Source organism: Pinus tabuliformis, chromosome 1_1, assembly GCF_031772625.1.
Source record: "Pinus tabuliformis cultivar Carrire ecotype Pingquan chromosome 1_1, CPIR1, whole genome shotgun sequence".
NCBI lineage: Eukaryota > Viridiplantae > Streptophyta > Pinopsida > Pinales > Pinaceae > Pinus > Pinus tabuliformis.
In genome coordinates, this window is record NC_142297.1 from 242,388,421 (window position 1) to 242,460,509 (window position 72,089).

Consider the following 72,089-nt stretch of genomic DNA (forward strand, 5'->3'; position numbering starts at 1 on the left):
CTTCGGCGATAATGCTACGCCCATAAGTCCCCCGTGAAAAGGGACAGCCAAGATATCGAAGGACCTAAAGGCCATGAAGAGTGCACTCCAGACCCTGCTTCTTTCGAATGAAATAAGATTTGACGGTCCACCACTGGGATGAGTACCGAATATAAAGTTCAAATACTGGCACCTCATAGATAGCAAGAAGTTCCCATGATTGGCCAAGGAAAAATTACTGCAGCAGAAGTGGTTACGAGGTGTGGAGAAGGTTGGATTACTCCATCTGAGGTGGATACCCCACTACCACCGCGCGCCCATCATAATCTTTGTCATCCGATAGCTATTATGTCTAGTACATGATGGGTGTCTCTAACTGGAGGAGCCGATTCCCATCACGGCCGATTTGATACACCAGATTTCTCAGCTGCCTACCAAAGGAAATAATCCCGCAACCATAGCAAGAAAGACGAGAAACTTGGGCCTCGCTGAGGCTATGAAGGCCAAATATAAGCTAGAGAAGTGGAAGCGAGGGTATGTAATAAGAAGTATTAAGGACCAAGTGGTGATCATCGCCACCCAGCTATTGGCCAGCAAGCTCATGATGAAATGCTATGGAGACGAGGTGTCATCATCTGTAATTTCATTGGCAGAGCAGTGTGTAGAAGGGGTCCAGTTCAATTGGGCACAGTTTCTCTGCGACAAATTTTTGACAAATTGTAGGGAGGCCCAGGAGAAGGGTAAGACCTTCCGCTACGCGTGGTTGCTCTTATCCATCATGTTGGTTGCAGGGGAGCTATCGGAGGACAGCCAATTCCCCACTGTTGGGAATAACCTACCTGAAGTCACGAGGTACACCTTGCTATGGGCGACAAATGATGCAACGAGGATTCATGAGATTAAGGTGTTTTGGGTGTTCATGGAGGCACGCATTCGAACATGGATCAACTGTAGGCCACTTCTGTCCCTGAGAGTATACAACGGTTTGAAAAGCATGGCCGAATTCAAGGTGAATATGCATAATTTGTATATCCGGGCATGAAAATATCTAGCCTGAACATGGGTAAAGCCTCCGCTCATTGCAACGGATGATGCAATATTTGAGGTAATGGCGGCATGGTCTCTAGCGTGGCATGCTCTGGACTTAGCAGAGCTAGAAAAGATTGCCACATAGTAGTGGAAGAAGGAAACCAAGCTCTGTATCGCGAAGTTGGCAGAGAGCAAGTTCCAAGAACAGGAAGTGGCCACGTAGTGGAAGGCGCCTGAGGTAGTAGTGACAATGCGAACGAAAAAAACCACAACTGTGCCCACTAAAGAGACCAAGGAAGGTTAGGAAATTTCCACGGAGCAAGACATACAGGGGGAGGTGGAGACACAAGAACACACATACCTTACAACAACATTGACCCAACTCAAGAGGCCACACGTCCACGAGCAGCCAACCACACATAAAAAGACAAAGACAACAAAGACCTTGGAGGGAGATCTTCTTGACAGTAGCAGACTAGTTTGCAATGTCGCTAAGGATGCTCTGGAGGAATTGATGATGGAGTAGCCGACTGTGTTGGGGGCACTTAGAGAGAAGCTGTAGGCATTGCAAGTGCGACCCCCGGGAGTGAGTTCACCACATGGCACGGCGGGGCCTCCGACGATACTCAGCTGATGCGCGCTCGCCCAGCCCGCACCATTGGATTACCTGAAGGTGTAGTTCTGGAAGCAACCGACGATAATGGGGCCATGATGAAGGGCTACAGGTTGAAGTTGGCCCCCCTTCCTAGAGAGACCCTGTACCAGCTACAAGATGGGTTAACTATTGAGCTTCGCACCACCGAAGGCTGCACCCTCTAGGTCTTAATGGAGCAAAAGGGAAATCTAGAACAGATCAGTCTATAGCATGATGACTTGGTTGCACACAACCAAGGATGGGAACAGGCTATGGTAGAGGCCTATAGCAGCATACCAGAACTAGCTGTGCCAACGAAACTCCCAGCAGTCGAAAAGATTCACCACATGGCAGCAGGATTCTGTAGGACCAAAGAGGAGGCTATGAAAGTTCAGTTGGAGTTGAACTTGCAGATCATTGAGCTACAGCTGAAGGCGCAATCCGCTACACCCCTAGAAGTCCGAGAGCAGTGCCACCATGCCATTAAATCAGGGTTGGGAGTGATAGAGTAGGCGGTATAGGACTGCATAGGATTGTTGGATTAGTCCCTCCTCACGCTCACTTCATTGAAGGAAGATCCAACCATACAACAACTATAGGTAGAAGCATGGCAGCTACAGCAGGCATATGACAATGTCAAAGGGATCGCACAGACAGTCACCCTTACTTAGCGCCTTACCAAAATGAAGGATGCCCATGCTCTCAAGGAAAAAGTGGATGTTGTGCACCAGAAAGAAGCAATGTTGAAAGCATGCATTCAGCCTTGGCTCGAGGAAGCCTTCCTGGTCACCGCCAAAATCAAGGAGAAGCTGGCACAGATGTAGAATGCATCTGGGTTAAGGGAAGAAGGTGCCTCAGACAATGATGCATTAGAGAGTCATGCTCAATGAATACAGTGGATATCATAGGAGTGTGTTGTCACTGTAAGCGAAGCACAAAAGTTGTTGGATGGACTCCATGCAAAGATTAGCATACCATCCAAGTGACTCGGGATGAGTCAAATTGATTGTGTTAGGGGTCTATTGGGCAACGGAGCCCCATAATGAATTTTTGGGGTTTAAAGCCCGATTTTTGGGTCAATGTAATGTAAATACCACACAAAATGCGAGCGTGGAGCGTGAGAGTCTAGGGTAGTCCGCCCTAAAATAATGTAGTTTAATATAGAAGGTGTTGGCCTACCCATGGTCTGTGGACCATGGGAATGTATAAATAGAGCAAGGCTCTAAGGGTAGAGGTAGTCTTTTGCTAGTTGGATCTTAAGTGTATGGGTTTCTGAAAGTGTTATTTGCTATGAGTCTGTAAGTCTGAGTCATGGTTGGTAGTAGTAAGAATAGGCTCTGTAGCTGTGTGCACAAAGGCCTAGTAGAGTCTGCATCTATGTGTGCGGACCCCTATAGCTATGTGCGTAGGGTAGGAAGTGGATTGTAATTGGAAAAAGCATTAGTAAAAGATAAGTGTTTCTAAAATATTGTGCATCTGTTTGCAGATCTGTGTGTTTGTTCTTCTGTTATGATTTTATGCATCTCTTTAAGGTTTATGTTTACGCACATTTGTTATGAATATTGAATGATTGATAAAGACTACCGAATTAAGTCAGATCTATAATAATAACTTAGTAAGGATAAAGGATCTAGACAAAACCTCTCTGCATGCAATACAAGGGCTATGCACAGGTCAGACATCTACGAGAAGCAGCGGAAGTGCACAAGATCAGTTTGCGACCTTTCTAGACCTCATCAAGACATCCCTAGGGTGCGGAAACCTAGTTCTAGCACCTCCCCTACTACCTCAGGTGAGACTTCAGTCTACGCTCCGTGGACTGTTGCCGAAAGGGCCAGTAGTGAGGGATTTGTTTGGCTAACTCACTTTTGAACCTGGGTCAGGCCCCTATAAGCCAACAACCCAGGGTTCGTACAAACTTGGAGGTGACAGTGTTATATACACAAGTAAATGTGATGGGTCTGCTCTTTGTCACTACTAAGTTGGCAATAGACCACTAAGGTTTTTCAGACTAGACTTCTATGGATTCAGAAGAAGCTTGATTACAAATGAGGGAAAGAGAAATATTGTCTATTGCAATAAGGAAAAAGACTAAAATCAAATGCTAAAACACACCATTTTTCTAGCTGACTACTAAGAGGCTTTTCTTCAAAAGAATGCTAATTTAACGTGGATGCAATCCTACTATCCTAGGTATACAAACTAAAACATCAAACATTCTACTCCTGTGCATGTAAATGAACAGAATAAATCTGTTTTTTTATTATTATATGTGAAGGTGTGAAAGCTAACTTCTTTTGGTGATGTGGGAGGTGGCTTAGGGATGATGGTGAATGGTTAGAAGGTTGGGAGACAAGTAGGGACCCTTTTCTAGCTTTCTAGAGGCTTCTTCCACAATTCTACCTCAAAATAGGCCACTATAGGTAAACCTACAGGATGTCCTGAAAACCTACAGGATCCACTGTATTTCTATAGGATACAACTGAGAGGAAAAGGATGGGTGTTGAAGGTGATGGAAGGCTTAAGGAAGGTGGTTGGTGGATGGAATGAGGCAAGGGAGTGCCCTGGACCGCTTCAGAACTCAAAACCAAAGTTGGGATATGGCTGGATTTGCTCAACAAGCTTGGAGAAGTTTCCTTGTGAAATGAAGAAACTGGTGAGGGTTTTAGTGAAAGAAAGTGAGGACCATGGATGGATGAAGTTGGAATGAGGTTTTTGACTATGAAATCTCTCTGTACTCCTAAAACACCTACACTGCATCAAACATTGACATTTACCCAAAAATCATGCAAACAAGAAGAATTTCAATTATCTAAGGAAAAGAGAATTTCATAAGCTAGCTGCCTACTTTAGCACGACGAAAACTTTTTAGAATAAGATGAAACATTGATGAGATCTAATGTAAGACTAAATATAGAAGAAATGATAACTAAATCCTACTCTTGCAAGCTGATCAAATGCTGGCCTAAGTATATATTACCCTAAATTCCATGAGAAAGTAGAATTTTGTCTTTTTGGGGTTGCAGAGGAGTTCTTTCCTCAAACCATGATCCTTGAAGGAAGGAGTGAGGAAAAAACCACCTATTGAAAAATTTTTGATGTTCCTTTATCTCTTCTAACTACTACTGGAGTGAAGCACAAATGGAAACAAACTAATAAGAAAACTAATCAAATCTACACTACTTACAATGAAATAATTCTAATGACAATTCAATCATTAATCTATGAAATTAATCTAAGAATACAGATACAAGAAGAGGAGCCTTTTTTGCTAGGGTTGGGCCCTAACCCAAGAGCTTCAACCCTATGAGTGAAATCAATTTTGGATCATGGAAATACTCATTCTCATTATCAAAATAGAAAATTACATAACAATGTCTTCCACAAGTCTTGAACTCAAAAATGACTAGTGTTTTTACAGAAAAAATTCAAATCCTAATGAGGTTCTAAGCATCTTTATTTATACAACTAAAGTCTCCAAAGACTTCATTAAATATAGGGAGGCTCATCTCCCACACTCGAGATAAACTAGCTCTTTAATTGTCACTTGCTCGACTACCTTTTGATCTCCATGACTTGGCTGCTTGTACTCCGAGCTAATGTGATTGATGGAGGAATATTCGAATGAGTAAGGAGTAAATGAGGAGGATTCACCTCCTACAATATCTCCTCCTTGTCTCATTTGAGTTTCAGCAATTAATTAGCCAAAATTTCCATGATTATCTCTTAAAACCCTGCAATCAATGCAGATTCGTCTACTAGGCATAATATCTCACTTTGACTCATCTCATCATGCAAAATACAATCAAAATATGTAATAAATTGTGAGAAGAGTTGATTTGACTAAGCAAGGAGGTGGATTAAGGTCAATATAGTTATCCAATGATGAGGCTCATCATATCCCACCTACTGAAAGTGTTGCTCATCCTTTGAGAAGCTTAATCAATATCCATGTCTTTCATTACTCCAGTGACCTCCCTGACATCCCATGCTTCTGATGTAGTTTCCTCTTCCTGTGCATAGAATCATTCCTTCTTTTATATTTCCTCCCACTGCTTTCTTTCTTCCTCTTCCTTTTAAAATCCCTAAGAGCAATGGTGGACTGAGTCTCAAGCCAATCCAATTGACTTTGACTCTTTGGAGAGCTTGCTTGTACATGGGTGTCCTATTCAATGTTTCTCTCATTCTTTAAGGAGAATGGTAATCTCTGATTTTCAAACTGTAGGGAAAATTATTCCATCTCCTTTGGCAAGCTTACATGCTATCATCCCCTAGCATCCTGAACATGTCCTCAAAGTGTGTGATTGCTTGCTCTTGGGAAGCAAGGTACCTGGGTGCAAGTTGAGGGTCATTTGTAATCAAGCTATGTGTGTTGATGACAACCATTGGATTTGATTGCTCAAATATTATCATGAGAGGTTCTGTTTCTTCCCTTGCCATTATTTTCTTCATTTTAGTAGCCCTTTCTTCCTCATGGTTCATCCGTGATGCTAAATCCATCAACTGTAAGTCCCCTAGTTTTGAATTAGGGTCCCACACATCCAAATATGTCAAGGCTAAGTTATGTAGGTAGAACTCAGACATCTTAGCCCTATCCTCCAATGTTCTCTGATCACAAATATCAATGAGTTGTCTATAATCTTGGAATGGCATAGTATCTCTCAGTGCTAGAGTCTTGATTTGGAACTGCAACTATTGTTCCTTAAGGTATAATGCATAGGACTTAGCTGGCATCCTGCACTAGATTACCTCTAAGGATAGACTGATGATGGATGCCAAATGATTCTCTCTTACTTGTAGCTAACCCCTTAACCATGCATTATTTTCCTCCAACTGAGCTTTTATCATTGCCTCTCTATCCCTCTGACTGCTCAGTTCTCTTCCCATCTCTTTAACTTTTTCCTCCATGTGACCTATGTCCTCCACTCCTTTGGATTTGGAAACCTGCATCCATCTATGTGTTCTTTCCCTTTATTTCTCAAGCTCAAAGAATAATGGGATGGAAAATTTATGTGGAATGACCCTACCCCCTTCAATAAATATGTAGTAAGAGTCGAGGTTAGGTGAGGACTATGTTCCCTTAGCTCTGGATCCTCCTTCTTTGTTTCTTGCTGCATACTCCCTTCTTTATCCGATTTATGAGTTTCCTGTAGGTTTAGCATATTTTCATGTAGGATTTCCTTTGCTTCCTGTAGATCCTTCTATGTATCCTGTAGGATGCATTTCCCTTTGCATGAGGCAGATCTAGTCACAGGCATTCTAACATAAGTGATAGGAGACTTGGGAGAGGCTTGTCCTGATGATCCCTTTCCTTGAGTTTTCATAAGAGGAGCTATCTTTTCCTTCTATTTTGGGGAGTCTTCAATAAAAATAGGAATATTGGTGGCAATTTTAGGTTTTCCCTGCTTTATTCTTGTACTTTTTCTTGTCCTAATGTACAATGGAGTTTGTCTCTATCTTTTCCCTTTTTGTTTGATAAGGGTACTAAGGGTAGTGAGGGCAGCTGATGCCTCTTTCTCAGTGGGTTCTAGAGATACCCTAGGTGATTTCTCCTTGTCTTTTGCCTCCTCCTTTCCATTCCTTGTCTCATCTTTCTCTTTATCCTCTTCTTCTCCCTCTAGTTCCTCACTTTGTTCATCAATTTCCTCTTTTTCATCTTCTTGTGTCACTTCATCACTTTCCTTCTATTTTTCTTCATATTCTTCCTCATCTATTTCCTCTTCATCCCTCTTTGTTTCTTCTTCCTCATTTTTAGTTTCCTCTTCATCCTTTTGATCTGAATTGGATCCATCAAAGAACTGTCAAAGAACCATGACTATATCAGGTTGGGACAAATCTCTAAAGAATTCAGAAGCTGTGATAAAAAACACCCTTGAACCAGTGGCAATGGAAACCAACGTGGAACGACAAGGACCTCGGTCAAAGTGCACTGACCAAGGCCCATGGAGACTGCGCAGGAGGTCAAAGTAGCCCCTGGGAGCCCCAGATCGGGGAAAGGAGGTGTATTCTGATGCGCGATTCGTTGGGCGAACAGGGCCAAAATGGAGGAGCTTTAGGCACTCGGTCACGTCATGAACCAGAGAACCGCGGGTAGAAATGAAAAAAGCACTAATGTACAAAGGCGGGACCCACGCTCTGGAAAACAGGTGGTATTGATTGGGGTGCCCACAAATGGTAAGAGGTTTTGGAGAAAGCGAAGCAATCCCACTCAATGATCGACACGTGGCAAGTGGAAGTGAGAGAAAACCGCCTTTGATCGCGCGTTATCGGTCAAGCAAGTCAACTGCGTGGGACGTGCGTATGGCGTCGGATCTCGAGGCCATAGATCGGATGGTTGAGATCGCGCCTGATGGAGGGAGTGGAATAGACGAAGGAATATCCCGCTTTTTATAAGGATTTGGAATCCATTTGACTGCCACAATGGAGGAAAGACTTCATCCATGACATAACTGAAGAAACGAACCGAGGAAGTAGGCTGGCGCCATTTAGAGGAGGACATGTGGCCACTCCCTGAGTGTTCATGATGACGCCGAACAGGGAACTCCAAGCACAATTGCAGAAGGTGAATCAACAGAGGCCAAAGAGGAACAAAATAGGCATGAATTTGAATGGCTTCAAAGCCATGAACAACGAAAAAAATACACAGTCAAGTCGGAGAACAGTCCGAGAGACAAAGAAAGAAGATACAGAGACCAGAATCCCGAGAGGAGGATGGAATACATAGAGAAAGAAGATAGTGAAGGAAAAGCAGAAAGAGGACAGAGGGCCGAGCTGACCAGAGGTAGTGTCGAGCACCAGAGAGCTTACGAGATTCAAGCCATCCCATAGAGGAATCTGTCCGGGCTGAGCACCACATTTGGCTCTTTCCACTGTATACCAGAAGGTCACAGAGCTGGTAGGAAGAAGAAGTCTGTGTACTCAAGTGTTTTGGGGAATCCAAGAACCACCCTGCCAAGCAAAACCTTCTTTCAGGAGAACTCATATTGAGTCCCTGTATTGTAATTCTCTGCTTAAACGCACAATAAAACAAGGCCACCATTGAAATCTGGACCAGAGATGTAGCCTTGGAGAATAGGGTGAACTCCTTATTAAAATTCTTGTGTCTTTGTGTTTGCTTACTGTATTTCTCTGCTATCTTTCCATCCAAATGTCGATGTGTTGGCAATCTGATCGATCTGTTGCTTAAATAACACAAAACATACACCGGCACATGAGTCTGTAATACCTTTGTTTAATAAATCTTCAACTGATTTCACTCATAGGGTGATTATCATATCAGGTGGTATCAGAGCTCTAGGCTGTAAGGTTAGCCATGCTTGTGTTGGTTTAGCTGTTTAATTCTTACTAGGTCAAAGCTCAAATTAGGAGAAGGAGAGTTGGTTGAAACTAATCCTAAAATTGGGAGAGTCTGTCCTCGGAAGACAATGTCAGAGGAAGGTTCTATGGGGCTGGACCCTCAATTCATAGAGAGTTTCCTAGCTATAAAGTCTATGGTAGAAGAAATGTATAGGGACTTTAGAAAGCACAAGGATGAAGATTCATCAGGTTCTAAACAAGATAAAGCAGAATATGAGTCTCATTCCCATGACCACTCAAAAGGAAAACGGAAAGAGAAAAGCTTTCTCACACCTCCTAATAGCCCTGTGCATAATAAGAAAGCATTTTTGATTAAGCTAGATGTTAAATTTGATTTGCCTATATATGATGGAGAGCTAAATGCTGAAAAGTTGGAAAATTGGATTAGAAAAATTGATGTGTATTGCAGAGTGAAAAACATCGACTCAGACAAGAGAAAAATTCAGCTGGCAAGCCTACGCCTAGGAGGCACTGCCTTGGTTTGGTGGGAAGGCAAAACCCAAGCTGACATAAAGAGACATGGTAAGACTATCTCTGTCTAGAGTGACTTTGTTTCTATGATTAAGAAGTAGTTCTATCCATTGGCCTACATGCAACAAGCCATGATGAGTTGGAAAACTCTTCGACAGTTGAAAGGGAAAAGTGTGCAAGGGTATACTCAAGAATTCAGAAAGAGAGCATTGATGTTGGGTATCTCATTAGACTCACTAGAGACTCTTTTGAAGTACATTGGTGGTCTACACAGATACATGAGGCATACCATCCTCATGTTTAATCCCACTAGCATAGATGAGGTATCTGTACAAGCCATTCATCTAGAAGCTAGAGGAAAGAATGGAAATCCAGAAGTTGGGGGACCATCCCAACCCACTACAAACAAGAGCAAGGAGAAAAGAAAGCAGAAGTGGAAAGCAAGGAAGGCTAACACTGCATAGAAAATCAAAATTTCATGCATTCACTGTAAAAAGGAGGGGCATGATGATGAGCACTGTTGGATTCGGCATCCAGAGCTAAGACCTAAGAAGTCTGAGGGCAAGAAGAAGAAGACTGCTGCAGCTATTCAGAAAGATTTGGGGTCAGACTCGAGAGATGAAACAATCATTACAACGATAGGTATAAAAGGTAAGAATTCTGAGGCATCTACTAGTAATTCTGCTCAAACTATTATTGATGAAGAACATGAGAGAAAAAGACATGAGCTTTTTCATATTCGAGTTATTTCCAAAAATCAAAAGGTTGATACTTTGTTTGATAGTGGCTCACAAGTAAATTTGATTTCTGAAGCAATTGTAAAGAAATTGGGATTAACAACTACACCTCACAAGAAACCATACCCATTAGGATGGTTGAATGATAAAGCACAACTACAAGTGACTAAACAGTGCAAACTCAAGTTTTCTTTTGGGTCAACATTTGTAGATGAGATTGAGTTAGACATAATTCCTTTGGATATATGTGGAATTGTTTTAGGAAGTCCTTACTTGTATGATAGAAAGGCTATTTTCTATAGAGCTGAGAACAAGTATCTACTTGTTAAAGATGGAATCGAATACTTTGTAAGAGCTCACAAGCTCAAGAATAATTATACTCTCATAAATTCTGGGCAGATGAAAAGAATGATAAATTCATGCAAAAAATTCTTACTAATGGTTGTAAAGGAAAAGAAACCTAATAAAACCAATGTATTTGAGGGTTGTAATGCTCAGCAGCAAGCTGATATAGAAAACATTGTTTCAGAGTATGATGTCATGTTTCAGGAACCTAAAGGTCTGCCACCCAAAAAGGAAATAGTACATGATATTATTTTGCAATAAGATGTTCCATTGCCTAACATTGGGATGTACAGGTTTTCTGCTTTAGAGAATGTTGAAATCAAGAAGCAGGTGCAGGAGTTGCTCGAGAAGGGATTCATCAAGCCTAGCACATCACCATGTGGGTCACCAATCATTTTTGTGAGAAAGAAAGATGGCTCGTGGAGAATGTGCATTGACTACCGAGCATTGAATAAGATAACAATCAAAAATAGTTATCCCCTTCCTCACATAGATGATCTTTTAGATCAATTGAAGGAAGTTGTTTATTTCACCAAGCCAGATTTGCACAGTGGATACCATTAGGTCAGAGTTGCAGAGCAAGATGCATGGAATACTGCTTTCAAAAAAAAGTAGGGATTGTATGAGTGGCTGATTATGTCTTTTTGCTTGACCAATGCTCCTGCTACTTTCATGAGATTAATGAATGATGTACACAGGCCTTTTCTTGATGACTTTGTTATTATGTATCTGGATGACATTCTGATTTTTAGTAAAATGTTGGAAGAACACTTAAAGCATGTTAAGCGGACATTAGATGTTTTGAAAAGAGAAAAACTTTATGTTAAACTCTTAAAATGTGAATTTAGCAAAACATCTCTAAATTATTTGGGTCATATAGTAGGGGGTGGTGAATTGAAAATAGATCCCTCTAAAGTGGTAGTCATTGTAAACTGGCCCAAACCCAAGTCTGCTACAGAAGTGACGAGCTTCTTAGGAGAAGCACAATATTGGAGGAAGTTAATTTCTAATTTTTCCTCAATTGCAGCTCCCTTACATGCTTTGACAGGATTGAACAAGGTGTTTCAGTGGGGAGGCAAACATCAAAAATCCCTTGACACCTTGAAAGAAAAGATTAGTACAACACCTGTACTAGCACTGCCTGATCTACAAAGATCGTTTGAAATCCAAACAGATGCCAGTGACTATGCCATGGGAGCAGTGTTGACACAACACGGTAAACCCATATGTTATCATTCTGAGACTTTTAATCCTGTAGTAGTTAACTATCCTACATATGATAAAGAATTGTATGCATTAGTTCAGAGTGTGAAAAAGTGGAAACATTACTTAATGGGCAATGAGACAGTTTCTAGATATGTAAGAGGGTGTACTATGTGTGCTAAAAGCAAGCCCAGCAATAGAAAACTAGGCTTGTACACTCCTTTACCAATTCCTTCTCACCCTTGGGAAAGTGTTTCCATGGATTTTGTTGGAGGAGTGCCTAAATCTAGGAAAGGTCATGATTATCTATATGTGGTTGTGGATAGGTTCAGCAAAATGTGTATTTTGATACCTTGTAATAAATAGATTACAGCTGAACAAACTGCAAAATTATTCTTTGAACATGTATGGGTTCATTTTGGATTACCCACTTCTATTGTATCTGATCGAGACACCTGATTTGTGGGGAAGTTTTGGTCAAGTCTATGGGAACTGATGAACACCCAACTAAAGAAAAGAACGGCTTTTCATCCACAAACCGACGGCCAGACAGAAGTAGTTAACAGGACAGTGATCCAGTTACTCAGGGGATATTGCAGCAAACATCCTAAGCTTTGGGATGAACATTTGTGTTATGTGTGGCATGCTTACAATAGAGCCAAACACTCTTCTACACAGAGATATCCTTTTGAGACCTATTTTGGTTTCATACCAAGGCCTCCTTTGGATTTTGTCTTTGGTAAAGATACCATGATTGATGGACATAGTGATTTGGACAAGGCAACTAGGTTCATTGAACAGATCCAGGAGATCCACCAAGCAGTACAGGAATAAATGTAAAAGAGCCAAGCCAAATACAAGGCTAGGCATGACAAGCATCGGGTCTAGCTATATATCAACAAGGACAAGATGCAAGTTGAAGGTAAAAAGCTAAAGCCTATCAGGTATGGACCTTTTAGGAAACTTGAGAAGATTGGTGAAAATTATTTTTGCCTTGATATACCAGCCTACATGCACATCAACTTAATCGTAAATGAAGATTGCTTGAGACTGTTTGAACCTTCAATGATTGAGGATCCTGAAGAGCAAAGTCAACTGCCTTATATTGATGACCTGCTACCTGAATATCTTAATGAATTGCAGGAAGACACAGTCTTGGACAAGAAGGTGAGGACGACGTGCAGAGGAGATGTTGAGTACCTCAGAATTGGACTCAAAGGTTTGAAGCTGAGTAGTGCAAAGAGGATTGAGATTGCACAAGTGAGACAACAGTATCCTCACTTAGTCAATGCTTGAAAGAAAACCAACTTTTTGTGGTCCAAAAGGTTTTCAGTGGGAAGGTCGTGATCCGAATTGTATCCATCAAAGAACTGTCAAAGAACCATGACTATATCAGGTCGGGACAAATCTCTAAAGAATTTAGAAACTGCGATCAAAAACACCCCTGAACTAGTGGCAATGGCAGCCAGCGTGGAACGACGAGGACCTCAGTCAAAGTGCACTAACCGAGGCCCGTGGAGACTATGCAGGAGGTCAAAGTAGCCCCTAGGAGCCCTGGATCGAGGAAAAAAGGTGGATTTTGATGCACGATTAGCGCTTAATCGCGCATCGCTGGGTGAACAGGGCCAAAATGGAGGAGCTTTAAGCACTTGGTTGTGTCGGGAACCGGAGAACCGCGGGAAGAAAAGCAAAAAGTGCTAAAGTATGAAGGCGCGACCCGCGCTTTGGAAAACCGACACTATTGATCGGGGTGCCCACAAACAGTAAAAGGTTTTGGAGAAAGTGGAGTGATCCCACTCAATGATCGATGCATGACAAGCGGAGGTGAGAGAAAATCACAGTTGATCACGCGTTATCAGTTGAGCAAGTCAACCATGCGGGACGTACGTATGGTGTTGGATCTGGAGGCCCTAGATCGAACGACTAAGATCGTGTCCGATGGAGGAAGTGGAATCGATGAAGGAATACACCACGTTTTAGAAGGATTTTGAATCCGTTTGACCGCCACGTCGGAGGAAATACTTCATCCATGATGTAACTAAAGAAACAAACCGACGAAGCAGGCTGGCACCATTTAGAGGAGGACATGTGGCCACTCCCTGAGTGTTCATGATGACGCTGAACAAGGAACTCCAAGCGCAGCTGCAGAAGGTGAATTGACAGAGGCAGAAGAGGAACTGAATAGGCATGACTTCGAATGGCTTCAAAGCCATGAATAGCAAAAAGAATACACAATCAAGTCAGAGAAAAGTCCAAGAGACGAAGAAAGAAGACAGAGAGACCAGAATCTTGAGAGGAGGATGTAATACACAGAGAAAAAAGACAGTGAAGGAAAAGCAGAAAGAGGACAGAGGGTCGAGCTAACCAGAGGCAGTGTCGAGCACCAAAGATCTTGAGAGATTCAAGCTATCCCATAGAGGAATCTGTCCAGGTTGAGCACCACATTTGGCCCTTTCCACTATAGAACAGAAGGTCACAGAGTTGGTAGGAAGAAGAAGTATGTATACTCAAGTGGCTTGGGGAATCCAAGAACCACCCTGCCAAGCAAAACCTACTTTCAGGAGAACTCATATTGAGTCCCTGTATTGTAATTCTCTTCTTAAAGGCACATTAAAACAAGGCCACCACTAAAAGCTGGACCAGAGATGTAGCCCTAGAGAATAAGGTGAACTCCTTATTAAAATTCTTGTGTCTTTGTATTTTCTTACTGTATTTCTCTGTTGTCTTTCCATTCAAATGTCAGTGTGTTGGCAATCTAATCAATCCGTTTCTTAAATAACACAGAACACACACGAGCACACGAGTCTGTAATACCTTTGTTTAATAAATCTTCAACTAATGTCACTCATAGGGTGATTATCAGATCACCTTCTCTGTTTCTTCTTCAACCCTTTCACTAGCATTAGGGCTCTCATCATATTCAAGGGCTTTTATATCTTCCTCTTTCTGCATGTCTCTGAAAGTAGCCCATGTGATAGGGATTATGAGGTTTTGGAGGGCATCTTCTATGATAAGTCTAATTAACCCATGATGGGCTAGCTGTTTATGGTTTCCTTCCTACACCTTCATGCTCATATCTATCATTGATTAAAGAAGGAATTAGGGCAAGTTGAGATGTTTTGAGGAGGTGTGTCTGCTCCAAAGCTCAATTCCTGGAGAAGCCTAAAATTATGTAAATATACCACACTGAATCTACCTTCATATGAGATATACTTTAAAAGGTGGTACCTAATTTCATTCCAAGGATAGGGTAGGATTTCTCTTCTAACTCCATTTTTATCTTCGATTGCCTCATCTCCTTCTAAAAAGACTTTCTTCTTTGCAGTTTGGCTATTTCCCTTATCCTAGATGAAGTGTGGTGATTCTGCCTATGATTTCAGGGGTGAGCTCTATGGAGAGGCTTTTCACCACAATAGTGGCATTGGTCCTGTTCAGTGCAATAAGGGCGAGAGAAAAATCTCTAGCTAATTCATCATCATACCCTCTCAATTTCTCAAAGAAACCCATCCAATTGTGCCTTGTGAATATCTCTAGCACAGAAGGGAGCTGATGAATCCTCACTATGTTGATGGGTTCCCTTTTATTAAGTCCCCCTACCATTTTCTCTGATGGATGGAGGGTTGTATAGGTCTGCTACCAAATTTAATGAATGAGGAATTTTAAATGAAAATCCTTTGTATACAATTCCCTTATGCTACAATCTTTTTCAACAAACTAGAAGGTTTTTTATATTCTTTTCACTTGGAAAAATGTGGGAAAGTTCAGCTCCTACCTCCTTATCACTCTCTGATAAATCCAACCTCTATTTCTCCCTTTCAAACTACTCTTTGCCAATCCTGTAGGTGCTGGATTGTATCATGTAGGATCTCTTATAGGATCCTTTAGGATTTCCTGTAGGATCTTGTAGGTGGCCCTCCCTAGGAAAGAAAAGAAATTTTCCTTTCCTGTAGATTGCTTGAGGGTCGAGAGCAACTTTTCTAGTGCATAGCCTCGAGAATGTGAATGCTTCTATGCATGGGGATCAAAGTTTATTTCCTCATATGGGTGATTTGAGTGAGGTGGTGTGATGGAAGTCAAGGTACGAATATCTATTTTTGGACCGTTGGTCCCACTACCACATCATCATTCTCCTCACCTCGTAATCAACTCCCACTTTGAGCATCCATAGCTTAACTACTTTCAACCTCATCTCTTATTTTCCTTGACTTGAATGTTTCCATGTGTGTAAGGACTAACTTCTTTCTCCTTGTTGACTGAATGAAGGTGGCCAAGTTAATTGGCCAACTTTTGCTTATAAACAAACTCTTTCACAACTTTTACATGTTTTAATCATATTATGCCAATGAGAGAGTGGAAGCGAGAAACTTACCTGTGGTAATGATTCCTTGATGCTGTTTGTTGAAGGATGAAGTCTTTGATGTGTGTTTGCTGCATGTGCTTTTCCCCTCTCTTTTTTTTTATATTGTCCTCTAATGTTTTTCTTTGATGTACAGGTACTGTGTGTTGATGATGATGATCCTAATGTTGCTCCTAAGCTTTGGAGGAGCTTCTTCTACCTATATATCTCCATGCTTGAAGCTAACTACAACCTATGATTTTTGTTTTGTGGGATAGGTTACTACAAGATTTCCTACAAGATGTCCTATAGCTACTTCTACCTAAAAACATTTAATCATTTTCCACTGCTGGAACTTGAGGATGGTCGGCGTGGGCAGAGAAGGAGTCTATGGAATTGTGAATGAGGAAAATAGCCTTCAGGTGTTGTCCCCTTTCTCTCTGTCTTCATCCTCTTTTCTCTGTGTTTTTTCTTTGAAAGCTGTAATTTTGTTTTTTTGAACTAACTTTTTTTTATGAATGCAGGGGTGATCATGGTGGAGAGAGGTATGGTGATGAGATGGTGAAGTAGAAATTTATTTTTTTGACACGGGTAGGTCATTCCATTTCTGTAGGGTTACCTCCTTTAGGATTCCCAAGCCACTCTAACTCCTACAGGATCATCCTGTAGGTTTTCAGGAAATCCTGGAGGTTTACAGGGAATCTTGTAGAAAACACAGAACCCTTTCAAACATAGGTAAATGAATGGAAAAAATGGAGGGAATGATGGAATGATGAATGATAATGATTGGAGAAATAAAAAAATGAGCTCGATAGGTCCCTTTTGATTCTCTCTTGTTGCTCTGATCATCCTCCTGCTGACCTGGAACAATATTTTCAAAGTTTTCTTTTCTCTTTTTTTTTTCTTTTTTCTTTTTGAAAGCAACTAGTTTGCCTCCAAGAGGTTTTCATCCTAGCTGCTTTCCTTGGGTGCCTATAAAGCAGTTTTCACCTCAATATATTTTTATTTCTTTCTTTTTTTGACACCATTGGGCTACCTCAAGAGGTTTTATACCCAATAGTGGGACTCGGGTGCCTCATGGAGGTTTTCACCTGAGTCTCCTTATTTTTCTCTTTTTTTCTTATTTTTTTTTCATTTTTAGTGACTTGATGAGGTAGGAGCTAAGACTTGCTCCACCACCATCACTATTTTTCTGATACCATCAATGAACTCTTGCTTTGACAATGGCCTATTGTAAACCTTCAATCTGTGCCCATTAACAAGTAAAGGAATAGCCTCTGCATCTATGGTTCTAATCTGCACTTAACCATTATCATGAAATTTCTCTATGACATAAGGCCCTAACCATCTAGTCCTTAAATTGCCCTTAAAGTATTTATATATCAAATCATATAACAAATCCCAATCACCTTTTTGAAATTGCTTGTGCTTGATGTTATTATCATGCCAAATCTTCCTCTAATTTTGAGTCACCTCTGTGTGTAGGAGGGCTTGCATTCTAAACTCATATAACCCATTCAGCTAGAGAAATTGCTCCTTTTGTGCATTGCTGAGATCTACATTTAGTTGGGCTACCATCCTCAATGTATTGTACTCAAATTCAATGGATAGTAGGGCCTTCTTCCCATAGACCAACTCATAGGGTGTGAATCTAGCAGTGGTATTCGAGTTGGTATTGTAGGCCCAAGTGGCCTCAACTAATCTATCTACCCAATATTTTCTACTGCTGCTAACCACTTTGGTCAGAATGTCCTCCAACACTCTGTTGGTCACCTCCACTTGCCCATTAGCTTGTGGGTGATAGGGAGTGGATGTTCTATGCTTAACTTGGTTGGCTTAACAAGTGTTCGATCATGTTGGATGTAAACTAGCTTCCTTGATCAGTGACCAATTCCCTAGGGTGCCCAAACTTGTAAAATACATTTTCCCCCAAGAACTCAACAACCTTCTCCTCTATTTCTACCTTGATTGCCTTGGTTTTAGCCCACTTGGTCAAATATTCAGTGCACACAATGATGTACTACTTTTGCTTGGAAGGAGGGTCAATAGATCCAATGAAATCCATGCCCCAATTGTCAAATGGCTCCAACGTCACTTGATGTTGCAGAGTAATTTCATCCCTTGGAGTAGGCTTTCCCATCCTTTGGCACCGATCACACTGAGTTGTATATGTTATAACATCCTAATGAAGAGTGGGACAATAATAACCAACTTGTAACACATTGAATGTTGTCCTCTTCGCTACAAAGTGACCTCCACAAGTCCCATCATGATAGGTCAGAAGGATTTCAAAGACTTCCTCCTCCCTGACACATCTTCTTAGAATTTGATTCAAGCCTAGTTTGAAGAGGTTGCCCCCAATCCAAGTGAATGGGGTGCTCTTCCTCACATTCTTGCTTTTCTCTTTGGAGGAAAAAGTCGCTGAGAACCATGCAGACACCAAATAGTTTGCTATGTTAGAAAACCATGGAGAGAGAACTGAAATGGAGAATAAGTGTTCATTCGGTAATTGATCATCAACCATTCCTTCCTCCCCTACGAGCAAAGTTAATCTAGACAAAAAATATGCAACAAATTTTCTTTCCCAAGCTTATCAACAATAGTTAGATAAAACTGTTGTAATAAAAGTAACCATCTAATAATTTGGGCATTCACATTAGGTTTATTCATTAAATATTTAATTGCAACATGGTCAGTATGTACAAATGTTTGATAACCTGTAATGCAATGCCTAAATTTGTTCAATGAATGCACAACATCCAGGAGCTCCTTCTTGGTCACTATGTAGTTTAGTTCAACCTTTCATAGATTCTTACTGATAAAGTAAATGGCATAAGCCAATTTGTCATCTATCTGGCCCAGGGTTGCTCCTATGGCTTTCTATGAGGCATCAACATGTATATGAAAGGGAAGGGCTTAATTTGGGCCTCAAAGAATAAGTGCAATGGTCAACTTGTCCTTCAGGGTGTCCACGGCCTCTTGATATCTTTTTGACCATACAAACTCAGAGTCTTTGGCCAACAACCCAAATAAAGGAGAAGCTAACTTGTTGAAGTCTTTTATAAACCTCAGATAGTATCCATATAAACCTAGAAAACTTCTGACATCTCTCTACTTTTGTGAAGGTGAGACCCTTTGGATGATAGCTATTTTGTTTAGGTCCACCTACAGTACTTGCTGGGATATCGAATGACCTAGCACCGTCCCTGCAGTCATCAAGAAATCACATTTTTTGGGACTAAGGGGTGGGTGAATTTCAATGCATTTGTTCAACACCTTACCTAAGTTGGAAAGAGCCTCCTGGAAATAACATCCATAAGGTGTAAAATCATCCATATAAATCTCTACTGCATCATGGACTAGCTTGACAAATATGCTCAGGACTGCTCTCTAGAAAGTGGCAAGGGCATTGCATAGGCCAAAAGGAAGAACCCTATAGGTGAAAGTAACCCAAGGACAAGTGAAGGTGGTTTTATCCTGTTCTTCCGGGCTGATCTAGATTTGATTGTACCCGTTGAACCCATCTAGGAAAGAGAAAAACTTTTTCCCTGCCAGGCCATCTAGCACTTGGTCAATGAAAGGTAGAGGGAAATGGTCCTTCTTTGTGGCTTTGTTTAACTCTCTGTAATCGAAAAAATTCCTCCACTTCCCATTTTTCTTTGGAACCAACACCAAAGGAGAGATCCAATCACTACCTGAGATAGGGTAAATTAATCCTACATCTAACATATTTTGTAGTTCTTCTTTGACTATATCCTTGAGAGCTGGATTCATTCTCCTTTGGGGTTGTCAGACTGGTTTGCAACCCTCTTTGATATAAATGTGGTGAGTACACACTGAGGGGTGAAATCCCTTAATTTCTTTGTAACTCCAAGCAAAGGCATCGAGATGTTCCTTTAGCATGTTGCACAACTTTTCTTCTTGGTGTACAAAAAGAGATGGGTTGATTTTCAAAGTTCTCTCAGGGCCGAATTTTATGGTTTTGATACAGGTAGGGTTTGAATCAGCTAAGGATAAATCAATCTGATGGTTGTTCTTGTAGAAATTTTGAATAATAAACACTTATTTACAGAGATTATCCTGATTGTACACTATTGTAGAATACATGCACAATACATAATCTCCTCTACGTTGATCATCAATTTAGCAGCATCAAAAACAATGAAACATCAATCACATGCACACATTAACACAGTATGTAACCCGGGGAAAGCTTACAGCTGAAAACCCCACACTATCTATATATTAATGATTGATAACATGTAACAATACATAGTACAATACTCCTCACAAGTATCCAGCACTATCTCCACCTGTTACACACAAAACTAGCTCAGATCCGAACAAGTCACAGGTTCAAATCTCCTCTGTTGCTTTGCCTGCCTCCACTGCATAATCCTGCAAGAGAATCACGTGAGCACAAGCTAATATTGCCTTGATATTGGCCCACACTGCACAATCCTCATTGGCATTACTCAATCCATGCATGTGCAAAATCTCATGCACAACTAATAGTCACAACTCACCTTTCACTTACCTCTAACACCTGTCTTTGTTGAATTGTCCATGCACTGAGTTAATTGTGTATTCTTTAGTTTCTTTATGAGTTAATAATTAGTGAATTAATTAATATTTAATTCACACAACTCATCACTAGTGTATTCTTTAGTTAGACTAAATACAACTAGTTCAACTAAGTCAAACTGAACACAACTCCATCAACTCCACATCCAACTCCACAAAACTCACATGCATGAGTTCTAACTGAAGTCCTCCATGCAATAGCTCAACTAACACATAAGAAACCACGTGATTCCCTTTTTCAGCTACATGTGCCACATCCGTAGCTCGAACTGAAGTGCTCCAAGAGAATAAGATAATGTTTAGAGTCCAAATATTACTAAGGGCTAATAATATTTGACTATTTCTATTTTTAGCCTGGCAGTCTAAAAATAGACTCTGATCACTCCGCTGTGAACCAAAAATAGAAGTCCATCTATTTTTCCCAACATGACCAATCATTCATAAACAGCATCTTGCAACTCATAGACCATGATCCATATGTCTAAAAATAGACTTTGCGCCAAAAATAGCCTGCGGGCCCACTTAGTGAAGGCGACTCCTTTCCACTAAGATCCATCATCTTGTTGCATTTTCAACAGTTCTGGGTTTCTTTTACTACTTCCTTTAAGGACAATGTATTGGGAGTTGGACTTTGGAGTATGTGTTCAATCAAATCATCTTCATCTGATTGTCCTCCTCCCATGGCTATTTCTAAGATATAGAGTTGGGCTCAATAAACTTCATTTTCTTCCTCCTCCCATGGTTTTTTCTAAGGTATAGAGTTGGGCTGAATAAAATTCATCTTCTTCCTCCTCTTCCAGCCATAAAGGTAAGTCATGTTCTAGAGATGGCTAAGTAGGAGGGTACATGACTAACTACTTGGACATATGCCCATTTTTTATAGTCATATTTGCAGCCCTGCAATTGATGTAGGCATCGGTGGTGGCCAACTAGGGCCTCCCAAGGATAAGAGGGTAACCAGTAATATTGGCCTTAGGCTGGAGAACTAGGAAATCTGTAGGGTACTCCCAAGAGTCAATGGAGACCATCACATCCTCCACAATCCTTTAGGGGTCACTATGGAGTTGTCTGCAAGTTGCAAGACTATTGTGGTCTTTCTTAATGAACCCTGGAGATTCAGCTTAAGCATGGTGTCCTTAGTCATCACATTAATGGCATCCCCTAGATCAATCAAAGTGTGTGGGACAATGGTTCCATTGATGTGCACATCTACTACAGGGCTTCCAGGGTCCAAATACTTTAGAAAAATTACCTACGCGAGCATTAAGCTGGAAAGTTGTCTAATGACTTTAATGCTAGGGGCGTCTCTTTTTCGCCTCCCTGGATGTTTGAAACACTTCTCCTTAATCAACTTGTTGTAAACAAGTACATCCTTTATGGCTTGGAGAAGTGGAATTTTGACACATAGATTTTTCAATTCTCCTAGAAGTTCAGTCTCTTCTGGGGTAGGATGGAGTGGTTGGGTTAATCTCTCAAGAAAAGGCAATGGATTTACTTTAGGCATGCTTTCCTCTCTTTCTTCCTCACTCTCCCTAGGTGGAGGTGGAGGTTGGTTGTCTAGGAGTACTCTCCCAGATCTCAGGTTGATTTCCTGAATCTCCACAACATAAGTAGGATAGGATGTCTCTCCACTATATACTTTTTGTGCCTGTCTGTTGTTCGGGTTCATATTTGGCTAGGTAGGCATTTGGGGTTGTTTAGGTGGAGCAGGGAGTAAAGTTTGTGGTTGAGTTGGTGGTCAAGGCAATAAGGCTAGAGAATTATTATATGGGGGCCTCCACCCCTAGGGCAGTGCATTCAACTAAGGTTGTGGTGGAGCATATGGCTGAAATGACTGGCTGATTAGCTGGGAATGGTACAGAGGTGCAAAGGACCAAGGAAGAGGTGTAGACCAAGAAGAATGAGTAGGGCCCCCCCAAGAGGGAATGGATGTGGTCTAGTTGGGGTTGTAATATGCATGGGATGACCCTTGCATGCCCTACTGGTATGGCTGAGGCCCATGAAGTATATTTTGATTTATGTATAAGAGTTGTTCAGTCACCCTTCAGCACCCTGATATACAACTTGTAGTGCGGGTAGAGAAGGGCACTTGTCTGTGGAGTGGTTTTATTCATAGACTAAGCAGACTTCAATCAGGTTTAATGGAAGTTCATTCCTAGGGTGCATCCTTATGCATCTAGGGTAGAAAATGGGTAAGGCTCTCTCTGCTTCTTCTTGTTTTCTCTTAATGTGCATAGTGTCCGTCTATAGGGAAAGGGTTTGTATCATATTTCTCTTGAAATCTTTTAGCATGTTTCCAATTTCACCCTTGATGGATGTATTGGAAGAGGATGGATTGACCATAGGTTGACTACCCCTACCCTTTTTCCTAGCTGCCCTAGAATGGTTTCTAAAGACTATCTTGATATCTTCATAGGGTCGCTGGTAGATGTCCCCTCCTAATAATAGGTTTAGGGTATCTAGAAGATCTTCCCTTACCCTTCTAAGAAGGAATAGCTTCAGTGACTCAGGGTCAAGTCCACACCTCGTCCTTTTGTAGCTAAGTTGGAATCTATTTTCATAATCCTCTATGGATTCATCATGCGCTAAGGTCATCCTAAAAATTTCCTCTTAGTGTCTTTAGACCTGCAGTAGTCTCGATACTTGTTGTTTAAGGCTTTCTGCAGTTGAGACCAAGTTGTCATGTTAACCCCAATTAAACCCATGAACCATCGCAATTTGCATCCTTGAGAATGGATGGGAATAGTTTCAACTTCTGCTCATCATTGGTGTAATCATAAGTTCTGCATATGAAAACAAACTAAAACAAGAAAGTGTTTGGATCTTCTGAGGTCAAGCCATGGAAATGAGGAAGAAAATAGGGGCTTATATTCTTCATCTTGGTATCCCCATTAGTTTCTCTGATGGGAAAGGTGCCCTCAACTCTTTTTCTATTTCCTCTATCATTTCTATTTTTAGCTATTGGGTCAGTTGCAATGGGTTTTTCTTCTTCTTCTCCCCCTGTAGGCTCTTCAAATATCTATGCTTTCTCACCTAAGGGTTCGTCCAATTCACAACCACTGAAGAATAGGGAAGGTTGGTTGTTTGAAGCGGTGGGGGTATGAGGCAAAAATTTCCCTAAGTTATCTCTATTCCTGCGAGGCATGAAAGAAGTGTTTTTGTTTTGTTTCCTGTTTTTTCCAACTCTAAAAATAATTGTAGAATTGAAATTTCAAAATGAATGGACACTAATTGACTAAATAAAAACTAACTGCTTGAATGAAATCTTACTTGTAGAATGGAAAAGAAAGCAAAGAATGCATAATGGAAAAGAAAGAAAACTAAATTACTTTTGCAGAAATGAAACTAAATAGAATGTCAAAGATAAGAAATGGAAGAAAGAAAGAAGTAATCACATATTACTCAAAAACCTCCCTGAAAATGGTGCCAAAAAGTGATGAGAAGTATTGCAGCAAAAATGTTGCAACTCCTGGGACTACCAACTTTACTTTATCAACCCGAGGTTTGTACAAACTTGGAGGTGAAAATGTTGTATACATAAGTAAATTTTATGGGTCTTCTCTTTCTCACTTCTAAGCTAGCAATAGACCACTAAGGCTTTTCAAACCAGACTTCTATGGTTTCAGAAGAAGCTTGATTACCAATGAGGGAAAGAGAAATCTACACTAAGAGAAAGCTTGTTTACTGCAGCAAGGAAAAAGACTGAAATCAAATGCTAAAACACACCATTTTTCTAGCTGACTGCTAAGAGACTTTGCATCAAAATAATGATAAGTTAACATCGATGCAATCCTACTATCCTAGGAATGAAAATTAGAACATAAAATATTCTACTGCTGTGAATGTAAATGAACAAATTAAATATGTTTTTCTTTGTCTTTTTTATGTGATGGTGTGAAAGCTAACTTCTTTTGGTGATGTGGCAAGTGGCTTAGGGATGATGGTGAATGGTTATAAGGTTGGGAGACAAGTAGTGACCATTTTCTTGCTTCCTATAGGATTTTTCCTGAAGTCTACCTCAAAATAGGCCACTACAGGATGTCCTAATGCGTTCTATAGGATGTCGTGAAAACCTACAGGATCCCCTATATTTCTATAAGATACAACTAAGAGAAAAAGGACGGGTGTTGAAGGTGATGGAAGGCTTAGGGAAGGTGGTTGTTGGATGCAATGAGGCAAGGGAGTGCCCAGGACCACTTCAGAACTCAAAACCACAGTTGGGAGATGGCTAGATTTTCTCAACAAGCTTGGATAAGTTTCCTTGTGAAATGAAGAAATTGGTGAGGGTTTTAGTGAAAGAAAGTGAGGACCATGGGTGGATGAAGTTGAATGAGGTTGAATACTATGAAATCTCTCTGCACTCCTAAAACACCTGCACTGTATCAAACATTGACATTTACCCAAAAATCATGCAAACAAGAAGAATTTCAATTATCTAAGGAAAACAAAATTTGATGAGCTAGCTGCCGACTTCGTGCATGAGGAAAATTTGTAGAATAAGATGAAAAATTGATGATATCTAATTTAATACTGAGCATAGAAGAAATGATAACTAATTTCAACTCTTCCAAACTGATCAAATGTTGGCCTAAGTACAAAAAATCCTAAATTCTATGAGAAAGTAGAATTCTATCTTTTTGGGGCTGCATACGAGTTCTTTCCTCAAACCATGATCCCTAAAGGAAGGAGTGAGGCAAAAACCACCTATTGACATATTTTGATGTTCCTTTATCTCTTCTAAACTACTACTGATGTAAAGAGAAAATGAACGTCAACTAATAAGCAAACTAATCAAATCTACACTACCTGCAATGAAATAATTCTAAAGACAATTCAACCATTAACCTATGAAATCAATCTAAGCATACAAATACAAGAAGAGGAGCCTTTGCTTCTGGGGTTGGGCCCTAACCGAAGAGCTTCAGCATTCTGAGTTAACTTAGTGCTGGATCAAGGAAATGCTCATTCTCATTATCAAAATAGAAAATTACATAACAATGTCTTCCACAAGTCTTGAACTCAAAAATGACTAGCGTTTTTACATCGAAAATTTGAATCCTAATGAGTCTCTAGGCCTATTTATTTATACAACTGAAGTCTCCAATGAATTCCTTAAATAAAGGGAGACTCGACTCCCAAACTTGAGATAAACTAGCTCTTCAACTGTCCCTTTCTCACCTACCTTTTGATCTTCTTAACTTAGCTGCTTGTACTCCGAGCTAGTGTGATTGATGGAGGAATATTCGAATGAGTGAGGAGTAAATGAAGAGGATTCACCTCCTATAATCCATCCTCCTTATATCATTCGAGTTTTAGCCTTTGATTAGCAAAAATTTCCATGATTTTCCCTCAAAAACCTGCAATCAATGCACAATAGTCCACTAGGCATAATATCTCACTTTGACTCATCTCATTAAACAAAATACAATCAAAATATGTAATAAATTGTGAGAAGAGTTGATTTTACTAAGATAGGAGGTGGATTAAGGTCCATATAGTTACCTAATGATGAGGACCATCACCCTTTGATTAATTCTTCTATAATCTTCAATAGTTCAACAAAGAGTGAAATAGTACAAATACATAAATCTGTAATTTTATGACAGCAACGTCAAACCCTAACCAACAAAGTCAAATCTAGTCAAACAAGATAGAAATGACCTCCAATTTTCTTGGTCAATATCCCAATCAGCTAGGGCTCCAATGGTGAGAATGGGCAGCCCATAAATATTTCGAAAATCCTAGTCAAATGAAGTCAACTGAAGTCAACCTGCTGCCACAATCTAGGGTAGTCAACACTGGTCAAACCAGAGGTCAGAATGCCTTGATTTGTCTGCCAAAATCTGCGGCTTGCATAGCAGAGACAACCACACCAAAAATACACTGAATAAAAGGTCTTCACATGGTCAACGCTGGTCAAAACGTCTTGCTGCAGCCTTGGTCAAACTAGGTCAATGCAATCAAATAAATCTGTGTCCTCTTTCCTGCATCTTTTGCGTCCTCCAACTTGTTGTTCCTTCTTCTCACATGTGTGATGATCCTTGTGTGTAAACCCAATCAATTAAGGAGAGAAGATTGTGAGAGATGACATGAGTGAATAATGCCTCAACCTATCTTGTATTTATATGAAACGTTGAGCATGTGTCCCACGCATTTAGCTGTTGCCTGACCTTGACAATTTGTCAAGAAAATACAAATAAATTCATATCTCCATAAATACTTGTCTGAATCGGATGATCATTAGATCAATCCTACACCTCTAGACGAGAGGAATCCAAGAAAAATATCATCTGCCATAAATAAGATGACCCACATGGAGTTTGGCCCTAGTTGCCAATTTTAACATATTTTGCATTAATGTGATTTGTTTGATCAAGGAAATTTCATTTCTTGGAAAAATTTATTGTATAAATTGTGTAAATCAAAAGAGAAGTTGAATGCACTTGTTTCTCCTGTAAATCTTCCATAATTTTCCCAAGCCACACAATTTCCTTTGTTGCTTTAGCTGTTGCACATATTCTGCCTCAGTTGTGGAATCTACTAGAATTGATTGTTTGGATGACCTCCAGGAGACAAATCTTGATCCAAGACTCATAACATAACCTGAAGTAGATACACCATCTTCTGTATATCCATTGAAATTTGAATCAAAGTATTCAATCAAGCTAAAATCAGCCACCTGTGTATACTTTATTCCAAAGCCTTGAGTTCCTGTTCGGCATGGAATCCCTCCAAGGCATGTGTTAGGGATCAAAGCCCAAGTTTGGACCAAATCCTTTTGTAAAACTCGGCGAATTGTGGGCGCAGGGTGCGAAAGTATGATAGAGTCACAAGGTTGTCTGCCCTAGTTTTGTAATGTAATGTCGGCTGGATAGACCTACCCATGGTCTATGGACCATAGGATTGTATAAATAGAGTGAGGCTCTACGTGTAATAGAGGAGAGAAGAATAAGGAAGTCTAAGTGATTGAATCACAGTGTAAAGTGTGTCTTTGGGTCGTAGAGTAGGAGAAGGCTTTGCAGCTGAGTACACAAAGGCCTAGGAGTCTGTAGCTGAGTGCGCGGACTCCTGCAGCTGAGTGCGTAGGACGAGTCAAGTCTGTAACCATGCAAAGAATCAATAAAGAGAAGTTTGGTTATAATTATGTGTATCTATTCTTGGGTTAATGCATGATTGTTATAACTTGCCAATATATTGTTTTTTTAGTACATGCACCTGTATGAATGTCTTATGTTGTTAAGTATAACTCAAATCACTCAAGTAGACAATGACAATTAACTAACATTGGAATATAAGCAAGGTCTTGGGTAATAGTGCAAAACGCGGCATAGCCCCTGGATAGGGCTGCACGAAGGCAGTGTATCAGGTCACGAGGAACAAGAAGGTGTGTGAAGAAACCTGCACACAAGGAGAAACTGCAAACCAATCAAACTCATTAGACATCTCCAATGTGCGGAAACCTAGTTCTAGCACCCTCCCATACTACTTCAGGTGAGAACCCAGTCCGCGCTCCGCGGACTATTGCCGAAAGGGCCAGTAGTACCAGGATTTGTTTGGCTAACTAACTTTGAACCTGGGTCAGGCCCCCACAAGCCAACAAATGGTTCCGTTTTCGGGATCGAGATTTGCATAAAGATGTCTGATGTCATGCCACTAGAATCTCACAAAGAAAGGAATTAAGGAGTGGTTGGACAAAAAGATTCACAAGTTCACGGCACAGGAAAATAGGAATCTGTGATTATCAAAGGAAGAGTGGTTAGATTTCTATTTGTATATGGAGATTTACAAAATTTTCTTTGCATCCTTCCCCACTAAGTTGTACGAGTGGATTGCGAAGCTAGTAGATAGCCAAGAAAGGTGTAAACTTGACAAACTAATTATGTGGACTCCAGAGTTGGTGTGCAGATTGGAAGCATCAGAACATAGGATTGCACACGCTGTCAATCACTAGCTATATCAAATAAATAGAGGATTCATCATCAAATTCGTGGTAGATACTTCAGTCAACTATAGCGAGGCAGAACAACACTTCGTCAAGGGATTACGAGGTATGTACGTTGAATCTTTGAACACCTGGATTAAAATGATATTGTGTGAAAAGAAGGTTATGCGAATAGATTGATGTTTGGGGATGCGCGGAGTGGGAGGATCTATAGAAACAAAGGTAGCACAGAACTAGAACTAGCCCCTTGATTTCAACTCAGAGTGGAGGTGAAGAAGAACTTGTGAAGGTTTCACCAAGAAGTGTGATGAATCTAATAAATCAAAGGATTCTGCGCATACCAACCCCACCCACACCACCACCAGTTTCACCATCTTCACCCCCAACTTCGCCCATACCACCTCTGCCACCACCACCAAATAGTATGGCTAGTGCGATAAAACTACCAATGTCCAAGGGAGTAGGGAATGAAGATCCGGACCAATTTTGGTTCATGGTAAAAGTGGTATGGGAAGCATAGGGTGTCATGGACGACAATATAAATAAGGCAACATTGGTCAGTTCTTTTCAGGATCGCGCGCTGACCTGGTATATTAAGCATTCCAATGACAATCCAAATGCGGGGATAGCGGATATCCAAGCTGCACTAAACAAGAAATTTAACAGACCAAATCAGAGCCACAGTCGATCATTGGATTCAAGGAAATCAAAATGCTACCAGGCAAACCCTGTGGGAGCTAGATCAAATATTGAAGTGCACAATTCGCGAAGTGAACATCACACTAACAGATGGGAAACATCTTGAATAGTTTGTAGCATCATTAACACCGCATTTGCAGAACACATTGTCACAACAAAGACTAACAACTCAAGCTGAAGCTTTGGAGGTCACGATGAGATTGCACGAGACTCTGATACAAAATCAAAACCTGGGAGTCCAATAGATTCACGCGCAGTTGAAAAAATTGTGCCTTGAGATGCAGAGTTTGAAACAAGACGAGATGGCTCGCCTAGAAGTGCACGACGAGTTATGGTGTGTAAATTGCAATTTCCAAGGGCACGACAAGGACCACTGCCCAGTGTTTGCGAATTACCTCACGGGAGGAGGAGCAATGCCATTGAGATCAGAGGCACAAGTAGGGCCAAGTGTAGCACCTACATTGTGGTGCGTGATTTCTCAGATAGGAGGGAAGCATGCTATAGATAACTGCCATCTATTACAAAAGTATACCTAGACTTCCCAGCAGTTGTTCTATAATTTTTGCAGGTCGGTGGGACATGACTAGCACACCTGTAGAAGTTATGAACTAATGATGGATCAGCCTCCTACCTACATAGTTTAGGCTGAAACACAAGCCCTTGATTAAAACACAGGAATGGAACGCACCAGATTTTAGTGGCGCGGACGAGGGCGAGGAGGAATGGGACCAAGAAGAGGTCATGACCAACTGATATGTTACAATTGCAGAGGGACAGGACATTATGTCTGTGACTGTACGAATCCAATGTGACCATCATGCTTGTATTGTACATTGTTTGATCATGAGACATAGGACTTCCCAACACTAATAGCAAGGCTGCACGATAAAGGAGCACTCCAACCTCCCCTGACTCAGAACTTGCAAATGATGAGATCTAAGCCACACGAGGAAGAAGATAATGTAAATATCATGCTCCGAAGTAGTATTACGATGGGGGATGACAAAGGCAAGCATCCCGGAGAAAGTACCTGGGTTTGCAAGGCTCCAACGAAGGAACATGAATTTTATCTGGAGCACGCTAAAGATACATTCATGGAAGCTAAGAGGAGCTTTGCAGATGCCTCCACTTCAAGAATTACAAACAGACTGGAACCAGAAATGGACCCATTGATGCTCACTGCATTCTTAGAGACATGCATGAAGCTGCTTCGTGATAGCAAGGATGTGAAGGGTCTGCAAGAACTCTAACTAGATGTGTTGGGACAACACTAGGAGAACCGCGCATAGTCCAGAAGCTTGGGAAGCACATGACACGAACAAGAAGGGAGATGAGATTAACCGCGTAGATCAGGGAATATGAGATGGATCAAGTGATTCTAGATCTAGGATCAAACATGAACATCCTACCAAAACAGACATGGGAGCACATGGGTAGGCCTGCGCTGCAATGGTCTCCTATCCAACTACAAATGGGGAACCAGGAAAATATACTAACTATGGAGAGATTATAGGGAATCACAGTAGATATTGAAGGAGCGAGTGCGGTAGCATATTTCGAAGTGATAAAGATTGTTGATGACAGCTAGTGAGCACTAGTATTGCAGCAATAATGCTGCAACTCCTGGGGCTTCCTACTTTACTCTTATGAACCCAGTAGTTCATAACAAACTTGGAAACGACGGTGCTATATGCACAAGTACTAGTTCTTACTATAGGCTATCACTTGGTCAGCTGGCGCAAGATCACTAGGAGCTCAAGCCAACTTCTATGAATTCCAGAAGAAGCTTTGAATGTGAGGCTATTCTACTTGCAGAAAGAGAAAGAAGACGAGAATGTAAAGAAAAACATAGCAAACCCTAATTTACCAACTAACCCTACTTTTGCAAAAATAGAGATGAAAACCTATGAGGTGAATGCCATTATGTACTAAGGAAGTAAACTACATCTATTCAAGCTATTTCTAGAAGAAAATGAGAAAAGAACATCTTTTTGGATTTTTTTATGTATTTTGTGTGAAATTGTTATGCATGTAATTTATTTGTGTGTGGATGTGGCAACGATTAGCTGGCGATGGAGGGTGACTTTAGGATTTGCAGAGGTATAGGAAGGTGTGGAGGGGTCCTAGGAGGCCTCTGGTAACCTTCTGGAGGCTTTCCCAGCAATCGGACTTCAAAAAGTCACTTACAAGAAATTCTACAAGAGGCTGCAAGGGATCTATAGGAGGATGTCGAGGGCTGTTTTTAGAGGTTTTAAAGGTGGAAAAATGGTGGGAAATGGTAGTTGAAGACTAGAGGACTGTGTTAAGGTGTTTTAGGTTCATCAAGGAGGGTTTGGAAAGAATATGATGGTTGGATTTGTTCAAGAGATGAGAGGAAATTTTATGAGAAAAGTGCAGAAAATTAGGGAAAATTTGTGAAGGGCTGTGAATGACCTGTGAAACATGTAGCAAAAGAGATGGTGATGGTTTCTTTATTGACTTATTATGAGTAGAGATGTACTGAAGGAGAGCTGCAAATAAAACACTAAAACTGAGCAAGAAAAGAACTAACTGCACTAAAAAACAGAACTATATCTCATGTTAACCTAAATTCTGATCTAGGAAAATAAAATGTTGAACAATGCTATATGGAAAAGAAAGCATGGAAAGAGATTTATTGCAGAAATAGAAATGAGTATGGAAAAATGGATCTGAAGCAAAACATTAACCTCTGAATCAATGTTGGGTCCCTATAATACTAGTGATTACCCCATTACTATTGTAGTTATACCCCTTATTTATATTGTTGTGCCCCTATTACCCCCATATTGTTATTTCTGTGCCCCATAGAATCCCTCTATTGTTATTTTTGTGGCTTTATATTATTATTGTTAGGTCGGCTGGATTATATTGTGACTCCTTAGACTCCTATATATAGAAAGGAGGTTTTGTCATTTGTATCATCCAAGAATTGTTCATTTATGTAATGTAAAGGAGGTTGCCCCCTCGAAGAGGCTGAATTCTAAGGCGTTGATCTATCTTTTCTATCTTTTCTTGAGCTGGTTTCATAACATTTGGTATCAGAGCTTTGGATTCTAGGGTTTCGCTGCTCCAAACAGGTCATCGTGGCATTTTCGCTATACCTTTTTTTCTGTGACGTTTCAGAAGTCGCAAAAAAAACCCATTTGAGAAGAAATCGCGCTGAACCTTGGGTCCGAATTTTAGAACTTTTCGCGCAATATTTGCGGAGATATGATTTGAGGAAGTTGGTCTTTTTGCAGACTCCTGAATTACATTCAAAACAGGTGACCTGGGGAAAATCGTCATAACTTTCTCTCTGAGGATCGGATTGAAATTTCATAAGAAGGTACAGAAAGAGGATGGACTGTAGTTTCTTGTATGTGGGTTTCAGATTCAAAGGTTGAAACAGTGACTCGTGGCATGTCGTACAAGTTCGCTCTACTGAACCAGTCTAAAAGCAAGTCACTGTGGGAGATTTCACATAACTCTTCCTTGGAGAATCCAATTTGGCTCAGACTTGTGGCATTGGAAAGAGGACACAGAAGGCTACTATAGGTAGAAATTTCAGAACTGGATGATCCAAAATTACAGAGATACATCAGATTCAATATCAGGCTTCTATAAAGTGAAAAAAGGTGTGTAGTTTTTTTTTTTAAATTTTTGTGTAAGCTTGGTTTAACGGAATTCAAAGGGCATAGTAAAGCATTATTATCGGTAACTGATGCCCCGAGGAAAGAAAATGCAAACACCTAGTAAGGAACCTGAAAGCTCTAGCATGACTCATGAAGAAGAGGAAGAAATGCTACATGATATATCAATATTACAAGAACAAGTGCAACAAATGTCACGCTCACAAAAGCTAACAGAAGATAAGATAAGTGTGGAATCTAAGATAAATGGCGTGGAATCTAAGATAAAGGGCATGGAAGCTAAGATGGATGATTCGAAGACAGATTTGAAGAGAGACATGGCAGATTTGAAGATAGATTTGAAGACAGACATGGAAGAATTGAAGAAGTTGCTACAAGAAAGGGTCACTAATGGTGAAAAGGTAGTAAAGGAAACTCATGATGAGAACAAAAGAAATGTTAATCATGATTCCATAGACGCTAATGTTGGATCGAAGAATCACCATATTCCAAAAATCGATATGAGGAAGTTTGATGGCAAGGATCCCGCCACATGGATATTACAGATGGAGCAATTCTTCGATCTCAATAATGTGCAAAACGCACAAAAGGTACGTATGGCAACTGTATATTTGGAACCAAATCAGTTTGTATGGTATCAATGGCTTTGCTCTCGTAAACAATTTATCACTTGGGAAATTTTTACGGAAGAATTGATAGCACATTATGAAGATACAAAAAGCAACACTTTTTTTAGCCAATTGATAAGTCTCAAACAAAAGGGTTCAGTAATGGAGCACATTGAGGAGTTCCAAAAATTGAACATAAGGGTAAAAGATATTCCAGAGGAGCATAGGATTGATGTGTTCATAGGGTCTTTAAAGGATAATATCCAACATGATGTTCGCCTTTGGGAACCTGATTCATTAGAGAAGGCATTCAGGTTAGCAAGAAAAATGGAAAGCAAAATTATGGCAACCAGGAAGCATACCACTCACAACTATAAAGACGGAAGTGTTGTTGCCCCTAGTCTTCCACAACCTATAAGGTTGACACCACAACAATTGGAAGAAAAAAGAGCAAAAGGGCTTTGTTACAGTTGTGATAGCAAATACACTAAAGGTCATAAGTGTGCTGAGAAGAAATTATTCTACATAGATTGTGAAGAGGAAGAAGAAAAGGAGCAAGAAAGGTCAAAAGAAGAAGATATACTCCAGGAACAAAGCCTAGATGAAGAACAAATAAATCCGACCATATCTTGTAATGCATTGGCGGGAATTACCACTCCTCAAACCATCAAGATAGAAGGACAAATCAAGAAGAAAAAGGTAATAGTGTTGATTGATTCAGGAAGCACCCACAATTTTATTCATTGTAGGGTAGCAAAAGAATTGAATTGCTTCCTATATCCAGCACCAGAGTGTCAAGTGATGATTGCAAATGGAGGAACAATAAATTGCTCTGGAAAGTGCCATAATATCAAGCTATCCATGGGAGAATATGTATTGACTAGCCCAATGCTTTCCATTCCAATGGGAGGTGCTGATGTTGTACTAGGAGTCCAATGGCTACAATCCTTGGGTACAATAGCTTTTAATTTTCAAGAACTTTTCATCAAATTTTCTACGGAAGGAAAGGAAGTTGAATTAAGGGGTATTGCAGGGAAACCAAGAAAGATAATCAGCTCTAATGGCATGACAAAGCTTCTAAAAAAGGAGCAAAGAGGTGTAATTGCACAATTATGTTCGCTAGATGTTTCCACATTGGAATCATCTATTTCTCCAGATCTCCAAAAAGTCCTGGACAATCATTCCAAGGTATTTGAGACTCCAAAAGGTCTCCCACCTATGCGTGATCATGATCATGCTATTCATCTGATTCCAGGAAGTGTTCCTCCAAACATCAGGCCGTACAGATATCCCTATGTCCAAAAAAGTGAAATTGAACGTATGGTTGCAGAAATGCTAGAGGCTGGTATAATTCAACCGAGTCAAAGTTCTTTCTCAGCTCCAGTAGTATTGGTGCACAAGAAGGATGGATCATGGCGCATGTGTCCGGATTATAGGGAGCTCAACAAGCTCACTATTAAAGATAAGTTCCCCATTCCTGTTATTGATGAATTACTGGATGAATTGCATGGATCAATTTACTTCACCAAGTTGGATCTTCGTTCGGGATATCATCAAATCAGAATGAAGATTGAAGACATTCCGAAAACGGCATTTAGAACTCATGAGGGTCATTATGAATTTTTGGTCATGCCTTTTGGCCTTACCAATGCACCTTCAACATTTCAAGGTTTGATGAATTCAATTTTCAAACCATTCCTTAGAAAATTTGTGTTAGTATTTTTTGATGATATACTAATCTACAGCAAGTCTTGGAAGGATCATGTTGAACATGTTGACAGGGTGCTACAACTATTGGAGGAGAAACAATTATATGCAAAAAGATCCAAATGTTTCTTTGGAGTCCAGGAGGTGGAATATTTGGGTCATATTGTATCTCATGAAGGAGTTAAGGTAGACCCTAGCAAAATTAAAGCCATTAAGGAATGGAAAATCCCCACATCCATAAAGCATCTGCGAGGATTTCTTGGGTTGACAGGGTATTATCGCAAGTTTGTTAAGAATTATGGGAGAATAGCAGCACCTCTAACAACATTATTGAAGAAAGATTCATTTTCATGGACTCCGGAAGCAACAAAGGCCTTTGAACATCTTAAAGAGGCAATGTGCCAAGCACCGGTCTTAGCTACACCGGACTTCACAAAAACCTTTATTGTGGAATGTGATGCTTCAGGAAATGGAATTGGTGCTGTTCTAATGCAAGATGAAAGACCCATTGCTTTTGAAAGTCGTCCAATCAAGGGAAAGTTTTTAAGAAAGCTATTTATGAGAAGGAAATGTTGGCAATACTCCATGCACTTAAGAAATGGCGACCCTACCTAATGGGAAGACACTTCAAGGTAAAAACGGATCATGATAGCCTTAAATACTTTTTAGAACAAAGATTATCCTCTGAAGAGCAACAAAAGTGGGTCACAAAGATGTTGGGTTATGACTTTGAAATCATCTACAAAAAAGGGAAGCAAAATGTGGTGGCAGATGCACTCTCAAGAAAGGATGAGGATGTGGAAGCATTGTTGTGTGCCATTTCTATTATCCAACCAGATTGGATAAACGAAGCAAGGGAGGAATGGAAGAATGACGAAGAAGTGTGGGCACTTATTCGAAAGCTACAACAAGATTCCAGTACTTCTGATACATTTAGCTGGCAAAATGATTCGTTATGGTACAAAGATCGCTTATACCTCTGTAAGAATTCCCAGCTAAAACAAAAGATTCTTATGGAATTGCACACTTCTCCCTTAGGAGGGCACTCAGGATTTTTAAAAACTTACCACAGGGTTAAGAAGGAATTTTTTTGGGATGGCCTTAAATCAGATATTCAAAAGTTTGTGGCGGAATGTTTGGTTTGCCAGCAAAATAAAGTTGAAACAATTAAGACACCGGGTCTATTACAACCTTTATCCATTCCAAGCCAACGTTGGGAGGAGGTTTCAATGGATTTTATCACAGGTTTACCCAAGTCTGAGGGAAAGAGTGTCATCATGGTGGTAGTTGACAGACTTACCAAGTATGCACACTTTTGTGCATTATCACATCCATTTAAAGCCAGTACAGTTTCTACTGCATTTATGGAAACAGTTCAAAAGCTACATGGAAACCCAAAGATTATTGTAAGTGACAGAGATCCCATTTTCACTGGAAATTTTTGGACAGAATTATTTTCTTGTCTTGGTACTCAGTTAGCTCATAGCTCATCTTATCATCCTCAATCTGATGGGCAAACTGAGATAGTAAACAAATGTTTGGAAGGATATCTTCGTTGCTTTGTATCTGATAAACAGACACAATGGGTCAAATGGTTGCCTCTGGCTGAATGGTGGTATAACACTTCCTTCCATACAGCAACAAAAATGACCCCATTTATGGCACTTTATGGGTATCAACCACCATCCATCACATCATATTTAAGAGAAAATTCTAAGGTTCAGGCAGTGGAACATCACATCGAACATCAACAACAAGTCCTCCAACTCTTAAAGGATAACCTCGTGTTGGCACAAAATAGAATGAAACAACAGGCAGATCAACATCGCAGTGAAAGAAGTTTTGATGTAGGTGATTGGGTATTCCTACGGCTACAACCATATAAGCAAATGTCCCTAAAGCAAGCTAAGAAGGATAATAAATTATCACCAAAGTATTATGGTCCGTACAAGGTGTTGCAAAAGATTGGTACTATGGCATACAAATTGGAGCTTCCTGCAGCTTCTCGATTGCACCCAGTTTTCCATGTTTCATGTTTAAAGAAGGTTATAGGTGACAAGCTCCCAATTCAAACAATATTGCCAGAACTTGACGAGGAAGGAAAAATTATATTGGAACCGGAAGCAGTCACAGAAACAAGAACTCGACAGCTACGAAATCGATCAATTTCAGAGTATCTTATCAAGTGGAAGAACTTATCCGCTGAAGATTCCACATGGGAGGATGAGAATTTTATGCAGAAGTATCCAGAACTACTCAAGCGTTGAGGACAACACTTTTTTGAAGGAGAGGGGCATGTTGGGTCCCTATAATACTAGTGATTACCCCATTACTATTGTAGTTATACCCCTTATTTATATTGTTGTGCCCCTATTACCCCCATATTGTTATTTCTGTGCCCCATAGAATCCCTCTATTGTTATTTTTGTGGCTTTATATTATTATTGTTAGGTCGGCTGGATTATATTGTGACTCCTTAGACTCCTATATATAGAAAGGAGGTTTTGTCATTTGTATCATCCAAGAATTGTTCATTTATGTAATGTAAAGGAGGTTGCCCCCTCGAAGAGGCTGAATTCTAAGGCGTTGATCTATCTTTTCTATCTTTTCTTGAGCTGGTTTCATAACAATCAAACTGTAACACTAGAAATTGCATGGAGGAAGCAAAATTGTGTTTTTGTGGCAGCAAGAGTGTCTTGACCTTAGCTCATGGTCCCAAAGGGAGGAAAGGAGGTCAAGGCTCTATTGATGGCCTTTTTGTATCTTTTCCTATCACTCTTTAACCTACTTCAACAAACTAAAATGGAAACAGCTATGTAAATCACCAAAAGCAACCTATTCTAACCAAGGAAAAAAATCTATCTAACATCAACTAATTCATGAACTGCAATAAAACATATAAATACAAAACAAGAGGTGCTAGGCAGCTTGGGTTGCGCCCTAACCCAAGAGCTTTAGCCCTCTGAAATAACTCAATGCTGGCTCAGAAAATATTTCATCTTCATTATCAAAATAATAGTCACATTACATAAAATTGTTCACAAAAGTAAGCCCGAAATGAGCTGAGCAAGAGTTGCAACAAAAGTGAAAAAATTTGACTAACATCCAACAACCTAATGAGGCCCTAAGCCTCTCTATTTATACAGTTGGAGCCCCTAATAGCTCTCCTAAAATCAAGGAGGCTTGTCTCCCAAGACTTGAGATAGACAACAATTATTCTTCACTTGCTCGGTTGCCTCTTTGATGCATTGATGTGGCTGCTTGTGCTCCGAGCTTTCTGAAGGAGGATTTGAAGTAGGGAGTTATTAATGAGGGGGACACCCTCCTATAAATCTTCTCCCTTGTTTTCCTAGAATATTGGCTACCAAATTCTCATTAAACCTTTGATTTTGTCTTAAAATTGACCAAAAATCTGCATAAATCACACATTAGACTTCATGACATAATGACTAGCCCAACTCACTCTATTAGCATAAATATAATCAAAAAAATGTAATAAACTAATGAGAATGGTGGATTAAGCTAATTTAGGAGGCAAAATGAGCCCATATAATTACCCATTTATTGGGCTCATCATCACCCCCCTACTGAATGTGTTGCTCATCCTTTGAGCAACTAGTCCATCTCCTCATCTTTGATGGCTTTGATGGCCTCCCTGACATCCCATGCTTCTGATATGAGATCCCCTTCTTTATCATGGAATCCTACCTTTATGTCCACCTCTTCCCATTGTTGTCGCTCTTCTTCCTCTTTTGCGCCCTCTAGCAGTCCTAGCAGCAGTGGGGGACTCAACTTGAGGCCAATCCTATTGGCCCTCAAACTTTGCATAGAGTGCTTGTACAGTGGCACTCTCCTCAATGCTTCTTTCACCCTTGCTGGGGAGTGATACTCCCTAATCTAAAAGTTGTGTGGCATTGTATTTCACCTCCTCATGCAGACATTAATGCAGTCATCTCCAAGCAATCTTTCCATGTCCTCAAAATGTGCAATAGCCTGGGCTTGATCATTGATGTACTTAGGGGCACTTTGAGGATCATTTGCAAGTAGCTGGTGTGTGCTAATGAGAGCCATAGGGTCTGATGGCTCTGCTCTAATCATTAGGGGCTGATTTTGTTCTTTTGCCATCAACTTCTTGACTTTTGTTGCCCTTTTATCCTCATGACTCATCCATGATGCCATGGCCATCAGTTGCAAGTCCCCTAACCTAGCATTGGGGTCCCATAGGTTCATATCAGTGAGGGCCATGTTATACAAATAAAAATTTGCTATCTTTTCCTTGTCTTCTGCTGAAATGTGGTCACATAGGTCCATGAACTGTCGATAATCCTAAAAAGGCATGGTGCCTCTTTGTTCTAGAGTCTTGATTTGGAACTGTAGCCACTGGTCTTTGAGGTATACTCCATATGATTTGGCTGGTTTTCTACACTGTAGTGCCTCCATTGCCTAGTTGGCCATGCATGATAATTGGGTTTCCCTTTCTTGCAGCTGTTTTCTTAACATTTCATTCTCTGATTCCAAGTGAGATCTTCTGATTTCTTCTGTATCCAATGTAGAAGGATGATGCGCCTATGATTTGGGAAGCCTCAGATGAGGTTAAAAGGCAAGTATCATGGACAAGATGATCCACGAGCACACCTTGCGAAGTGGACAAAGGTCTATGGGGAAGAGCCCCAGCGTGAGTGGGTGCACATGTTCTATCATACCCTAGATATTATACCCATGAATTGGTATAAATAAATGGATCTTCGCCATGGCACAATTGAATGGGATATCTTGCACGAAAGATTCCTGCTAACGTTCACGTTTAAGGATCATTGGTGGGATAATTTTGATGATGCGCTGCAAGCAGTAAAAGTAGCTATCTTTAAAATACCCCAAGAGTTAATGGAAGTGCTTCAGCCTGAATGGGCGATCCAGCTGAGCTGTGCACTGGAGTGTTACAATGTAAACATTGAGGAGGACAATGAAGATCCACACAAATTTAACATTCTAGAAAATGAAGGTTTTCGCGAGGTTTAAGGGCCATTGATCAAAGACCCTGAAATTACCACACTGGTAAAAACAAAGTAGGTAAACATTGGTACAGAGGCGGAACCAAAGTGTGCAATGCTCGGCGACTACTAGGATGATGCCACAGTGGATAAGGTCATTGAGTTACTCCGCGAGTACCAAGACTTATTCCCAACCAAGATCATGGACTTAAAGGGGATCGTTGGTGATTTAGGGATGATGAAGATCACCCTAAAACCCAACACAAATTTGGTTAAGCAGAAGCCTTACCGCTTGAATCTAAAGTGCAAGGAAAGGTCCTCATAGAACTAGACAAAATGCTCATAGCCGGAATCATTGAGCCAATGGAAGAATTTGATTGGGTAAGCGCTATGGTAGTACAGGAAAAGAAGCAGAAGGGTGAGATAAGAATATGCATGGACCTTAGGAAATTGTATGATGCCTATGTGCACAACCCATTCCCGACTCCGTTCACAAACGAAGTATTGGAAAATGTCAGTGGGAAAGAAGCTTATTTGTTTACTGATGGGTTCTTAGGGTACCACTAGATAAAAATCGTGCTGAAATATAGGAGCAGGAAAACCTTCAAGACTGAGTGGCACTTATTTCAATACACCGTTATACCGTTCGGGTTAAAAAATGCACCGGCCATCTTTTCCCACATAGTTGTTGCAGCATTTAAAGAGTATATCCACAAATTACTAGAGGACTATCTAGATGATTCTACTATTTTTGGATTGGTTAAGAATCACGTAATGAGCTTCCGCTTGATGCTAGATACTTGTTGATGACATGAAATTGCATTGAACATTAAGAATTGTATGTTCCTCATTCCCTTTGGGAACCTGTGTTAGGCCCCTATACTACTAGTGTAACCCCTTATTGTTATTAGTACAACCCACCTATTATATTGATGTACCCATGTAGTGTCCATATTGTTACTATTGTGCCCCATAGAAGCCCACTATTGTTATTATTGTGCCCTTACATTATTATTGTTATGTCGGCTCTGATTATGTTATGACCCCTTAGACTCCTATATATAGAAATGAGGTCTTTTCATTTGTATGATCGAAGAATTGTTTATTTGTGTAATGTAAAGGAGGTTGCCCCCTCGAAGAGGCTGAATTCTAAGGCGTTGATCTCTCTTTTCTATCTTTTTGTGAGCTGGTTTCATAACATTTGGTATCAGAGCTTTGGATTCTAGGGTTTCGCTGCTCCAAACAGGTCATCATGGCATTTTCGCTATAACGTTTTTTCTGTGACGTTTCAGAAGCTAAAAACAAAACCCATTTGAGAAGAAATCATGCTGAATCTCGGGTCTAAATTTCAGAGCTTTTCGCACTATATTTGCGGAGATATTATCTGAGGAAGTTGGTATTTTTGCAGACTCCTGAATTACATTCCAAACAGGTGACCTGGGGAAAATCGTCATAAATTCCTTTCTGAGCATTGGATTGAAATTTCGTTAGAAGGTATAGAAATAGGATGGACTGTAGTTTCTTACATATATTTTTTAGATCCAAAGGTTGAAACAGTGACACGTGGCACTTCATACAAGTTCGCTCTTCTGGAAAGGTCTATAATTAGGTCATCTTGGGAGATTGTGCATAACTCTTTCTTGGAGAATCCAATTTGGATCAGACTAGTGGCATTGGAAAGAGGACACAGAGGGCTACCATATTTCACTGTTTCAGAACTTAAAGATCCAAAAGTAAAGAGTTACAGTCGTTTCAAGATTGAGCTCCTAAAATCAAGAAAAAGCAAGATGAGGAAGTTTGATGGCAAGGATCCGGTAAATTGGATACTTCAGATGGAGCAATATTTTGATCTACATGGTGTACCACTGTTACAAAAGGTATGTATTGCATCTTCATATTTAGAACCAAATCAATTTTTATGGTATGAAGGGCTTTTTTCTCGTAAACAACTTGTTACGTGGTCAATTTTCATAGAAGAAATGATAACACATTATGAGGATGCAAAGAGCAACACCTTCTTTAGAGCAACACCACAACAATTGGAAAGATTAAAAGGGCTTTGTGACATAGTGGAAAGAAAAATTATGGAAACCAGGAAGCATACCCCTCACAACTATAAAGATGGAAGTGTTGTTTCTCCTAGCCTTCCACAACCTACAAGGGTTACACCACAACAATTGGAAGAAAAAAGAGAAAAAGGGCTTTGTTACAATTGTGATAGAAAATGCACTAAAGGTCATAAGTGTGTTGAGAATAAATTATTTTACATAGAATATGAAGAGGAGGAAGAAAAGGATCAAGAAACATCAAAATAAGAAGATATACGCCAGGACCCCACCCCAGAGAAAAAAGAAATGAATCAGACCATATCTTGTAAAGAATTGGCAAGAATTACCACTCCTCAAACGCTCAAGATAGAAGGACATATGAAGAAGAAAAAGGTGCAAGAAGTGAAAGATCACATCGAGAAAGAAGAAATGAATCCAACCATATCTTGTAATTCATTGGTTGAAATTACCACTCCTCAAACTATCAAGATATAAGGACATATCAAGAAGAAAAATGTTCAAGAAGTGAAAGATCACATCGAGCATCAAGAAATGAATCTGACCATATCTTGTAAAGGATTGGAAGAAATTATCACTCCTCAAACTCTAGAGATAGAAGGACATATCAAGAAGAAAAAGGTTCAAGCAATGAAAGATCACATCGAGCATCAACAACAAGTTCTTCAAATTTTAAAGGATAACGCCACTTCAGTGCAAAATAAAATGAAACAACAGGTAGATCAACATCGTAGTGAAAAATGTTTTGATGTAGGTGATTGGGTATTTTTACTGCTACATCTCAAGCAAGCTATTTATGAGAAGGAAATGTTGGCAATACTACATGCACTTAAAAAATGGCGACCTTACCGAATGGGAAGACTCTTCAAGGATGAGGATGTGGAAGCATTGTTTTGTGCTATTTCTATTATCCAACCAGATTGGATAAACGAAGAAAGGGATGAATGGAAGAAGGACGAAGAAGTATGGCCACTTATTCAAAAGTTGTAAAAGATCCCAATTCAAAAAATATTGCCAGAAATTGAAGAGGAATGAAAAATCATATTGGAACCTGGAGCAGTCACAGAAACAAGAACCCGACAGCTATGAAATCAATCAACTTCAAAGTATCTCATCAAGTGGAAGAACTTACCCACTAAAGATTCCACATGGAAGGACAAGAATTTTATACAGAAGCATCAAGAACTACTCAAGCGTTGAGGACAATGCTTTTTGAAGGAGAGGGGCATGTTAGGCCCCTATACTACTAGTGTAACCCCTTATTGTTATTAGTACAACCCACTTATTATATTGATGTACCCATGTAGTGCCCATATTGTTACTATTGTGCCCCATAGAAGCCCACTATTGTTATTATTGTGCCCTTACATTATTATTGTTATGTCGGCTCTGATTATGTTATGACCCCTTAGACTCCTATATATAGAAAGGAGGTCTTTTCATTTGTATGATCCAAGAATTGTTTATTTGTGTAATGTAAAGGGGGTTGCCCCCTCGAAGAGGCTGAATTCTAAGGCATTGATCTCTCTTTTCTATCTTTTTGTGAGCTGGTTTCATAACAACCTGTTGGGACATGTGTTCTACAAATAGGGACTAATGGTGGACCCCACGAAGATTGTAGTAATTCTGAATTTGGAAGCACTGTGAAGTGTCAAACAGTTGCGCGCTACCTTGGGACATACGGGGTACTACAGGAAGTTCATCAAAAGCTATGACCAGATCACTGCGCCAATGGAGAAATTTTTGAAAGAGGATGTCACATTCTACTGGAATGATGACTGCATGAAGAGCCCGAATGTACTAAAATAGAAATTGGCCCCCACCTCAATCTTGGTCTTCTCAAAATGGGATGTGGAGTTTCATGTCCATGTTGTCGCGTCATGCATAGTGCTGGGAGGGGTGCTAACACAAGAAAGTGGAGAGGACTTGGATCATCCTATCATATTTGCAAGTCACAGGTTGTCCAAAGTAGAAAAGAACTATTCCACAACCGAGCACTAGAGGTTGGCTATGGTATACGCGCTCCAAAAATACTAGCATTATTTGCTAGGAGGACATTTCAAAATGTATACAGACCATTATGCACTAAAATACTTGGTCAATAAGCCTATGTTGGGGGGGCGCATATGCAGGTGGCTCTTATTGTTCCAGGAATATGATTTTGAGGTCGTGGTAATCCCCAAATTCCTGAATGCAAGACTGGATCACTTGTCCCGCATTGAGATGGGTGAGGAACCTACTAGTTTGGAGGAAGATTACCTGATACACAACTCTTTACTGTGCACATTGCGGATGGATACTTTGAAGATATAATCCACTTTCTGAAAACAGGGACTGTGTTGAAGGAATACTCTGTCCAATAGAAGAAGGAATTGGTGGTGCATGTGGTACATTTTTTTATCATCATGGGGCTCCTATAAAAAATGGGAAGTGATGAGATATTTTGAAGGTACGTAGTTGAATTTGAACAAAGTTAGATCCTTGCAGAATCACATGGGGGTGCTATAGGAGGATACTATGCAAGAAGATCGACCACACAAAAGATTCTTCGCGCAGGGTTGTGGTTTCCAACCCCTCATCAGGATTCAAAAGCACATTGTAAGGCCTGCGATATATGTCAAAGGATTGGTAAACCATCATGGAGGGACGAGATGCTTTTGAATCCACAAATGACATTGCAGCCCTTTGAAAAATGGGTAATCGACTTTGTAGGACCTATCAAACGCTAGGGAAAAACCAGCGTGTGCTACATCATCACCGTGATGGAGTATCTAACTCATTGGGCAGAATCCCAGCCGGTTAAAGACTGCATGACCACCATGACTGCGAAGTTTTTATTTGAACACGCATTGACACGATTTGGCTACCCAAAAATCTTAATGAGTGATCATGGTACACATTTCTTGAACGAAAACATCAGCACGCTCATAGAAGAGTTCCAGGTGTATCATTAGAAAAGCACACCATATCACCCATAGGCCAATGGGATAGTAGAAGCATTCAAAAAAATACTGGAGATGGTGCTAACCAAAGTATGCAACGCGCAGTGTAGCGATTGTGATCTGTGCGTACCTACAGTACTATGGGCCTATAGGACAATATGCAAGAAACTGATGGGACAGACACCTTTTCAGCTAGTTTATGGCATGGAAGTTGTCAATCCAATAGAGTATATTGTCCCTAGCCTACGCATAACAGTGCTCACAGGTATGACAGACCACGAAGCCTTGGAAGAAAGACTTGCGCAGTTGGAGGAACTCAAGGAGGAATGATTTCTAGCTAGCTTTCACCAACAGGTGCAAAAGAAATGTGAGAAGGCCTACCACGATTGCCATATTAAGTTGCGCACCTTCAAAGTAAATGATTTAGAATGAATTGACTTGGACTATATGTTGTTAAGGAGGTCATAGATGGAGGCACGGTATAACTAGTCAAACTAAATGGAGAGCCTTTCCCAGGCAAAGTGAATGGAAGCCGCTTAAAGCCCTACATGGGTGGCCCAACTATCTGACTAACCGACAAAAGTACAATGTTCATGCTCCAAGGATGCGGAAAAAGGTGTGGGACTATAAACAAATGCAGGGGCTACAACACAGATGCAAAGAAGTAGTTCGAACACAGAAGTCTTGGAACAACGTATGTAGCAGATCTAGCAAGTAGCAACTCAGTGCGTTGCTAGCCTCTGTGCAGTTTGAGAACAGTTGGCGGGACTCTGCTCAAATATTGCTACGTTGACAGAGTGACTTGAGGGAGAGTCACGATGTTTGTGTTGGGGTCCTGTTGGGCATGGAATCCCCCCAAGGCATGTTTTGGGGCTCAAAGCCCAAGTTTCGACCAAATCTTGTTGTAAAACACCGTGAATTGTGGGCGCGGGGTGTGAAAGTATGATAGAGTCACAGGGTTGCCTGCCCTACTTTTCTAATGTAATGTCAACTGGATAGACCTACCCATGCTCCGCGGAAGATGGGATTGTATAAATAGAGTGAGACTCTAAGTGTAAAAGAGGAGAGAAGAATAAGGAAGTCTAAGTGATTGAATCACAGTGTAAAGTGTGTCTTTGGATCGTAGAGTAGGAGAAGGCTTTGCAGCTGAGTGTGCAAAGGCCTCGTAGTCTGCAGCTGAGAGCACAGACCCCTGCAGCTGAGTGCGTAGGGCGAGTCGAGTCTATAACCGTGGAAATAATCAATAAAGAGAAGTTTGGTTATAATTCTGTGTATCTGTTCTTGGGTTAATGCATGATTGTTATAACTTGAAAATATACTTTTTATTTACTGCACGCACTTGTATGAATGTTTTATGTTGTTAAGTATAACTCAAACCACTCAAGTAGATAAGGATAATTAAGTAACATTGGAATATAAGGAAGGTCTTGGGTAATAGTGAAAAATGCGGCACATCCCCTAGATAGGCCTGCGTAAAGGTAGTGTATTAGGTCACAAGGAACGAGAATGTGTGTGAAGTAACCTGCATGCAAGGAGAAGCCGCAGACCAGTCAAACTCATTAGACATCTCCACGGTGCGGAAACCTGGTTCTAACACCCTCCCATACTACTGTGAGTGAGACCTCAGTCTACACTTCACAAACTGTCGCCGAAAGGGCTAGTAATACCGGGATTTGTTTGGCTAACTAACTCTGAACCTGGGTCAGGCCCCCACAAGCCAACAGTTCCCTTTAAGTAGTTTAGAACTCTTTTTGTAGTAGACCAATGACCCTCACAAGGATTTTTCATAAACATGGAGAGAATTCCAACAATAAATGAAATGTTTGGTCTAGAAGTAGTCAGGTAGTTGATACTTCCTATGATTTGTTTGTACTTTGTTGCAACCTCAAATTCTTTTCCTTCAGTGGATGTGAGCTTTAAGTTCTGTTCCATTCAAATAGTGAAAGGATTGCACTCAACCATGCAAAACCTGTTCAACATAACTCTAGTGTACTTCTTTTGAGAGAGGAATATAAACTTTAGATGATGAGTTACTTCAAGACCAAGATAGTAGTGAACATAGCCAAAATATGTCATTTGAAAACATTTCCTCAGTTCTTTCTTTATGGATGCAATCTAGTTCTCATTGTTCCCTGTCATCAGAAGATCATCTACATAAAACACAAGATATACAACTATTTTTCTAAATTTCATGATAGACAAATTTGCATCATCAAGTTCATAATGTCTGAAATTGAGCTTCAGAAGATGCTTAGTTAATTTATGGTACCAAACTTGTAGCGCTTGCTTGAGGCCATACAAGGATTTCACAATCTTGCATAGTTTTTGTTCCTAACCCTTCACAACAAATCCTTCTGGTTGGGACATAAAAACATTTTCTTTCAAATCTCCATTCAAGAAAGTAATTTTTACTTCCATTTGATGGACTTTCCACCTGTTTTGAGCTGCCAAGGAAAATAGTGTCTCGATGGTAGCCCATTTTTATGTGGAGGAAAAGGTCTCCTCATAATCGACCCCTTCCTTCTGTGAAAAATCTTTTGCCACAAGCCTGGATTTGTGCTTGGCAAGTGAGCCATTTGCTTTATACTTATTCTTGAAGACCCACCTGCAACCTATTGGTTTGGTTCCCATTAGAGGCTCGACAAAATTCCAGGTGCAATTTTTTATCAAAGCATCACATTCTTTACGCATAGTTTCTTTCCATTCATCATGAGAAGTAGATTATTTGAAGGAAGCTGGTTCAAAATGTGTAGATAAATTCAGTTCAAAATCATAAGAAACATCCATATCAATAGGTGTATCAGGACTGTCTACATCACCTCCATTTTGTCTGGTTGAGTGTCTCGTTCCTATCTTTCCAACCTCATCAGGACGAAAAATTTCAAGTGTCTTTGTTATCAATTTTGGAGGACCTTTCTGTTGTAGCGGCAACTAACACCCTCCAAAATTTTTCCATAGCTTCATTTTGGAGCCTCCCTACCAACCATCGTTAGAAGCATGTCTTGCACCATCAAGCATTTAGGTTTCAGTTTTTTCTCAATTTCTTGTCAGTTTGTGCATGTCAGCTTGCTTCACTCCCCTCACAAGCTATATTTCCGGACTTAGACCATGTGTTGGCCAAGCAGATCCCCCAGAAAATTGCGTAATTCTAGAAGGGAACAAGCCTTCCCTCTAGAAATTCCACAAATTAGCTGACCAGCTTCCTAAGCTCAAGAATTACACAGAGCAAATAGACAGTCTTCCTCCAGAAAATTGTGCAATCTGACCCAACACTGCTACTCAGCCCAGAAATTGCGCAATTCTTGGAGGTAGTCACTTGCTGACCCAAAAAATTGCAGAATCCCTGTGGGACAACTAGCCTAGCTCAGCCTAGGAACTTAGAAAATTTTCATCCTAGGCTCGCAGACCGATGTATGTGCCTTCAGGTTGACTGGTTCCCTCTGGAAGAGATAAAAACTAATTTTCATGCATGGACTTCTTTTCCCAAGGCAGAATGTAATGACATCCCTAGATTTAGGGATCTATTTTTAGTAGTTGGAGGTTACATGCAATGCTCATTTTAGAAGCCTCCCACCAAGTGTCGCTTTTCCTAGATTTGTGGCATGTGCATCATAACCTCAATTTAATCAAAACTTATGAACCAAATGTTGCAGAGCTCATTCCTCATATCGATCTTGGAACTATGACATCCCACATCGCATCTAGGAGTTGTCGGCACATTAAGCTCAATTTTTTTGGGGTAAGCCCGCTTTCCATGTCTTGCACTTTGTTTCTGTCACTTTTTGTGTTTTGCTTTGCATTAGTGTTGTCTGCTTGATTTCAATGAGCATTTGCTATCGTTTCATTGTATGTTAGCTTGTAGAAGCACCATTTTAGTTTTCGTTTGCATCTCAATGCTGTGGCATGAATGACACTATTTTGCACCGACGGTTGCCATTACGGCAACTCGCTTCACACACCTACATGCTTTCCCTTTTTCTGAATCCTGCACTTGCTATTTGCATGAAATATCATTAACTCTTGTTTACACTTAGTATCACCATGCATTCACTTCTCATGTTTTCATTTACCCGTCGGTAGGTCTGGGCTGCCTTGGCCCAAATCTTTCCTTACCCGACTAGCACTATGCATTTTTGGAAGTGAAGGCTCTATCTTCCCTCCAGAAATTATGCAAGTCTGGCCCAACACTGAGCTACAAGCTTGCATTGGGAAATTCTGGGAGGCAGTGCCTTGTTGGCCCCAGAAACTGCGCAATGTAGTTTGCTAGTTTGCATGTCACTGCTAACTAAAATTGCACATTGTGCAGTTTCAGTCCTCAGCAGGATAGGCTAGACTATGCATTACACATTTCCAGTAGTCAGTCAACCTCCCAATAGCCTAGACTGTTCCTTGCACAGTTTTGGCAGTTAGTCTCCCAGCCTCCCGGTGAAAATTGCACAATCTTCATAGGCACTCACACAGGTATGTTTCATGTTTGTCCTCCAGTTTGTTTTGGTTTTCAACTAACAAATTTCTTGTCATGAGTGTTTCTATGTCTCCAGGTATCACAGGTGTTCTTCTGCCTCTCAGTAGCATAGGTACAATGGCTTCCAGGAGAGTAGAGTCGATGACACCATTCAGAGCACAACTGGGGATGCAGTTGATCATTTGTCTATGAACTTGCCTATCTATGAAGACATCAAGTTGTTCATGGACAAGAATATCAAGATGATATGGTAGCAACATCATAATGAGCAACACTATCAGTAGTAACACAACCACACCTGCACGTGACACATGTAAAAGGAAGGTTGTTGATAGCGTAGAGGCGAAGCAAAGTTGCAAGTTCAAGTAGATCCACTTGTGATGAAAGTAGCTTTGGAGACTGAGCCTATGAGTGAATAACGCGACAAGAGGATTGCGTGAAGGAAGAATAGGAAATGCATAGACGAGAGAAGGAGTTGCAGCAGGAATAGGTATAGTAGGAGGCGCAACATGCATAGGACTGATGAAACTACACCCATATAGGTTATAAATCCATTCAGTAGTCAACATGGAGCAGACAGGGTGAATAGTGTTGTCGATCACATGCAAGGGTATTCACGAGCATGGATGTCATTGTGTACATGTATGAGATCCCACCCATTTGGCACACTCACCATGGCAAATACAAGAATCAAGTCCGATTGGAGTTGAGCATGTATTTTGAAAAGTTGACGTGCATGGTCACTAGCACACACTTGGAGATCAACACAGACACTATGCAATAGTATGTTGCTAGTCCATCTATAGTCAAGACAATGATGCACATGTAATGAGACAAGTTGGTGTTGGCCGGATAAATCGTTCTTGCAGACAAGACCGATCTCCCTAGTATCAACAGATATCTAGCAACAAGCAGGACAAGCAAATATACCTTTCTCTAAACATATTGCGATTCATTAATAAAAACTAAGAGGTTTTTTAGACCCTACCTTAAGTCCAACACTAGTTTGTGGCAACCACACTTTGATCGTCCGAAAGAGTTTCCTTTTGAGAATCTACAAACGCAAACAAGCTCACATCAAATAACACCTGCATATCTAATATAACAAATCATGTTCATTATGATGATCAAGGAGTTCATAAAATAAACCATAGAACATAGCTTATTGAGAAAAATAAACTTGATTGTATTAACTTTGAAAATAGAAGAACTTTACAACCTTGGTGCCTTGATGTTGTACAAGCTCTTTGTCACACAGAATAAGTCGATCTTGCGAACAAGATAGACCTTCCTAGAATCTAAAGAAGACCTAATGACAAGCAAACCAACCAGACACTATCTTTCTCTAAATATGCTTTTATAAACAATAGCAAACAAGTGTTTTTAGGGCCTACCTTAGGTCCAACGCAAGCTTGTGGATGCCCTCGCTTCTTTGATCCAAATGAGCTCCTTTGTCACGAATCTGCAAACACAAACAAGGAAAACAAATTAAATAGCACCTGAAAAGCCAATTGCATAAAACATATTTAACATGAAAGTCAAGGAGTCCATGAAACAAATAACATAAGATATTTGTTGAGAAAAATGAGTTTGATTGTATTAATTCAAAAGAAGAAGAACCTTACAACCTTTGCCTTGACGCTGTACAAGCTCCTCCCAGGGTCCAGCAAGAAGTCTCCTCTACTTTGACAAGTTTCACTCACTCCCCAATGAAACCAAATAGGTATGTGATCTCTCCTCTTTAGGCTTAACTAGGAAGTCTTGATTTCACCAACATTTACGCTAAAAAATGTTTAGCTTCTAACCTCTCCAGCAACCAGCCCAATGCCTGTATTTATAGTGCAATGGAGGGAGGTTACTAGGTCCTCCTTCAAAGGGATAAAGCCCTCCTTCAAAGGGATATCTCCTCTCATCAAGGGATTAGATCCTTCTTTTTTGGGATGCATGAACCACCTCAGAGTGAACAATCCACGTCAAAATTCCTTCTAGAAACCTCTAGAATTAACCCAAAGTGAGTTTTTAAAGATAAAACTTGCGCCTTTTTACTTTCACAGGGGTCCACACCTACACCATTAGGGACAGAGCAGGCAGGTACGCAGTTTTTGTACGCAGAAGGTGCGAGACTGTAGGTGACCATGAGAGAAAGTGTGGAACCAGAGTTACATTGATTTTTAATGTCTTTCTCTCATTTCCAAAGCTTGATTTGAAGAACTGAGGTTTGAGACTTGCTTAGGAGGACAGTACAAGTGATGATAGACCCATACTGACTGCAAATAATCATGGTGACGATATTTTTGTGTAACACTCTTCCCAGGGTCCTAATAGGAATCTCCTCTACTTTGAAAAGCCTCACTCTCTTCCAAATGAGATTAAAAGGTATGTGATCTATCCTCTCAAAATCTCAATTAGGAAGACTAAGTTTCAGCAGAATTTCACCTCAAAAATATTAAGCTTTTAACCTTTTCAGTAACCAACCCAATGCTTCATTTTATAGGGCAAACAAAGAGGTTACAGGTCCACCTATGAAGGGATAGAGTCGTCCTTCAAAGGGATAAGCTCCTCACATCAAGGGGTTAGCTCCTTTATGTATGGGATGCATGAACCTTAAAGGAGCAAACTTGCCACCTCAAGATTCCTTCTAGAAGCTTCCAGAAATGACTCAAAGTGAGTTTTTAAGAATGTACTTGCGCCTTTTTTACTTTTACAGGGGTCCGCACCCATTACACAGAGACAGAGTGGTCAGGTGTGCAGGGGACATGACCATTAGGTATGAGACCACAAGTAATGCTAAGAGAAAGTGTGGAACCAGAGTTTTAGAGACTTTTAAGGTCTTTCTATTATTTTCAAGGCTTGACATGAAGAACTGAGGTTTAAGACTTGCAAAGGAGGAAAGTATGAGTGGTGATAGACTCACACAGACTATAGAATGTCATGGTGACAATTTTTGTGCAACAAATTGCCCCCTAAAGTGCGAAGTCTGTAATAGATGAGGATAATATTTGTCATCTAAGAAGAGTGAAGTACTTTATCATTTCAAGGATTTTCCTATGGATACCCCGGTCGGAACCTGTAAAAACATTCAATACAAAATATATATATATGTGAATATATCATCGTTGAGGTAGGCATTCCCATACTCAGATCAAAACTGACTAGAGAACTAACTAAACTGTTCTGATACAGGAATGATTTTGTAATACATCACAAGTATAGACATATGTAGACACAATATGGGCGTAGCCATCTGTTTATGAATAGTCCACTGTATAATGAATAACAAAATTCCTCGCAACTTGGATGGTGGAAACTAGATCTAGGGTCTTGATTTCTGCTTCCTGAACTAGTATGATTCTATCCATGTGAATGAAGGTGTTGAAGTTGAACATGGTAGAAAACACTTGATTACCAGTCAATGATGTAAACTTTTAACAAGTGTGAGAGAAACCACTAGTAATGTCAATGGCTCTCAAAGTACTCAGTACAATCCATGAAATGTGAATAAATGAGTTGATGTCGAACATGTCACAGAATCCTTTGATCAAAGGTCAATGATGCACCCTGTCGTCGAAGGCGAGAAACCTGCCATTGAGGCATGTAGATTCCAAGGTATTGATGATTTCTAGATCATCTTTCTAGATAATGAGCTGAAGTCGATAGAAAGCGATCTGTCATAGGCAAGCCCACAACACGAAATCATATATCAAGTTTAAAGAAATATATTTGGCAAGGACTAACTCAGGGATGGTCAAAGATGGATGATAGATATTTTGCAAATGAATTGTTTATTTGAACTGACCTCTTGAACACATAACGACACTGCAGATGGTTTGGTGACAATTGACCCAAAGCTAATACCCAGAAACTGGCTGAAGACTTTCAATATGGTTTGATTAACTGTTAGGCAAAGGATTTCCCAACCCAGGTCAACAAAAAGTTTCGTGTTCAAGAGTGATTGAATGCTTTTCTAAAATACAAAGTATAATAAACAGGTTCATTTTTCTCTCTTTTCCCCCACCATTTCTGGCAAGTACCTCTTTATTTTTGACAAGCTTGAGGAGGATAACATTTGCTTGGTTATAAGCTCATCCTTTGGATGAATCCAACTTAGTTTAAATTCAAACCCTAAGAAGGAGTGGTCCGTTCCTGTTTGAATTGAACAGGTCCTTTACTGTTAAATTTTAACGAGTCCAGTATAGGAAAAACTCAGTGTTTTTCAATTTTAGGGAGTCAGAAGAAAAACTTAAGGAAACTCCATGGTTGTCCTTTTTTGTAAATTTGTGTCTCCCAAGCCCGAAAAGGTATAAAATAATACTTGAGAGAACTGCTTGACCATTACAATCAAGGAGTACTTTTCATAATTAGTGGCCTTGATCCAAAAAATTAAAAAGCGATCAAAGACACGTCATTTTATTACCAATATCGAACTTGAAACGACAAAAGTCCGGAAATCTTTTCATGTCTACACAGTTAGAAAAGAGTTGTAAGTGGACCGTCTTTTTAATTCCATTTTAACGAGTTTAAAAAGAAAAACTCGGCAATATTTTCATATTTTACGAGTCAGAAAAGAGCGTAAAGAGGATTCCAATGTTTTTCGTCGAAAATGATCAATTATCCCTGAAAATCCAGTATTCTGCACAAAAACTCAGAAAATTACTCATACCTGTTTAAAATAAATAAAAATGCATCAAAAAGTTACCTTTTTAAAGTGGAAAATAAATAAATTAAAAATTCATTTATTCAAAAAAGCTTATAAAAAGGGCTTTTGTAAATTCATTTTTACCATTTGACTTCAGAGCGAGAGATAAGAGCTTTTGGGTAAGAAACTTCCTGTGAAGATTATGGAAAATCCAACTGTTGAAATCGAAAACCATCAGCTCCAGGTAATCATAATCATCCCTATCGTGCATTTAAACCGTTTAAATTTTGTTTTAGGGCTTTAAAAATTTATTTTTTAAGGAAATGTTTGATTAAAAATCCACTCGCAGGTGTACGCAAGTGCAATATGCAGCCCCTGCAGACCCTGAATTTTTTATACAAAGAAAAAAGTCGGGGTCCTGCACTTGTTCCTAAGGATGAGTGTGGACCTATGCACTATCTCTAACTAATGGGTGTGGACCCCGCAGAATACATTTTAAGACTTCAATTTTTTCCATTTTCGCCCAAAATTTTTTGAACTAAAATGTTCTAATCCACCTTCTTTGCAATGTAGGATATACAAAATGCTCATTTGGCGAGAACAGGAGCACGAAGATGTGGACCTAGCTGCATTACTTCATCCACCTACAATACAGGCATTAAAAGCATGCAGACTATTTAAATTCTGGGCCATACCCGGCATGAGGGCTTAGGTAGACTTCTTGCAATGGCTGGTGGACAGGTGGAGTACACAGGACCAGTGTTTCATTATTGGTGGCCACCAGCTCGAAATCGAGCTAGAGGAAATATACTTCTTGATTGGTTTGGCCAAGAGAGGTGAACGATTATCTCTATTCGGGACTAGGCCAGGTGGGCAGTCCGTTGCTAGTCTCCGACTAGAGTTTTGTAATGACCAAACAGCGAACAAACAGATAGATATTAAGACTATCTCCCATCCTGAACTTAAAGTGATTGCATTTACTATCACCAAACTATGCAGGAGCACAGCATTTCATTTAGCTACCCGATCCCAAATGCGAATGGTAGTAGACTGTTACCGAGGCACCATCTTCAACTAGTGCGAAGCTGTGTTGGCGAATGTAGAAGGCCAATTGACTAGAGAAAAGAACGGACAACTAAAAAACTTTGGATATGGTTTCTTGGTTGTGAGCTTTGGCTTAGAGAGGGTCCCTATTTTGGTGCCACAGTAGCTTTCCATTGAGGATGGACTTCCTCGAGAGCCTAGGATTATGCGTTGGGTTGCAGTGATGGCCCGTCATCCTGAGGAGGGTTCAAAGGTTGTCCAATTTCCACCTGAGTATTTTCGTTGGTTGGGAAACCAACTTTTTGTGATTCAGGATTTTCCATATGCTGGGATGGATTATCGTGGTGATCCAGACATGGCTCTTCCACTAGGAGAGAAATGGGATGATTCAGGTAAAATCATTTTCAACACTTCTAAATTTTTAACTAATTTTTTTATTTTTTATTTTTTAGATCATCCCAAACTCATAGTAAAAAGTTTTAAATGCAGATGTGGGTCCACGGCGACCAGCCGCTCTCCATCCCTATGACAGAAGACAACCAGCTACCATAGCACCGGCCCCATAGGACCCATCTACAGAGACCCTAACCGAATTGGAAAATCATCTAGAGCGTTTGACAGCAGACATTCTAGAGACTAGCATAGATGATATTCCTCTTAGGTTATAGCGTTATGTGATTGGGGTCCCAGGACCTTTTAGGAGGTTCCTTTGTAGGGTGGCCCGAGCAGTGGTTTCTTATCGTGATCATCACCAGTGATAGGATGATCACCTTTGTAGACTCATACGACATTTTATGTCTTTTTGTACTATCATTTTTGCTGATCATAAGGTGTTTTTCAACCTATGATCGAAGATGATGTATATTTGACACACTCCTATGCTATGATATATCACTATTACTGATTATCTTGTAAAACCTGTTATGAAATTTTTTTAAATTTACTATTTTGATTATTGCAAATGTCTAGTTAACATTCGAGAAGCAACTGCATCTACTAATGTATTTAAATATCTTGGAATATGCTGATATTCAATGTAATCAAATTCACGTTCCAAGAGACGAACTCTCAAAAATAATCTTAATAAAACTAGATTTCTAATGGCATAAACTATGTTAAGCTGTAATACAACGAGTTCAGAATCTAACCTAACAATCAAACTCCGAATCCCAAATGAAATGGATTCAGATAATAAATCAATCATTGCACTATACTCTGCAATGTTGTTCGTTGTTTGACCGAGGCTTACCCCATGCATAGATACTAACTCATCAGAGGGTGAATAGATAACCCAAGCTGTGGAAGAAATGTTCTGTGTACTACGACAAGCGCCATCAGCAAAACCAATGTATGTTTGAAGAGACGTCGACATCTGCAATGTCAAGAGTAAAATCAAGATAAGCAGGAATAATGATAAAAGCACTCTCTAAACTAGGCACATTTTCCTATTCTAAAACACACCAACTAGAAAGAAACTATTCTAACAAAAATCTCCACACCAAACTTTAAGCATAATATCTCTTCAGATAAAACCCATTTCTAGGTCTACCTAAAGAGACACCATCAAAATCTTCCAATTCATAGGCCCCTTTTGCCAGCTTTCGCTTAACAATATAAGGACCATGCCACATAGGTACAAATTTTCCAGCCCCTAGCTTATCGTTTGCTTGATCATATAGTAAGACTAGATCTCCTTCCGAAAAATTACGGGGTGTAACATTTTGATCGTACTGAGCTTTTATTCGTTTTGCATGAGTCTTGATTGCTAATGTAGCATCACGTTGATTCTCATCTAGCTGATCTAAGTACAACAAATGTTTCTCCTCTTCGGAAGTGGCTGGTAGTAATTCTATGGCTATTTGCAATGACAGAATTTTGCATTCAATGGGTAACAATGCTTCCAAACCGTAGACCAGTTGAAAAGGAGTGAAACCAATTGATGTTTTTACTGAGGTTCGTGTTATAGACATTTTTGTGCCTTACAGCATTAAGCATAAAATGTCCATAATCTAAGGGATCCAAAGTCCCTAAACATGTTGTTCCTACCCCTACAGGAACAAGGCTAACAAACCACAGCAATTCACAGAAGTTCTCCACCAGAAACTGCTCAAAAACAAGTCAATTCAGGATCAATTCAGTGGCTCCACTAGCTGTTTGTGCTGAATGTCAAAGCCAACACTGGCTACCTGCGCTGAATGTCAAAGGCAACACTGGCTACCTGCGCTGAGCGAGAGTAGACATGTGGCAAGTTCATTCCACAAGGTGTCAAAACCCAGGAAGCTTCCAAAATGACACTTGCCTCAGGGAATTCGACTATGATGAGTAAGAGGTTCCAAATCTCCAAGTGGAAGCAAGAACCTCCAAGTGGAATCAAGAACTGACAGAGGGAGAGGACACTAGTCAGATCTCAAGCTGACTCATCCTCTCTCCAAACATCTATATATGGATCTCTCATCCCAGAGATCCGGAGGTTGGGAGGCTGGAATTTTGTTATTGCAAAGAATTGCTGTTGGTTTGAGACTGGAATCATTGGATGCTTAATGCTTTGAAGGGGATGAAGATAGGAATTCCATTTGCTGGGAAGGAGATGCTGGATTGGAGCCCTCTGGGTTGTATCTCTTCCTGAACCTTGTTATTCATCAATAAAGCTATTTTGGTTTCTCCTATATGCTGATGTATTTTGATGTATGAATGTATTAGTGTATTTGGTTTATTTCTAATCCTAAACTAGTTATGAATGTGAACATTTGTCTTTGTGTAGTGTTCTTCTCTTGTTTCAAGTAGCTGTTCTCTTGTCGCAAGTAGTTGTTCTCTTGTGATCTTGCAGGAAGTTGTAGCTGGATAAGCAAGAAGGCAAGTAGTTGTGAACACCCAAAGAGAAGGGAGATTGGATCGAGGGACAAACGGAAGACACCGGTAAGTCTATTGATCTCTCTTCTTTCACATTTCATAAAGGAAGAAATCAGCGTAGCTGTACTCGTTTGTTGCTAAGGCACTGTCACACCTTAGGTGGATAGGATCGTCCTGCATAGGCATTTTTCCCCACAACAAATTGGCGACTCCGCTGGGGAGATCTGTTTAAGTCATTTTATTTGTGTTTCTATCATTTGTTTGTTTCATAGACTTGACAGCAACAATCGAACTGCATCTTTCCCGGATGCAAAGTAGAAAGTTGCTGCTTTGATCCAATTGCTGGACTTGTCTATGATCTGAAAAATGGATTCACAAATGATTTGATGATCCTTGTGATAGATCTTAGTAGCCTTCAAAGCATCCCTTTGATTACACCTTGATTGTTGTTTTTATTTGGCCTGAAACAGTTGATTAAGTAGCAAACTGTGACCCAGAACCTGAGGGAAACGAGAGTTTCTCCTTCAGCGCAGACCCAGTGAAGGGATTCTGCATTTCAACGCAGGTCCCGTGAAGGCTACCTGCGCTGAATGTCAAAACCCCTATGTTGAGGTTGCGCTGAACCAGTTTGTCCTTGTGCAGCTGGGGTTCTCTGCTCTGTTTGCCTTGTTTTGATCTCTGATTTTTGTGGCCTGTGACCAGCATAGGTACCAGTCTAAAAACTCCTTTTCTCTGCTTACATTCCGCCTCCTTTTGTACAAAAAGACTGTGAGTGTTTTTATGTGTTTGTGGCGTCATTTACAGTCTTCCTTTGCATGAGTGAAATAGTCATCCTGTAGCCCTTGATTCAGATCTGTTGATTGTGATCTTAGAAGAGAGTTCATTGGATGTTTGCAGATTGATTATACATTTGCTTTTGCTTATTGGTTTGAGTTTGTCTCTTTTAAGTGTTTAAAACAAGTATTCATTTCGAAAATCGTTAAGTGTTGTAATCTCTTCTATCTTCTCTGATTTCGAAAAAGTAAACTTGTTTGTATTGATCATTTAAAAGCAAGTTCAAAGTTGTACAAAAAGCTTTCTTTGTAGGCATCAATACTAAGAAAGCGGAAAACAAACACCTGCATTGTGCATTTGCATTTGATAGTTTGCATGTTGGATTTAGGAAAAGTGCATTAGAGTGTGCTGATTGCTCTTTGAGAAAAGATGGTGTCTTTCTTTTCCCTTAGTAGCTAGGATTTTCAAAGTTGAAAAGATATAAAGCTTGCTTATCATCTTTAGACTGCATTTAGGAATTTGTATCATACATCTCGTGGTGAACCTTGAAAGGCAAACTTTAAAAAGATCAACCTAAAATAAATTGAATGAACTTAACAACGCTTTGTAACTTAACGCACAACATAGAGGTCTAGGCTAGAGACGTGTTCCGGCGTCGTAAAGCCTGGTGACTGTCGATCTTGCTGATGGTGGGTGATTCCTCCTGAGGGACGATAGTGCCAGTACGGATTGTGCTCCCACGTACCGTCGAGTATATATTGGGAGACCCCTATAGGCATATAACCTTTATCCTTAGGAAGCCGTGTCAGCCGCCCTACTGATCGCAATGCACTGAACACAGCATTCGGGAAGATTGATCGCCCATACCTTAAAAAGTATTCTGCGGTTTTGCGAAAAGTTTGGCACACCCTCTACCTAGAATCCCAGAGCAGTTCCTTTTGGCCTTTTTCAGACTCTATAACAGAAAAATTCCATCCGAGCATTTGTCACTTCGGGCTCGTTAAAACATCGAAGGAGATTAGAGTCATCTTTAGCTTTTTCTCGACTCTTTAAAATTGAAAAAGCAAGTTGTGTCCAAGCGTCGTTAAAATTTATTTTAAACGGAATAATCATCACCTTTTCCTCGTTGATCTTCGAAGTTAGTCTCTCTTCATCACAAGTTCTTGTAGAATCGCTAAGAAATCTTTTGGATAGACTAGATATGTCTGAACAACCGTCGACATCCAGGACTGTGTCATCCGACACAGCAGTGGCACAGCCTCCTACTGCTACCCCAACGATGTTCGATGGTATACCATCTGTCCCGGCAAGTTATCAACAACAAGCCGGAGTCCCATCAGGGACTGCTTCGACGACATGGTTAGTTCCTATTTCTTCATCCGGATTATCATCTGGTATTTCTTATGTTGAAACTCAACAAATTGATCCAATGTGTCTTCAAAGGCCAATCTGCCCTTTAAGTACTGGATTGCCACCATATGGAGGGCAGTATGCCTTTTCATTGTTCCCTCCCGGAGAACAGCCATATGGGAGTTTACAACAAAGTTCAGGTCAAACTGGAATTACATCCAGCGGTTGGGTACCAATACTGCCTCAACAACCAAGGGTTGTATATTCAATGCAACCAGTCCACCCTGTGTCGGATATTCCCACTATACCTGCTATGGTTACTGCGTCGCAAGTACAAGCGCTACCTGTTGTATGTCAACCCCAACAGCCTCAGGTTGCAATACAACAGCCTCTTGTCTCAACAACTCAATCACAACCTCAGGTTAGTGCCTCCTTATCTGGAGCGACTCAGGATCAAACAAGTACTGTGACTCCTCATCTTGGTCAATCATCCAGTATTGGTCAACAGAAAATGGTTCAACAACCAGAGCTGGTTCAAACTCAACAACCCCCATTCCAGCAATCATATCAAGGACCTGAGCAACAAGTCTTTTTAAGTAATGGGCAATCGCATTTCCAAAGCGGTAATCAACAACCATATTATAATGGTTATGCCCATCAACCTTGTCAAAGTTTCCAACATCAAATACATTATGCTGGTATGCAAAGACCCACTGCTCAGGCGATTCCATCTTATCCTGGGTATGCTTCGCCTAACCTGAATCAACAGTTGCCCTTTGTAGCAACTCTAGAATTACCAGATCTAAACCAGCTGACGAATGATCCAATTGCTTATGCCCCTTGGTGGCCAGCGATTCCGCATAAACTTCCGTCAGATATTCCTAAATTTAATGGAAATCCGGGTGAAGATCCGTCGAATCATGTGATGATATTTCATCTGTGGTGTTCATCAAACACCCTAAACGATGATTCGATTAGGCTTCGCCTTTTTCAGAGGACGTTAACTGGTCCAGCGGCAAAATGGTATATTGAATTGCGTAGAGCTTCGTTCAACAACTTCAGTACCTTAGCCACGACTTTCTTAACCCATTTTCAATTACCGATAAGGTATGAAACGGGAACGGAACTCCTAACCAACTTCAAACAGACAACGGCCACTCGCATATCTGATCATATACATGAGTGGCGACATCGTCGTAGGATGGTAAAAACGTACGTTCCCGATCAGCTATTAGCTGAATGGTTTATCAAATCCTTACTTCCTACAATCACGGAAGATGTGGCAAAGGGGGGAGTCATAACGGAAGAGCAAGTCATCGCTCGTGCACAATATCTGGACTTGATCTATACTCAGTCTGGCACGCTTTACGACAAAATACCTGACGCCCCTAGACCGGAATTCTCAATTCCTCCTCCTCCTAAATCAAACAATGACTCTCATGCCATCGATGGCATGATTGGCACGACAGACACGAAATCGAAAAAGGCTACCTCTAAAAGGGCCCGTAAGATTTCCAGTCAAAATGCAAATGAGGAACTTCTTGCCTCAGAAGTAAATGCCGCGTCGACTGACAAGGGCAAACAACTGAAGCAACCAGGGGGCAAGAAGAAAAAGAAAGGGAGAAAAAGGAAACCCCCTGCGGGGTGTCATATATGCGATGACGATCATTGGACGAGAGATTGTCCACATATAGCTGAAGTTAAGAAACTCTTTAAGAGTTCAAAAACCTCAGCAGTATTGACTGATCCGTTTCCAAGCCCGGGTACCAAACTGGTTGCTAATCAAAATGCTTCCCGATCCCAAGTGCTTATGTTGTATATCTCAAAGCAGCAAAATGATGCTTTGGCAAGGAATAAAGATTACGGGAATCCACGGGTGTCGAATAACAAGGCTAATGAACAACCTAGTAGTTCGACAACAACTTTGACCAAAGTTGTGCCACCCACCATTCCTGAACAAATGATAAAGTCGCCAAAGGGAGTAGGGTACAAGTCGACATTTAATCCTCGTGCAAAAATAGCACAGAATTATAATATAATAGAGGACCTGGCCCAATCGCCGTCTGCTATGTCGACGCTTGAGGTACCGCAAAATTGCCTCTCCCAAGAGCAAGCTTTATTATCAGAAATAGGTGAAATTGACCCAATGGACTCCAATCTTGTGGCCTTTGATCATAAAGGATATGACCCTCAGTTACCAGCTAAACTAGCTTTCCTTATTCAAGTGAAAGCCCTCAACAAAACTGTTCATCGAACAATTATTGATGAGGGGGCATCTACGTGTATTATGTCGATGAGTTGCTGGAAGAATTTAGGCTCACCACCCTTGTCGAGATCGTCAACGAAGTTAAAAGCATTTGATGGACGATCATACACTCCATACGGGATTTTAAGTAACTTGCAAGTTGAACTAGGGGGCAAAACAGTAGGAATTGATGCTGAAGTAATTGATGGAAACCTCGATTACAACATCCTACTAGGAAGGCCCTGGATATATTCCATGGCCGCAGTTGTGTCGACCTACTTCAGGAAGATTGCATTTCCCTTTCAAGGAGGAATTACAGTCGTCGACCAACAAACTTTCCTCCCCGACAGTTCACAAGTTACGGGAAGCATTCCAATGATCCATGGAAGCAAACATTCGCTTCAAAATATTGGAGTAGGTCTCCTAAAAGACCCTGCCTTAATGGGTACTTTTGCCCTACCGCCTGCAAGTAATCTGGCGGAAGTGGCCACAGTGGAAACCTACAATATGAAATCTTCTATATCTAATGGATTCGGAATATTCCTAAACATTTTGTCAGCGTGGATCATCGCCCTAATAGAAATACTGTAAATACAGTGGGCTCCGAGGACGGTTCTAATCTCGTGTCAACCTCGTTAAAAAATGAAACAAGGAGTCATGAGGATAGTTCTTTTACTGTGTCAACCTCATTAAAAAATGAAACAACCCCCTTTCCAAATCTCACAAGTAAACCTTCATTCCAACCACCAAGTTGAATGCAATGAAGCTTGGGGGGCATGCACCTCGATTTGCGTTGTTATGCTGGGGGCATGCAAACTTATCATCGAGCAGTTTTAGCACACAGTTCATGCTCGTTAAAAAATAAACGCAAGATCCGAGCAGTTTTAACGCGGACTTCATGCTCGTTAAAAAATAAACATAAGCAATGAGCAAGTGTTTCCCCCAGTGTTTAAGCTCATTTTAAAATAAAAAATGAACTACTACTCGGTAAATAACCACTGTGAATGTAACCTTATCATCCATTAAAGCCTTAGTCGTGTTTGCACCGTCACCTCCACTTTTCATTTGGCCGATCGTTCACCTCCATATGATTGTTTACCCATTTTGAGGAACAGCTGCGAAGAGTGATTTCACCTAGCCATCCTTGTGACACTGCCGTGATTGGAAAATTCCAACCTGTACCTGGAATCAGCTGCTAACCCTGTTTATCACTCGTTCCTCAAAAGACGAGTCTTCTTTAAGCTCTTTTCAACTGACTCGTAAAATATGAAAAGATTGCCGAGTCCTTGGCCTTCCAGCTCGTTAAAGGGACAGGAAGTGCTATCCCTCCTCTAGATTTTAATCTTTTTGGACCTGAGGGATTATTGCACAAAACGATCGAGCGCTTGTTTTATTCGGCTCGTTAAAACTATCGAAAACTCATCCCTTCTGTATCGTTTTATACTTTTTCGGACTTAAGGGATTAGATGACGAAAAAGGACTTTTGGAGTTAACTTTATGTATCTTTTCAGACTCTCTAAAAATGAAAAGAACCGAGTTATCTTTGTCGTTAGACTCGTTAAAATCATTAAATAGCGACAAACTTGTCTTTAGACGAGAACGAGTTTCACTATCGCTAGGCTCGTTAAAACATAGCGATGGGCTTGCCCGAAGGGCAGGTTATAGAACAAGCATATGTTATCCTCCTCAAGCTTGACAAAAATAAAGAGGTACTGGTCAGCAATGACTGGGGAAAAATTGGGAGAAACTCAAGAAAACTTTGATGGTAGCAAGTCGCCCTTGAACATGACACTTTTCCTCCGTACCACAATCGGGTTGGGTTGTTTCATTCACCGGTCACATCCATGGTCTCGCCATACCATCCATATTTGGGGTAATGCTACCGATCCATCGCATCAGTGTCGCCATATGTTCAAGAGAAGTCATTCAGAAAAGTCAACCGTGTCCCATTCACTGCCATACATTATCCTTCATCCTTTCATGACCGCCACCCTGAATCATATGTCACAGATTGTTTTCACCTCCATCAAAATCATTAGCTCCGTTCCGTGTCATTGATGTGGGATTTATTAAGGCCCTCCTTTGACGGATCGCTTCTTGTCGACATCAGCTCATTATCCAAGAAGTTGATCTAGGAACAACCCCTTCAGTACTTTGAAGCTTGCATACCTCAATGGCAAGTTTCTCACTTCCGGCGACAGGTATACATCAATGACCTTCGACCGAAAGATTTTGCGTGGTGTTCGACGCCAAGTCCTTTATTCACACCACGTGAATTGTACTGCAGTACCTTGAGGGTCATTATCATTATCAGTGATTCCTCTCGCGCTTGTTAACGGTTTACATCATTGACCGGTAATCAAGTGATGTCTTTCCATGTTCGACTTCAGAACATTTCTCACATGGATCGACTTGTACTTAGAGTGAAGATCGAACGAGTTTGAAGACCCCGGATCTAGTTTCATCCATCCGGGCTGCGATATATATTCAGGAAAGATAAAGACATTGACATGTACATCATTGCAGCAGATAATCATCCTACTCAAAGGATGATAATTTCATAAAAATTATCAGTCTACCATCAGACGATTGTCTGTTTTATGTACAGAAAAATGAATTTATAAAGCTAAGCATGGGAATGCCCGCCTCAGCTAGATCATGAAAGCAGTATGAAAAATAATGTATTGTATTGTATCTTATTACAGGTCTCCTCCCAGCATTGGATGAACTTCGGATCCCCCTGATAAAGCATTTCACCCAATAAACAGCCTCATACTTTAGGGGGCAACTGTTATAGAAATTTTTGTGCCTTACAGCATTAAGCATAAAATGTCCATAATCTAAGGGATCCAAAGTCCCTAAACATGTTGTTCCTACCCCTAGAGGAACAAGGCTAACAAACCACAGCAATTCACAGAAGTTCTCCACCAGAAACTGCTCAAAAACAAGTCAATTCAGGATCAATTCAGTGGCTCCACTAGCTGTTTGCGCTGAATGTCAAAGCCAACACTGGCTACCTACGTTGAATGTCAAAGGCAACACTGGCTACCTACATTGAGCGAGAGTAGACATGTGGCAAGTTCATTCCACAAGGTGTCAAAACCCAGGAAGCTTCCAAAATGACACTTGCCTCAGGGAATTCGACTATGATGAGTAAGAGGTTCCAAATCTCCAAGTGGAAGCAAGAACCTCCAAGTGGAATCAAGAACTGACAGAGGGAGAGGACACTAGTCAGATCTCAAGCTGACTCATCCTCTCTCCAAACATCTATATATGGATCTCTCATCCCAGAGATCCGGAGGTTGGGAGGCTGGAATTTTGTTATTGCAAAGAATTGCTGTTGGTTTAAGACTGGAATCATTGGGTGCTTAATGCTTTGAAGGGGCTGAAGATAGGAATTCCATTTGCTGGGAAGGAGATGCTGGATTGGAGCCCTCTGGGTTGTATCTCTTCCTGAACCTTGTTATTCATCAATAAAGCTATCTTGGTTTCTCCTATATGTTGATGTGTTTTGATGTATGAATGTATTAGTGTATTTGGTTTATTTCTAATCCTAAACTAGTTATGAATGTGAACATCTGTCTTTGTGTAGTGTTCTTCTCTTGTTTCAAGTAGTTGTTCTCTTGTCGCAAGTAATTGTTTTCTTGTGATCTTGCAGGAAGTTGTAGCTGGATAAGCAAGAAGGCAAGTAGCTGTGAACACCCAAAGAGAAGGGAGATTGGATCGAGGGACAAACGGAAGACACCGGTAAGTCTATTGATCTCTCTTCTTTCACATTTCATAAAGGAAGAAATCAATGTAGCTGTACTCGTTTGTTGCTAAGGCACTGTCACACCTTAGGTGGATAGGATCGTCCTGCATAGGCATTTTTCCCCACAACAGTTCGATATGCCCAAAGCACTGAAAATAAAATGTTATGCCAATTCGACCTATGAATCCCAATGATTTGTTGGATCATAGTGACTAGAACTTTATTGATTGCTTCAACCAAACCATTAGCCTGTGGGTAATATGGAGTAGAACTATCGTGACGCAGGCAAAGTTGATCTGTCAGTTCAGTCATCATGATGTTTCGAAAATGACTTCCATGATCAGTAATAATCGCTTGAGGAACACCGAATCTAACAATTATATGATTGAAAACAAAAGTTGCAGCAGTTTTGCCATCTGCCGAAAATGTAGGCATCGCCTCGGCCCACTTGATAAAATAATCTACTTCAAGGATGATATACGCATGCCCCCCGCTAAGTGAGGGTTACATGTAATAAAGTTGATACCCCACTTTGCGAAAGGACCGACGACAATTATAGGGTGGAGAGGAGCAGGTGGAGCATGCATCTTACGATCAAAAATTTGACAATTGTGGCATTTCCGGACTGCATAGATACAATCTTAAAATAAGGATGGCCAAAGATAACTAGTGCGCAATATCTTTTGGGATGTGGCATACCCAGACATATCACTGCCACATGCTCCAGAGTGATAGTCATTAAGAACCTTTTCAGCTTCTTCATGAGTTAGACAATGTCGGAAAACAGAATCCTCCCCACGACGATAGAGTGTATTTCCAATAATATTGTATTGTTGGGAATGGAAACGTATTTTCCTTCGCTGAGATCATGAGATTTTAGGCTGAAAAGATTGGGTTTGGAGATAAAAAATGATATCTCCATACCATGGATCAAGAGTACTGATAAGAAACAAGGATTCATCCGCAATGGGTTCTTCTGCCATAGTTTTAGTATCAGTATGCGGGAAATCACACATCAGTTCTGCAAAAACCAAATATTTCTTTGCCTTGGATTTTTCAAATTCTAAGTCAAATTCCTGCAGGATAACTATCCATTTGGAATACGTGCTCCCTAGCAATTTTTTGGTCAAAATATACATCATAGGGTTACAGTAAGAAATTACTGTGGTTTTGTGTAATAAGATGTAATGACGAAATCTTTGGACAGCTTGAACAACTTCCAAGGCCAATTTCTCCACATGCGAATATTTAAGCTCAATCGGATTCAGAGTTCGACTAAGATAGTAAATCACATGTTCACTGTTGAATTCATATTCCTGAACTAAAACCATCCCAATGGTGGAATGAGAATCGGCGAGGTACAAGAAGTAATCATGGTTGTAGTTGGGAGGATGCAATAATGGTGCATGGGTCAACGTGTGTTTAAGTGCATCAAAATATTTGTCAGCTATCTCATCCCAAAAGGATGGAGTATTCTATTTCAACAACCTGGTAAAACCTTTCATTATCTCGACATAGTTAGGAATGAAACAACGTAAAAAGTTTTCTTTCCCTTGCAAACTTTGGAGTTGGTGAAGAGTCGAAGGCGGAGGTAATTTGACAATAGCTTCAACCTTCGATGGATCAACACGAATGACGGCTTTTGAAACAACAAATCCCAGTAAACGACCCATTTCTATACAGAAAACACATTTGTGTGGATTCAGCCTAATTCGATAATGCCTACATCTCATAAAGATTGTTCATAAATGAGTGAGATGATCAGCTCTATGTAATGAATGGGCAGGTAAATCATCAAGATAAGGCTGCACAATGTGCTTGATGTAATGAAATGCGTAAGACATAGCCCTTTGAAAATTGCTCCAACGTTCTTCAACCCAAAAGGCAATTTGCAATAAGCAAATGTCCCCCATGGGTAAATGAAAGCCATTTTTGGTTGATCAGCACGGAGTATGTTGATTTGATTGTAATGGGAAAAACCATCCATAAAGGAGAACATTTCACTGCTGGCACAATCATCAATAATTTGATTGCTGTAGGGGGTTAGGTAGTTGTCTTTAGGACAAGCTCAATTAATATCCCTATAATCGATACATATTCTTATCATTCCTTGCTTTTTGTTAACAGGAACAATATTCGATACCCAATCTGTTAAGGGAATTGGATAAATGAAACTTGCTTGAAGTAATTTCTCAGCTTCAACTTTAATAACAGTAGCTTTTCACGGGTGTATCTGACGCAAACGTTGCGGATAGGTTTAGCATCCGGGTAAGTTTTAATTTCATGAACAACAATTGATGGATCGATTCTTGGCATTTCTTCATATGACTAGGCAAAAACGTCATGGAATTCTTGAAATAGGGCTTTATAAGTTTGGATTTTAGCATCCGTACAGGAAGCACCTATATGAATGTTTTCAATAATTCTGGGTTTAACTGAAATGTCAATAGGAACCGTTCGAGAAATATTTCCCAAATTTAACTTAGAATCAGGATGTTGCAATGGATTTTGTGGTTCTTTGACATAATCAGTGGTAAAAATAGATGAAAAATCATTTTCAAAATGATCAAGCTCAGGTAAAAATGAAGATCGATGATGAAGATCTTCCCATGGTAAATCATCAACAGACAAAAGTTCACGAATCTGCTCATCAGTATGAACAGGATCAGAAAATGTTGTTGAATCTGAGGTTGATATTGAAAGTGATTCCCCATGGACCACATTCATTGGATCAGATTTGGTTGAACTAGAGTCGGAAAACAACTGTACAACCTGATATACAACTTCAAAGGGACTCAAAGGTATCACATCACCAAAAGAGTCCACCTCAGAATCGGAAGGAACGATCCAAGGATCATCAAAAGCAATGGTGTTTGATGAAATCATATGAATAGTTGCAAAATAAGGTGATACGTTAGGAAGAGGAAATGAAAAAGTTCCTAGTAAACCAGAATCTTTAACCAAACCTACCCCAACATCCTTGTAAGGGGTAGTTGTTTTACCGACATGTTGAATACTATTAGAAGAGGCTGGGTTGGATGAAAAATAAGTCAACTGGTCTATTGTAATGATCTTTCCACTATGAGGAAACTTGATAAGCCGAAAGACTGATGAAACAACAACAGTCATAGCGAAGACCAACTGCAACCCAAGAGAAGGTTGTAATCTAGAGGGGAATCAACCACTTCCACATCTAGACATACAGTTTTGCCTTCAAACCCTATAGGTAAATATTGTAAAATGCCAAAAGGATGAAACCCTCGGCCATCAAAAGCCTTTAGAATCGTCGGGGATTGATTGAGTGTAGGAGAGCCAAGCGATCTCCAACACTGGATCGACATAATACACGGAGAAACTCCCTCATCAATCGCAGTCCTAAAGCAAGGTCTATTTTTGACTAACAATAGAATCTAGAAAGCCATTTGATGAGGTAGGCGAGGTGTACTATTCTCTAAATCGAAGATTATAAGGTTCGAATCCTGAATATCAATAGCTCCTATAGCCGAAAATAGTAATTTACGTTGTGCTAGACATGATTGCTGCACCTCCAAAGCCGACATTGCTGAAGGAGAAATAGCTAAATCTTCAACAATTTTATAATTCTGAGCAGCTCTCACATGTGGATTGAAAGCTGACTTCTGAAGTATACCTTTAGCAAGCTGTTTGATTACTAAGTTTGGGTTAGGTTTTTTGATTTGTAGCAGATCAGAACCAAAAGGAGTTGAAGTTAATGGGTTTGAATTAGAAGATTCTGCTTCCTTACCACCGACAGGATTCTTACTATCATAATCTTGTGATCACGTCGCAATCTTGACATGGGACATCATCATTATTGTTGTGGGGAAAAATGCCTATGCAGGACGATCCTATCCACCTAAGGTGTGACAGTGCCTTAGCAACAAACAGAGACAACTATTCTAGTATTCTTCCTTTATGAATTTAAGAATGAAGAGAGATGGATGGACTAACCGGTGTCTTCCGTTTGTCCTTCGATCCAGTTTCCCTTCTCTTTGTGAGTTCCCAGCTACTTGCCTTCTCGCTCGCCCAGCTTCAAGAGGTTTCTGCAAGATCACAAGAAGAGAACACTACACAAGACATAGATTCATATTCATAACTAGTTCAGGATTAGAAATAAACTAAACATACTAATGCAATCATACATCAAAGATACATCGGTATATAGGAGAAAACCAAGATAGCTTTATTGATGAATAACAAGGTTCAGGAAGAGATACAACCCAGAGGGCTCCAATCCAGCATCTCCTTCCCAGCAAATGGAATTCCTATCTTCACCCCCTTCAAAGCATTAAGCACCCAATAGTTCCAGTCTCAAACCAACAGCAATTCTTTGCAATAACAAAATTCCAGCCTCTAGATCTCATGGAGGAGAGATCCATATATAGATGTTTGGAGAGAGGATGAGTCAGCTTGAGATCTGACTAGTGTCCTCTCCCTCTGTCAGTTCTTGATTCCACTTGGAGGTTCTTGCTTCCACTTGGAGATTTGGAACCTCTTACTCATCATAGTCGAATTCCCTGAGGCAAGTGTCATTTTGGAAGCTTCTTGGGTTTTGACACCTTGCGGAATGAACTTGCCACATGTCCACTCTCGCTCAGCGCAGGTAGCCAATGTTGGCTTTGACATTCAGCGCAGGCAGCTAGTGTTGGCTTTGACATTCAGTGCAGACAGCCAGTGGAGCCACTGACATGATCGTGAATTGACTTGTTTTTGAGCAGTTTCTGGTGGAGAACTTCTGTGAATTGCTGTGGTTTGTTAGCCTTGTTCCTCTAGGGGTAGGAACAACATGTTTAGGGACTTTGGATCCCTTAGATTATGGACATTTCATGCTCAATGATGTAAGGCACAAAAATGTCTATAACAGTTGCCCCCTAAAGTATGAGGCCGTTTATCGGGTGAAATGCTTTATCAGGGGGATCCGAAGTTCATCCAATGCTGGGAGGAGACCTGTAATAAGATACAATACAATACATTATTTTTCATACTGCTTTCATGATCTAGCTGAGGTGGGCATTCCCATGCTCAGCTTTATAAATTCATTTTTCTGTACATAGAACAGACAATCGTCTGATGGTATACTGATAATTTTGATGAAATTATCATCCTTTGAGTAGGATGATTATCTGCTGCAATGATGTACATGTCAATGTCTTTATCTTTCCTGAATATATATCACAGCCCGGATGGATGAAACTAGATCCGGGGTCTTCAAACTCGTTCGATCTTCACTCTAAGTACAAGTCGATCCATGTGAGAAATGTTCTGAAGTCGAACATGGAAAGACATCGCTTGATTACCGGTCAATGAGGTAAATCGTTAACAAGCGCGAGAGGAATCACCGATAATGATAATGACCCTCAAGGTACTGCAGTACAATTCACGTGGTGTGAATAAAGGACTTGGCGTTGAACACCACGCAAAATCTTTCGGTCAAAGGTCATTGATGTATACCTGTCGCCGGAAGTGAGAAACTTGCCATTGAGGCATGCAAGCTTCAAAGTACTGAAGGGGTTGTTCCTAGATCAACTTCTTGGATAATGAACTGATGTCAACAAGAAGCGATCCGTCAAAGGAGGGCCTTAATGAATCCCACATCAATGACACGGAACGGAGCTAATGATTTTGATGGAGGTGAAAACGATCTGTGACATATGATTCAGGGTGGCGGTCATGAAAG